The sequence below is a fragment of the Gossypium raimondii genome, chromosome 2 (assembly GCF_025698545.1).
Source record: "Gossypium raimondii isolate GPD5lz chromosome 2, ASM2569854v1, whole genome shotgun sequence".
NCBI lineage: Eukaryota > Viridiplantae > Streptophyta > Magnoliopsida > Malvales > Malvaceae > Gossypium > Gossypium raimondii.
Window position 1 is genome coordinate 29,092,361 of NC_068566.1, and position 72,089 is coordinate 29,164,449.

The 72,089-nt window shown below is 33.5% G+C and overlaps 3 protein-coding genes and 1 non-coding gene across 4 annotated transcripts; 3 read left to right on the plus strand and 1 right to left on the minus strand.

The window, feature by feature from the left end:
- Positions 1-13,400: 13,400 nt before the first annotated feature.
- Positions 13,401-15,812, minus strand: LOC105788209 (uncharacterized). The gene is made up of 6 exons (XM_052626956.1): positions 15,611-15,812; positions 15,515-15,532; positions 14,755-14,836; positions 14,439-14,608; positions 14,154-14,330; positions 13,401-13,689 (listed from the first exon to the last, which is right to left on the minus strand). The coding sequence occupies exons 4-6, from the start codon at positions 14,579-14,581 to the stop codon at positions 13,656-13,658; spliced, it is 354 nt and encodes a 117-aa protein (XP_052482916.1). The 5' UTR covers positions 14,582-14,608; positions 14,755-14,836; positions 15,515-15,532; positions 15,611-15,812; the 3' UTR covers positions 13,401-13,655.
- A 6,525-nt stretch (positions 15,813-22,337) lies between these two features.
- On the plus strand, positions 22,338-23,863 carry LOC105789571 (uncharacterized). Its single transcript, XM_012616944.2, has 3 exons — positions 22,338-22,654; positions 22,711-23,401; positions 23,510-23,863. Exons 1-3 carry the CDS (start codon positions 22,338-22,340, stop codon positions 23,861-23,863), a joined length of 1,362 nt encoding a protein of 453 aa, XP_012472398.2.
- Positions 23,864-34,042: 10,179 nt separating this feature from the next.
- On the plus strand, positions 34,043-36,276 carry LOC105788208 (F-box protein SKIP8). Its single transcript, XM_012614981.2, has 3 exons — positions 34,043-34,737; positions 34,856-35,052; positions 35,645-36,276. The coding sequence occupies exons 1-3, from the start codon at positions 34,282-34,284 to the stop codon at positions 35,898-35,900; spliced, it is 909 nt and encodes a 302-aa protein (XP_012470435.1). The 5' UTR covers positions 34,043-34,281; the 3' UTR covers positions 35,901-36,276.
- Positions 36,277-36,330: 54 nt separating this feature from the next.
- Positions 36,331-36,402, plus strand: TRNAQ-CUG (transfer RNA glutamine (anticodon CUG)). The gene has a single exon. It is a non-coding gene; the product is annotated as a tRNA-Gln (tRNA).
- The last annotated feature ends 35,687 nt before the right edge of the window (positions 36,403-72,089 follow it).

Here is a 72,089-nt window from a genome sequence, read left to right on the forward strand (position 1 = left end):
ATGGAATTGAATCAAAAGTGACGCCTTTTTGCATTCATTTCATACATTACATTTGCTTCATATGCATTAAAAAATACTAAAAGATTCTAATTAATTCCTCAGATAATCTGGAAACCAACCAACCTACTAAACACCGCTACGGTACTCGATCGAAAACTAAAGACATGGACCAAAGGCTAGAACAGTTCCAAAAGGAAATGCAATATCAGCTTCAACAACAAATGAATGAGAAGCTTGAGAAGATTCAACAAAAAATGATAGATAAAATAATGGAATCTCAGGGGAATATGATGGCTAAGTTAACTCAGTTGTTGACTGGAGGAGTTGATAAAGGGAAAAGCTCTATGCTTAATGTTGAGGAAGGAGACAGTGAGAGACCTGTAAATCCTCCAAGCTTTACCTCTCAGCAAGTTGAGGTATATCAGCACAAATCCTCTGTCACCATTAAGCCTCAGTAATTTCAAGCCGGTATGGCAACGCCAATGAATTTTCAGGCTGGATCAGGCTCTAACCCAGAGACAACCTTGTTAATCTTGTTGTCCCTGATTTCGGTGAAACAGCTGAAAAGGAGAAAATGAATGATGAATTGCCAAAACAGCTAGAGGAAAAGTACAAGTTGCTGGAAGAGAAATTTAGAGCGATGGAATGTGCCGAGAGCTACTATGGGATGGATGCTATAGAATTAAGCTTGGTTCCGGATTCAGTACTCCCTTACAAGTTCAAAATGCCAGAGTTTTTGAAGTACAACGGAACTAGTAGCCCCGGAGCTCATATTACCATGTTTTGTAGGCGAATGACTGGGCATGTTAATAACGACCCACTGCTGATACATTGCTTCCAGGATAGCCTCATAGGGGCAGCGTCCAAGTGGTAAAATCAATTTAGCTATACCAAGATTAATTCATGGAGAGATTTAGCACAGGCATTCATAAAACAATACAGTCATGTGACTGACATGGTACCTGATAGAATCACTCTACAAAATATGGAGAAGAAACCCGGTGAGAGTTTTAGGCAATATGCACAGAGATGGAGGGAGGTTGCTGTCCAAGTTCAGTCGTCTCTTCTAGAAAGAGAGATGACAATGCTTTTTGTTAACACATTAAAGACCCTATTTATTACTCACATGTTGGGAAGTGCTACTAAAAGCTTTTTTGACATAATTATGAATGGTGAAATGATAGAAAATGCTATCAGAAGCGGGAAGATAGATGCAGGAGAAAGTAGTAGAAGGTTAGCCTCGAAGAAAAAGGAAAACGAGGTCAATAATGCCAGTTATTCAAAGACGATTACGGTGAATCAGTCGAGAAAGGTGGCTGTTGACAAACAAGGAGTCGACACAAGGCAAAACAAGGAAAAGCCCCAATTTATGGCCATTCCATTGTCGTATAAAGAGTTGTATCAAAAGTTATTCAACGCACACGTAGTTTCTCCCTTTTATTTAGAATCTCTACAGCCTCCGTACCCCAAGTGGTACGATGCAAACGCGTAATACGATTATCATGCGGGAATCGTGGGGCATTCCATAGAACATTGTACGACGTTCAAAAAGCTGGTTGAAAGACTCATAAGCATGGGGTTGTTAAATAGGATGATTCGCCTAAGACAGAGAATCCGTTACCTGATCATAATGGAGTGAGCATGATAGGTGAGAGCATGGATAGAAGAATCAATGAAGATATTGCAGAAGTGAAAATTCCTTTGAGAGGGGTCTGGAGGAAGAAGAGAGGCTTTGAAGGGGTGGAAAACTACTATAAGTTCCATCATGAGGAGGGACATGAGATTCAAGAATGTACAGAATTCAGAGCCTTGGTTCAAGGCATGATGGATAACAAGGAAATGGAGTTTTACGAAGAAGTTAAGAAAGAAGGGAGTATCTGCACATCCGGATCCACGAAGGTTCCAAGGGTAGTGCAGCCGGTGGTCATCATTTCACGACCAAAGAATAATGAAGTGAGAATGCCAGTAATGCCAAAGATCATAATAAAGAAACCTGCAACCTTTTCTTACTAGGATAGTAAGAGGGTTCCGTGGAACTACGAGTGCAATACAACTGTCCCTGGAAAGGAGACTGCAAAGGACCAAGGTGTGAGTGCCGATCCAGAACCTGTGAAAGGAAAGGCCATAGTAGTGGAACAAAAAAGGAAAGTAGCTGAGCCTGTGCCATCTATCAATGAGCCAGTGAAGGAGGAAGAAGCTGTGGAATTCCTCAAAATTTTGAAGCATAGTGAGTATAATGTGGTCGAACAGTTGCATAAACAACCGGCTCGCACATCCATACTAGCCTTGCTCTTAAATTCCGAAGTACACCGTAGTGCGTTGATGAATTTGTTGAACGAAACCTATGTAGCCAATGATATTTCTGTCAATAATATCAGTGCTGATAACTTTATATTCTTCAACGATGATGAGATACCACCTTGGGGCACGAGATCTACTAAAGCTTTGCATATCACTACACGATGCAAGGGGTATACTTTGCCAGGAGGGTTGATTGACAATAGATCAGCTTTGAATGTGTTGCCATTATCCACACTTAATAGGCTTCTCATAGACAGCTCGCACATGAAAACATGCCAAAATATAGTGAGGGCATTTGACGGTACAGAAAGGAAGGTCATGAGACGAATTGAGATACCCCTATTGATCGGCCCAACAGTTTACGAGGTGGATTTTCTTATGATGGATATCAAACCCTCCTACAATTGCTTACTAGGGAGACCATGGATACATTCGGCGGGGGCCGTACCTTCATCATTACATCAGAAATTAAAGTTGGTGTCAGAAGGTCGGTTGGTGACGATAAACGCTGAAGAGGATATTATAGTGGCCGTATCCAATGAGGCGTCGTATGTGGAAACCAATGATAAGGCGGTGGAATACTCCTTTCGATCTCTGGAATTTGTAAATGCAACATTTATTCCTGAAGGGAGTAAAATTTTGGTGCCTAAAATATCCAAAACTATAGAGATGGGTTTGCAATTGTTGTTGGGGAAAGGAGCTTTACCCAGAAGAGGATTAGGGAAATACCTTCAAGGGAAAATTGGGGTTCCAGTGCTAAAAGAAAAACAAGACAACTTTGGCTTAGGGTACAAGCCAGATAGAGGACAGAGAAGGAAGGAGCTGGAAAGAAGGCAGGAAAGAAGAATGGCGCATTTAAATGGGGAGGAAATCAAATGGGAGCCAATGATAATTCCCCACATATCTAAAACCTTCATGTCTGGGGGTATTATTCACTTTGAGAGAAGGATATCAACTGAGGAAAGCATCAAGGAGACACTGGAAAATGTGCACATCAATGCCATTTGTGAGGGTACAAAGGAAGAAAGAAGTTTGTCAGACATTTGTCCTTATGAGCCTGAGAGTGTTCTAGATAATTGGACTACAGAAGAAATACCTGAAGTCTTTAGAATTGTTTCAGAGTAATATTCAGAACAAACTTATTGTTTTAGCCTAGAAATAATAAGAACTATTTTGTGAAAAAGGCTTATGTTCAAGCATCGTTATTTTAATAAAACACATCTTTGCAATTCTTCGAGCAAATATTCTTTCCATACGAGTAAATATTATATAATTATTCTTTCATTTATAATCATATTGCACAAATAATTGTACATAAATTCATACATTCTTTTCTAACCATATTAGGTCATTGTATATCAATGACGTGAATGACGCCGCTGCAAACTCAGAGTCTCCTTTCGAACAAAACATGTGTTTAGAGTGATCGCATGACTTTGAAGGTGACGTAGATTATGGTTTATCCTTGGACTTGTTAAAGATGGTAGGACAGGAGGAAAAACAAATTCTACCTCACAAGGAAACAGTAGAAGTTGTGAGCCTGGAAGAAGGAAAGAAGGTGAAAATTGGAACTGAAATCTCCCCAAAGACAAGACGAGACCTCATTGAATTACTCCATGAATTCAAAGATGTCTTCGCATGGTCATATCAGGATATGCCCGAATTGAGCACTGACATTGTGGTATATCGCTTGCCCATAAGGGAGGATTGCAAGCCAGTTCAGCAGAAGCTCAAAAGGATGAGGCCTGATATTGTGCTTAAAATAAAAGAGGAAGTCAAGAAGCAGTTTGATGCTGGGTTTTTACAGGAGGTCAAATATTCTGAATGGGTAGCCAACATCATTCCAGCCCCTAAAAAAGATGGAAAAGTACGAATGTGTGTGGATTACAGAGATTTGAACAAGGCTAGCCCAAAGGACAACTTCCCATTACCGCATATTGACACGTTGGTAGACAATACGGCAGGATATTCACTGTTTTCTTTCCATGGATAGTTTCTCAGGATATAATCAGATAAAGATGCATCCTAAAGATATGGGAAAGACCACGTTCATTACTTTGTGGGGAACATTCTGTTATAAAGTGATGCCCTTTGGGTTAAAGAATGCAGGAGCAACATATCAAAGAGCCATGGTAGCCTTGTTCCATGACATGATGCACAAAGAGATTGAGGTTTATGTTGATGATATGATTGCCAAATCCAGAACAGAGGAGAAACATGTGCAGGTCTTGAGGAAGTTGTTTCTAAGACTAAGAAAATTTCAGCTCAAACTCAATCCAACAAAATGCACTTTTGGAGCCAGATCAGGAAAGTTGTTGGGCTTCATAGTCAGTGAGAAAGGAATCGAGATTGACCCAGACAAAGTTAGGGCAATACGGGATTTACCGCCACCACGTACTCAGAAAGAGGTTCGAGGCTTTTTAAGAGGTCTGAATTATATTGCTCTGTTAATTTCACAGTTAACCGAGAAATGTGATCCCATATTTCGTCTTCTGAAGAAACATAATCCAGGTGTTTGGAATGAAGAATGCTAGGAAGCTTTTGAAAAGATAAAGCAATACTTATCCAACACTCCAGTGCTGTAACTGCCTAGCCTAGATAGACCATTAATTTTGTATTTAACGGTGTTCAAAAATTCCATGTGATGTGTGTTGGGTCAACATGATGCGATTGGAAAGAAAGAAAAGGTGACATACTATCTCAGTAAGAAATTCACTGATTGTGAAATGAGATATTCGTCTATCGAAAAATTGTGTTGTGCCTTGATTTGGACAACGAAGAGATTGAGGCAATACTTGCTTTATCATATGATTTGGCTGATTTCAAAATTAGACCCTTTAAAGTATATGATGGAGTCAACGGCGTTGAATGGAAGAATGGCTAGATGGCAAATCTTGCTCTCCGAGTTCGATATAGTATATGTAAGTCAGAAGGCCATAAAAGGGAGTACGATAGCAGATTTCTTGGCTAGCAGAGCTTTAGAAGATTATGAACCTCTGGACTTTGATTTCCTGAATGAAAACTTGATGTATATGGCAAATGTTGAAGAGAATCCCCAAGAAAATCATTCTTGGAGATTAAACTTTGATGGAGCTTCAAATGCGTTAGGCAATGGGATTGGGGCAGTCCTGGTATCTCCAAATGGAGATTATCATCATTTCACCAGCAAATTGGACTTTGATTGTACTAATAACATGGTTGAGTACGAAGCTTGCATCATGGGAATCTGGGCAGCCATAGAGCGAAAAATTAAGACACTAGAAGTATACGGAGATTCAGCATTGGTAATATACAAACTAAGAGGGGAATGGGAGACAAGAGACCCTAAGTTGATCTATTATCGGAGATTGGTTCTGGATTTGATTGAAGAGTTTGACAACATTACTTTTCACTATCTCCCACGGGAAGAAAATCAGATGGCTGATGCTCTTGCTACTTTAGCCTCCATGATTGAAGTGAATAAATTAGAGGATATGAAGCCCATTCAAATTAGTATTTATGAAATCCCGACTCACTGCTACAGTATCGAAGAAATGGAGAATGATAATCGCCCCTAGTACCAAGATATATTGCTATATGTGAAGAATCGTGAATATCCTGATCAAGAAACGGAAAATGATAAGAGGACACATTGAGGATGTTAGCTATAGACTATGTCCTAGATGGAGAGATTCTATATAAAAAGGGAAACGATCGAGTACTGTTGAGATGCGTGGATGCTGTAGAGGCTAAAGAAATTTTAGAATAAGTCCATGAGGGTGTTTGAGGAACGCACACCAACGGATTCACCATGGCTAGGCAGATCATGAGATTCGGATATTGCTGGTCCACCATGGAAAGAGATTGCATCAATCATGCCAAGAAATTCCATAAATGCCAAATTTGTGGGGATAAAATGCATGCGCCTCCTTCACCTCTTCATGTTATGACTTCTCCATAGCCTTTCTCCATGTGGGGTATGGACATCATTGGACCAATATCACCGAAGGCTTCTAATGGACATCGTGGGTAGAAGCAGCCTCATATGCTAACGTCACGAAGTCAGTAGTCAGTAAGTTTTTGAAGAAAGAGATCATATGTTGATATGGAATGCCTGAAAGAATCATATCTGATAATACGCTGAATCTGAATAACAACATAATAGCAAAGGTCTGCAGTCAGTTCAATATTAGACACCATAATTCATCGCCATACCGACCAAAAATGAATGGTGCAGTGGAGGCGGCCAACAAAAATATTAAGAAAATTGTGGCGAAAATGGCTGAAACTTACAAGGATTGGCATGAGAAGTTACCATTCGCTCTTCTTACTTACCGAACATCTATCAGGACTTCTACTGGAGCAACACCTTTTTATTTGGTGTATGGGATGGAAGCAATCCTACCCATTGAAGTCGAAATTCCTTCTCTCCGGGTATTGGTTGAATTAAAATTGGATGAGGCCGAATGGCTCCAATCTCGGTATGATCAATTGAACCTGATAGAAGAGAAAAGACTGAAAGCTATTCGTCATGGTCAAATGTATCAGAAGAGAATGATGCAAGCTTATAACAAAAAGGTTCGTCCCAGAGAATTTTATGAGGGGGACTTGGTGTTGAAAAAGATCCTCCATTTACAAAAGGATTTCAGAGGGAAATGGATGCCAAACTGGGAAGAACCTTATTTTGTAAAAAAGGCTTTTTCTGGAGGTGCTTTGATTTTGGGTGAAATGGATGGTAAAAACTTACCGAATCCTGTAAATTCAGATTCAGTCAAGAAATATTTCACTTGAAGGAAAAGAAGGAATCAAAGTGAAAACCCGCAAAAGGCGTTTTGAATCAAAAAAAATAGAGAGGCCAAGGTGAAAACCCGCAAAGGGTGCCTTGAGACCAAAGGGGATTTGAGTTGAAAACCCGAAAATGGCAGCTCAAACATTGATCAGATTGGGGCATGTGGTGATCTTGCTATACCTAAATCAACAGGGAAAGGGTATGCGACATCTTAGGGCATCGACAAAGTACTGTAGATCTTCTAAACACATGTTAAATTCAAAATGGTCCTTAGTTTGTACGGAGAAGTTCAAGCTGTGATATGAAAGGCATCTAGCCTTCATATTACTTGTACCGAATTTGTTTGTTCTTGTAATACTTCATTCTTTGTTGTTCTTGAATATCTTTTTCTTTTCAAGACACTAGCTCTCAATAAATTCCTTTTCTTTTATTCATATTTGATAATTTATTTCTGGGTCAGTATTATCTTGATGGAAGCATGTTGCATTAGAATAATGATTAATGGGCTAATAAACTTTCACAAATGAAGTTTTGAATATTAGTCTAGAAGATTCTAAATAATACAGTAACCTGAAACAAGACTATTGTTTAGAACACGTCAAGTTTAAAATTTTGTCGAGATATCTTGTTGGTGACAAAGTTTTAATCACCAAGGGATAAGAAGAAGTTCCCTTTAAAAAAGAAAGTTTTTCGTTTATGCAAGAGAATTGGGTATGACACCCTGGGAATGGTGTAAAAGACCAAAAGAAATTTCGCATGCTATATCCTTGAATTGTGATAGCAGAGAATTGAGAAAAGGACAGATCTTTTTACCCTTGAGCTACAACGAAAGAAAAATGGTACCAATTTTGTATCCCAGTGGATCGAACCTCGAGGTTTACAGTGGGGGAAATATGACTAAGTGTTTCTTTGAAAACACCAACTGAGCAGGAAGGCGTGGTAGCACGTCAGTGATAAAGCCCTAATAAAATTTGAACAATGATAACCTAAGTGATAAAGAAGGAACATTCTCACAAAAAAATAAGCATTCTACACTCATGCAAACACCATTCACACATGTCTGGTTAAGAGCATTTGATGCATTTTGATCATGCCATCCTCATCTTAGGCATAATTGGGTTCATCATAATGGTCATGTTTCACAGATAACAGATCCTGTCTTCCTATATTGGTAGGAAGTGGATCGAAGATGCAGATCTTGTCTTTCCATACTGGTGGCGAAGTAGATCGAAGAAAGCAGATCTTGTCTTCGTGTATTGGCATGAAGTAGATCGAAGATAGCAGATCCTGTCTTCCTGTATCGGTAGCGAATTGGATCGAAGATGTAGATCTTGTCTTCCCATACTGGTGGCGAAGTAGATCGGAAAAAGTAGATTTTGGCTTCATGTATTGGCGTGAAGTAGATCGAAGATAGCAGATCCGGTCTTCCTATATTGGTAGCGAAATGGATCGAAGATGCAGATCTTGTATTCCCATATTGGTGGCGAAGTAGATCGAAGAAAGAAGATCTTGTCTTCATATATTGGTGTGAAGTAGATCGAAGATAATAGATTCTGTCTTCCTATATTGGTAGCGAAGTGGATCGAATATGCAGATCTTGTCTTCCCATACTGGTGGCGAAGTAGATCGAAGAAAGCAGATCTTGTCTTCATGTATTGGCGTGAAGTAGTTCGAAGATAACAGATCCTGTCTTCCTATATTGGTAGTGAAGTGGATCGAAGATGCAGATCTTGTCTTCCCATACTGGTGGCGAAGTGGATCGAAGAAAGCAGATCTTGTCTTCATGTATTGGCGTAAAGTAGATCGAAGATAACAGATCCTGTCTTCCTATATTGGTAGCGAAGTGGATCGAAGATGCAGATCTTGTCTTCCCATATTGGTGGCGAAGTAGATCGAAGAAAGCAGATCTTGTCTTCATGTATTGGCGTGAAGTGGATAAAAAATAGCAGATCCTGTCTTCTTATATTGGCAGTGAGGCAGGCTGAGTAAGAAAGTCTTATCCCCCTGAAGTTTCAGTGGGGCAAATTAAATAAACAAATCCTATCTTCCTAAAGTTGTAGTGGAGTGGATTAGAATGATGGATCCTGTCTCTCCGAAATTACAGTGGAGCGATCGCATCAAATTCATCTTTAGGTTGCAACAAGTTGAAGCTATAAGTCTTATCTCCCTGAAGTTGCAGTGGAGCAGATAAAAGATAGCAAATCTTGTTCTCTTGAGAAACTACGATGTACAAATTCTATCTCTCTGGCATTGTAGTGGAGTAGATTGAAGCACTAGTTCCTACACCTCTGAAGATGCAGTAGGAAGGAATGAGGCTACTTGAAGAAGAAGAGTTCCAAGGTCCAGCACGACCGGGCAAAATTGGGCATTTTTTCAATCTTTGCTCTGTTCTTGTTACACAATAACGAGCAAAGAGGGGCAGCTGTAAATACCCGATTTTGCCCGGGTCTAAAAGGCCTGAATTACAAGCAGGCCTGTATGGCCTAATTAATAAGACAAAAATACATGGCCCAATAATGACCCAAATACAGTGGCCCAAAACAAAGGAAGAAACCCTAGGGTTTCTATGGAGTTCATCAGCGCCCTAGCCCGTTCGCGCCGCAGCCAAGAGCCGAATCTTCACCTGCAAGGAACAAACGCAAGAAAGGAAACAAAATCTAATATTTGTAAAATCAAATCAATATGAGCAGATTTTATTTCTTTATATTTTTCTCATTATGGCTATAAGATAGCCATTGGTACCTCGTAATCGGGATTAGAATCCAAATCAATAAGAGAAAAAGCACGTATTTTCACAAAGAAAGAAAGAACTCAAGCAGAGAATCAATCGAAGCGAAGGTTGATATATTTTTCTTAGTTTCGTTTCATATTATATTTTCTTTTCATTTTTTTATTGTTTTACCGAAACAAAAATAAAATAAAAGAAAAACTCTTATCTTTGCTCGCTTCTGAAACGCCGTTGGGGCGGCCGAGGCTCGTCTCCGAGGATAGACGACCGGAAGTCGAGGGGTTTCAACGGATCTTGAATTGTTTTTGACGTTTTTTTGAAGGAGTTGAGCCCAGATTTGGGCTTAGAGAGGCCAAAGGAGCCAAATAGGGGATTTTCCCCTTTTTCTGGCCATCGCAGACGGTGGCGCCGGCGCCAGAGATTGGCGGCCGGTGCGATGGCCGACGATCGACCGATGCCGGACTTAAGCCGGATGACTGAAGAGGGGGGAGAGTTTTTTGAAAGTTTTTTTGTTTTTTTTTTTCAAAAAGAATGAAAAATGAAAATTTTTGAATTATTTTTGGCTTAAATAGCCTTTTGGAAACGACCTCGTTTCATTAGGCCTCCCCAAGTGCTAAAACGACGTCGTTTTGGGGAGTCCGACCCGACCCGGCCTAGGATCCACGTGTTTTTGAGCGGAGGGGTAAATTACGCTTTTAGCCCCTCCGCCTTTTAATATTTTTGCAATTAAGTTTATTTTGTTTTTTAAAATTCTCTTTTAATTTATTTTAAAATTCAATTTGGTCCCTATCGAACGACGCTGTTTAGAAGGAAAGGGAAAATTGCCCTTCCAGTCCCTTCATGATTATACGCTCGTTCAATACAGTCCTTTGGGCTTTATTTATTTGCGGATTTACCCCAGATTTTTTATTTGCAGTTCAATTTAGTCTTTTTTTATATTTTTCTTAAAATTAGTTAATTTTAATAATGTAATTATTATTATCATTTTTATAATTTTCATATGTAATTATTATTATTTTATCTCTATATATATGTATATTTATTTTTATGTACGTATTTATATTTTTTAAACTAATATTTTTAGCATATTTATATATATACACATATTTTTTAATTAGTTTTGATAATGTAGATATGATTTAATTATTTTAAATCTATATATATATATTTTATATGTACATGTATACATTTTTTATGAATATTCTTTTATATTTATATGTATCTATGTTTTTTTTATTTTCAAAAAAATGTTTAACTACCTATTTATATTTTTAACACATATTTTATAATATGTCAATATGTATATTTATATACTTTTCTTTATTTTCATAAATGCATTATATATTTATATAAATTTTATAATTCAAAATTTTATATGTAAATCATGTGTTTGTTTTTTTTTCTTATATGTTATGTATCTCTTATTCTTTATATATTTTTGTTTATTTCAATCATTTGTTTATCAATTTATGTTTTATATTTTTATTATTAATTTGCTCATTTATTTGATATTTTGTATGTCATTATTTTTATTTATTTATTTATTTATTCATATTATTTCTAACAATTGTTGTATTCATTATTGATATTTGTTTAAGAGGCATCTATTCATACATTCAACATAACATTACGTCATCTTTTTACTCGAATTTAAAAATGGAATTTTTCAAAATAGAGATAATACTCATATTTAGGATTTTCGAGAAGATTAAGCCCTAACGTATTGGGTTCGATTTTCTTCGTTAAATCTAACAATCGAGAATTGCTCTTTAATCAAACAAAATAAAACTTATCATCGGGAATTCAATATGTTGTGTCCTAACGTATTGGATGTGACACGTTGATTTCTCGAGACAAGGATTTTTAAAAAAAATAAAGGAAATATTGAATGTTTGGGACTTTAGGAAATTGTGCCCTAACGTATTGGGCTGCGATTTCTTCATAAATTTTAAACAATTAGATATTTTCTTAAATTTTATTACACGAGTTTTTTGGACTAACTCATCTTGAAGAGAATAAAATGTTGTGCCCTAACACATTGGGTGTGATATTTTTCTTTCAAAATGAGAAAGTCTTAATAAATATTTTAATTTAATTAAAGATCGCATTTTTTTTAACTCTCGAATTTAAGACGTTAATTAATCAATTTGGTACCAATTTTTGGGCGTTACGAGGGTGCTAATCCTTCCTCGTACGTAACTGACTCCCGAATCCGTTTTTCTAAAACTCGTAGACCAAAGCTATTTTTTAGGTGATCCAATCACACCTCAATAAAAGATTGGTGGCGACTCCCAATTTTCATTTTTTGAAGGTCGATAACCAAAATTTTTGTTTTTAAAAAAATGGTTTCGATAGGAGTCATTGTGTATAGAGCAACCGAGATTGGAGTAATCCCTAACACTAACTGAATAGTGAACTCAACTTCCCGTTCTAATGATAATCCCGGTAATTTTTTAGGAAAAACATTTGTAAACTCGTAAACTTTCTGTACTTGATCAAATTTCATTTCATATATTCTAGAATCAAAGATATAAGCTAAAAATGCATTATAGTCTTATCAGATGTTGTTCAGTATGCCCACAGTGCATTGTCTAATCGAAGTGCCCAATCTTTCCTGTTCGGGTTTACCATTTTTTCCAAAATTTGTTTAACTTCTCGATTGGACACTTCTGCTTATCCATTTTCTTGAGGATCATATGCTGTAGTAATTCGATGTCTTCCACTATATTTATCCACAATTGATTGAAACTGTTAAATGAGATCCTTCATCACTTACAAGAGCTTGTGGAGTTCCGAATCTTGAAAATATATTTTTCCTCACAAAGTTTACTACTGACCTTGTATCATTGGTGGGCAGAGTCGTTGTTTTGACCCATTTGGAGACATAATCTACGACCAATAGAATATACTGGTTTTTGAATTATCTTGGAAAAGGCCCCATGAAGTCAATTCCCCATATATCAAATATTTTTACCTCTAAGGGTCTGTTTGATTGGCAGTAAAATGTTTTCCGTAAAATGATTTCTGGAAAATGTTTTACTTTTCTGTAAAATGATTTACTGGAAAATATTTTCTGGTGTTTGATTGAATCATGTAAAATATTTTCTCATTGCTTGATGATTTCTTGAAAATATTTTCCGGAAAAGTTGTTTTACATATATTAATAAATTTATATACATATTAATAAATTTTTATATTTTAAATTATTTTTACACATATTGCAATGATTTATTTATAAATAAATTTTTATTAATAAAAGTTTTATCTAATTAAATTCCAAATGTTCATCTATTTGTAGATTATACCGATTTGATTTTACTTCTTCATTATTAAAACATTTATTTGTATTTAAATTTTATATTAATTTGATTCTACTTTTATCCAATCTGATTCTTGTGATACATATATTTAACATGGGATTTAAATTAAAATAAAAAATACTGTAATTATAGAAAATTTCATTTTAAAAAAACTAGTATATTGTATTAACTCGTACTAAATGATATGTCAAACTTAAATTGCTACATTAATATATATTGGGTAACTAATGCAAGTGTAATATGCAATTAAAAGCTAGAATTTAAATGTTACCAACACAAAAAATAAAGACGAGATAATAAAAATTATTGAAAAAGAAAAGCAAAATAGTAATCCATAGCACAATAAGAAACTAGTTATATTGTTGTTCTCTTTTTTCTATCCAAACCCAAAACAAAACATCAAAACCGCATTTAGTACTGCCAAAGTCTTTTATGGTTCCATCTAAGATTTGCAATAAATGAATTTGAAACTACTTAGGACCAATGTCTTTGAGAGCCCAGATCTACTCTTCCCCCATTGTAGACATAACAGACACAATCAGGTCTTTCCCCTTAGCAAAACCATCCTTGATCTGCAATCACCCCAAAACACATGAATGTAAAATTATATAACTACCATCTTCATGATATGTAAATTGGAACCAACATTTTCATGTTTGGATATATGGACATCACACCAGGCACCAGTCGCAAGAGATATTAGTAAAATGCAACTCATATTTTCATGTTTAGAATGTGTTTGTCATGTATATATAGACATTTGCATCAAGTACAAGTCGTGTGAGTTAAGATAATGTATAACAACCCGGTAAAATTATAGCAGCACATATATAAAAGAAGAATACAGTTCAACTTTTACAAAGGCCTAAAAGCTAATTTACATCAAATTTTAACTTTTACAAGTAAATCAAAGCAAAAAAAAGAAGTCATAGCTTCTTTAAAAGTTCAAAATTTAACATCCAATTAAACAAACGCAGCAGCTCAAGATACACCATTTACATAATAAAAACAAAACAAAAATTCAAGTATTCGTTACCTTGACTTTTTCTTTCCCTGCAGACAATCAATGACAGAAAGAGACAGTAGCTCAAGCTTTGAAGCTGAAAGTTGAGGTAATGGAGAAATCAGTTGTGGAAGCACAAAAGAAAAAGAGTTTCTGGACTTTGGTCTCCTCTGCAAACAATTCTTTTGGCAGCAGTAAACTTTACATATGCTGTAAAGGTAGGTGGTTGCTATGTTAAAATTCAAACCCAAACTCCAAATATTGTCGACTTTATAGTCAAATTACAAAGATAAAAGATGGGTTTCGTGCAAAATTAACCATGAAAATGGCTTGAAGCATTCATGAATCATGAATACGTGATTGAGCTCCAAAAGAGAAGTACTAACTGTAAAAGGATAAGGACTCAGATTCAAATCCTCACTTCTCCAAGATTCCCAATTATCACTAAAAAGTGGCCACATCCAATGAATTACATCTTTCCAACAAACCTGCGTTCATAAAAGAATAAGGAGTTAATATGCGAGATAAACATATTCATACAAAACGACAACAAATAAAAACAATTATCATATCAGAATGCAAAGGGAATATCAGTTGATCTGTCTGAAGCATTTAACTTATAAGATTCAACTACCTTTTCAGCAGGAGCTTCCTGGAGATATTTGTACAAAAGAGGAAGTTCTTTTCTGAAGTAATGCTCAAAGAATGAAGGTGGACTATACAAAAAATTGTTAACAGAACAGATTATATTAGTTGCAGATAGATACATACCCAGGCCAGCCAACAAGCCAAATGGAGAAAATCATAACATGTAACTTCTCTACCAAGAGCTTTACACGCCAAGTTGTTGAAAAAAAACAGATATAATTAACTTGCATCTCCACTCAATGTATTATTCCGCTCACAAAGAAAAACCACAAAAACATTCTTTCCACAACCAACTGGGAAAAGAAAAGTAAAATAGGTTCAATTATATATTCCCATTCAACAGGATACAACATATATACTCATTCTCTACACAGAACATTATGTATAAAGAGGGCAAAATATAAATCAACAACAAAGATGAAAACATTATATTTACAAAAGATTACTAGAGATAATACAACCATAAAGAGTGGGTTTCTAGACATGGGTTTCTTACTTAGGCAGTCGATGTGGGTAGCAATGGTGTTAGAAGAAGAAGAAAGAGTGGAAATTAGAAAGATGGCTTCCAGCATTAACAACCGAACGAAGAATAAAAGAAGAAGGAAGCTTACCCATCATTTGAAAGCAGAAATGGCAACGGCAGTAGCAGCCAAAAAGAAATGAAAAATAAACGGAGCATAAAAGCCAAAAAGAAATGAAAAATAAACAAGTAACCGTCGAAAAATGGAAATGAAATTGCAACGTACCAACAGCGGTTTCCAGTTCTGAACCAAAATGAAGCTTTCAATAACGGAAAATTGAAGGAATGAAGGAAGGGAAAAGAATGGATGAAGGGAGCTTACTGGATGAAGGGAGAAGAATGCCTGACAGGTTTAGTAAAATGTCTTACGGAGATTGAATCGGTAAGACAATTTCCCAAAAATTGTAAGGCATTTTCCCGTGTTTTGTAGTTGATTTTCCAAAAGAAAAATATTTTCCTCCAATCAAACACTGAAAAAGAGGGAAAATCAATTCCGGAAAATATTTTTCCCCTATCAAACAGACCCTAAGATTCCAGTTTGCATCATTTCATCCCTCTTCGGTATAGTTCCAGTTCGTTGGCATCTGTCACACTTCAGCACAAAATGGTAGGTGCCTTTATTCATGGTGGGCCAATAGAATCCCGATTGCAATATCTTTTGAGCGATCCTTTTTCCTGTGAAATGTCCACCACACGGTGCTGTGTGGCATCCTTTTAGGATGCCGACTTTCTCTTCTTTTGCTACACATCTTCAAATTAATTAATCTGCACATTGTCGAAAAACATAAGTTTCTTCCAAAATATATAGTTTGGACTCGTGGATAATCCTCTATTTTTGTTTCTAAGAGGAATTTATTGGAAAGACACCTAGGGCTATATAATTAACACAATCAGCATACCATGGCATTTTATCATCCTTGTGCCCGTCTTGATACAAATCCACTTTAAATAATTGCTTATCAATGAAAGTTTCGTTTACCATATCAACATTTTCTGTTTCTGTTCTAGTTTTCAACCTTGATAGATATCAACTATTTTATTATTTGTTCCTTTCTGACCTATTATCCAAAGGTCAAACTCTTGAAGCAATAAGACCCACCTCATTAATCGAGCTTTAGTCTCTCTTTTTTTATCACATATTTCAATGTGGAGTGATTTGTATAAACATATACTTTGTGTGCCATCAAATAAGGATGAAATTTCTCACATGTGAACACAATGACTAGCATTTCTTTTTCTGTGGTAGTATAATTACATTGTGCTGAGTTCAATGTCTTACTCGCGTAATGAATGGCGTAGAATATCTTGTCCCTCTTTTGTCCCAACATTGCTCTTACAGCATAGTCACTAGCATCGCACATAATAACAAAAGGTTTTGACCAATCATGATTAACAATAATAGATGCAGAGGTGAGTTTTTCTTTTATTACCTAAAAAGCTTCAATACATTCCTTATTAAACATTTATTTTTATTGGTTCAGTGGCTTTGAGATTTGAATGAAATCTTTAATAAATCGCCTATAAAAACCTTTGTGTCCTAAGAAATTTCTTACCCCATGAACCGTAATGGGAATTGAAAATTTTTTTATGACTTCAATTTTCTTTTTACCTACTTCTAGCCTTTTTTAGAGATCTGATGTCCTAGAACCATTCCTTCTTTCACCATAAATGGCACTTCTCCCAATTAAGTATTAGGTTGGTTTTTTCAAATCTTCGTAACATTCTCTCAAGATTATCTAGACATTCTCGAAATGAGTCTCCATATACCGAGAAATCTTCTATAAACATGTTAAGGCCATCTTCTAACATAAATGCAAAGATAACAATCATACATCTCATAAAAGTTGTCGAGGCATTGTATAAACCGAATGTCATGTGCTTGAAAGCATATGTACCAAAGGGACATGTAAATGTGGTGTTTTTCCTAATTCTTGGAGTGTATAGGAATCTGATGGTATCTACAGTATCCATCAAGAAAGCAATAATATTCTCTTCATCTTAATCTATCAAGCATCTGATCAATAAATGGGAAAGGAGAATAATCATTTTTAGTCGTATCATTCAATTTCCTATCATCAATACACGCCCTACATCCAATTATTTTATGAGTTGAGATGAATCCATTCTTCTCGTTCTTTACTATTGTTAACCCTCCTTTTTTCGGTACACACTATGTTGGGCTCACCTATTTACTCTCAGAAATAGTATAGACTATTCTAGCATCCAGCCATTTAAGCATTTTTTTACTACATCCTTCATGGTTGGATTTAAATGTCGTTGTGCATCTACAACTGGTTTCTTTCCCTCTTCCAGTTTGAACTTATCCTGGCATAAGGCTGGATTGATTCATTTAATGTTTGTGATAGTCCATCCAATCACTTTCTTGTACCTTTTTAAAACATCCAATAATACCCCTTCCTGTTTTGCTGATAGACCCACTGCAATAATTATCGATAAGGTGTTCTATCTCCCAAATACCCATATTTCAAATGATCAGGACGGGGTTTTAATTCTAAGACAGGTTGTTCTAAGATAGAAGGTTTCATTTTGTTTGAAGATGAGTTTACCAGTTCCTGATGTTCCATACTCTTATTCCACCAATCTAACTAAAATATTAGTTCATCATTTTCTTGTTCCAGGTTTTCAGTGATTTCTTCTTCTTCCTTCAACACTTCTCTTGAATCTTCCTGATTACCTGTCATAACATCTTGTGGTATGGTTTCCAATGCCTCCACAGTTTCTAGTTTCATACTCATGCCTCATGTATAATCGCTGTTGCTTACCTTTTCCAACAGTATGACTATTTCACGGCCCGTTTTTGCCCAAATACTTCCTTCAACTATGATGTCAAACTATCATTTATTATGTCCATCCAACCCATCATAAAAAAATTGCAGTTGTATAGTGAGATCAATACCTCATCCCAATACCTTTCAGATAATCACCTTAAATGTTTTGGTAGCATCTTACTTGAATTCGAATAACTCCTCGTAGGTGCTAATTACCATAGTCGTTGGTACAACTCGATGCAAAAATAACTGTACATATTCTGCCCACATAGTGATGGTGTCTGGAGGCAGAGCATCTAACCAGGCTTTTGCGTATCCTTCCAGGGTATTAGGAATAAATAGAAACTTAATGCCCACATAGTGATGGTGTCTGGAGGCAGAGCATCTAACCAGGCTTTTGCGTATCCTTCCAGGGTATTAGGAATAAATAGAAACTTAATGGCTTTTGGTGCAACATCTACATACACAACTGTGCTACATAACTATTAGCTCAAATGATCTAACTAAAATTTCCAAGAGGAGGTGAATTGATTTTTTAAAAAAATAGGAAAGCTAGAGACAAAGGAAAAAAAATTGAACATAAGAATTTTGAGTGGTTCGACCCCAATTTCCTACTCCACTACCTTAGCTTTCCATAACTAAGGATTTTCCCAAATTTTCTAATTTAATCAACCTTTGAGGACAATGTTTAACCTTACAACTCCCTTAAGATCATAAACCTTGTCCTCAAAATCAAGGGAGTATAATCAAATTAGTAAAGATTGATCAACCTTTGAGGACAAAGTTTAACCTGTGAGAACTTTTTTGCCTGTAGCTATCTTGCCTTGTTTGAAAATTATTTTGATAAGTATAAAAATTTTTTACTTTGTTAAAATCATTTTGACTTGATTTTGAAGTTCATTTAAAAATTTTCTAAGAATTCAAAGTAAAGATTTAAAATTTTGTCTCTTAAACTTGCATTGAAAAATCATTTTGTCAATTTTGTTCAATTTTAACTTTTATTCAAAAACACTTCATTTGATATATCAAAACATATTATCAAATAAAGCTTAGTTTAACAATCTCTCCTTTTGATATAGTAAAACAATTGGTAAATTTGTTTTTGAATAAATTGCTCCTTTAATAAAAGTTATTTTCAATTTAAGGCCTAAATAAAAATTGGCATACATTTTCAAAACTTGAAATTCATTTTTACTTTTAAGAAAATGGTCACATTATTTGCATAAGTTAGCAAAAGCATAATATTAATTAATCAATTTACCTTTTCTTTTCCCCTTTTGTTATATAAAAAAGACAAATAAATCTTGAGGAGAAAAAGATGGTTAGTTCAAAATATATGACAATAAAGAAATAGAGAACTAGCATAAATAACAAAAATACCAGAGTATCTTATAATACTAATAAAAAATTAAGGTTAAAAATGCAAATGTGATGAACAATGATAAGAAAAATGCAAACTTAAAATACTACTCTAATCGTCATCATGAGGAGAGAAAGGAGGTGTCGAAGGAAAATGAGTAAAGAGAGATTCCATTTGCATCTCTGATACTAAAAATCGAGATTTAACATCATCTAGATGAGCTCTAAACTCATCTTGAAGTCCCCAAACATTGCTACTCAAGGAAGGTAGAGCATTGAGGATGGCAACATTGATATCGAACGAAGGCTGAGCAGCTTGAAAGGAAAAAGCCGGAGGAGGAACATGTTCGAGTAAAGGAACTTCATTTTCATTTTCCACTGGATGACCACTCTTAATCCACGCACCGAAGTTGGCATTATAATGATAGCCGGCTGTTAAGTTCAATTTTGAGCTTAACTTATTCAATTAAATTATTAATTTGTTGATTAATTTTTGGTTAATTAAGTTATAATTCTGCCTAAATTGATTAAATACCTTCTATGCCGTATTAATTTAATTGTACCCCAAATTCAACAATTTAATTTTAATTTTATTTTATGTGCAGGTAAGAAACATTTTGGTGCCCGTATAAGCTCAATTTTGGAAGTCAATCTGCATGAATAAACTGCTGAATGATGATCATATGCAGGCTAAATTAACATTGAGGACAACATTCGGTCCAATAAAAAGCAGCAGGCCGAATGTAACGAACACTTGGATGTCCGTATGGGCTCGATTTGGAAATTAATTTGCATGATTAAAGCTGCTAGATGGGAATGATCATTTGCTGGTTTTGAAGAAATTAAATTGGCATTGGACAAACAAAAAAACAAAATTCGGTCCAATTAAATAACAGCAGACCGAATATGCAGCAAAATCAGCAAGGGAATTATTTAACTTCCCTCTTGGAGTGGTGACCGACTTTAATTAAAGTCAAGTGATTATGTGCAGCTTTAAGAAGTAAAATTGAAATGGAACTCTACATGAGCTGGAGCTATTCTTGTGCGACGGTTTTAGCTAGGATAAAGGGGGATAAGATCAAATTTTATTTGAATTATGGAAGGTTAATATCATTACTCCTTAAATAGAAGTGACCAGCAGCTAAAAAAAGGGAAGAGTCGAAAAAACAGAGGAACACACAGCAGCAGAGAAGCGTGGCACTCGAGCAAAGGGAAATCTGAAATTGAATCAGCAAAGCCGAATAAAAATTGACGTAACAGCCCAGAATTTCAGCTAATCGAAAGAAGGGAAACTCGACGATTTGAAGATTTTTCTTTTCCAGGATTCAGTCTGTAATTTATGCTGTTTACAATTGATTTTTGTTTCGTTTCGATTGCTATGAGTGGCTAAATTAATTAAGCTCAGTTAGACACTTATGAAACTTAGCACAAGAAATTTGAAGGTTTATTTGTTTAAATTCGGATTTAGCATTCTTGAGTTATTAAATTTTCTTGTTCAAAGAGTTTTGTCTCTAAATTAATTAGATTGATCGCCTACCTAATTTAGGACATTTCTTATAATTATCTAAGAGTAATTGAGTAATCGAATTTCTTAATTAAACTTAGAGTCAGTAATAATAAATTAGCATGCCGCTAATTGAAGCAACTCAGATTTAATTTTGGAAGCCGCTGGAGGATTTTCTTTAATTAACGCAAGGTGAAATCTCTAAAATACTTAGTGCACTTTTAATTAAAAATTAAAGGTAGGTATTCAAGTATGAATGTTCTCTATTTGAATTTGAATTTATTTGGGGTTAAGAATTCATTTAGTAAGTGATTTTCTTCACCTTTTGCTAGATTAGATTATTAAAATAATTGAATGACGATAAGGACTTGTGCTAGGTGGATTAAGGAGTACTAACTGAGCACTCTTTCTCTTAATTCGACAACCTTTCAGCATTTACAATTTACGCTACAATTTATTTGCTACCAAAGAGCATTATTAGAAATTCCCCCCATTTTTCCTTTCTCGCATACTTTTATATTAACTTGATTTCAATTCTTTTCAAATAGGTTTAACACGGGCTTCTTCGTGGGACAAATCCGTACTTACTCTATATTACCAGTTAATATTGGCTAAGTAGGGGAATAAATTCGGTGGTCGTAATGACAGCTACCAAATTTTGGCGTCGTTGCCGGGGACATGACGTAGTCAAATCTATTTGATTTTCAGAACTTATTGTGTTTTCTTGTTTTTGTTTATGCAGGTAGATTAGCCTTTAGTATATGTTATTAAGGAGTGGAAGATGAACATCGAAAGACCCTGATAACATCACTGATCGGCACGCCGGTCATTCCAACCCCCACATTGAGCCTCGCGTTTCAGAAGATTCCAACATGGCTAACCAGACCTTGAAGCAATTGGCCGCTCCCAACTTGGCTGCGCAACCACCATCTATCACGTATCCTGCCCTTGATAGGCCATTAAAGCTTAATTCGGGATTCCTGAATTTGTTGCCAAAATTCAATGGACTACCAGGTGAGGACCCTTACCGTCATATTAATGAATTTCTAATTACTTATTCAACTATGCAGCCAGATGGCATCGAAGAGGAACAAATCAAGCTCCGAGCTTTCCCTTTCTCGTTACAAGGTTTGGCGAAGGACTGGTTATATTACATGCCGCCAGGTTCATTCACAACTTGGACAGGGTTACATAAGGCTTTCCTTGAGAAGTATTTTCCGGCATCAAGAATAGGGTCAATCAGGAAGGAAATTTGTGGAATTAAGCAGCTGGTGGGTGAATCACTATCTGATCTTGGGAAAGATTTAAGCGGCTATGTGCGAGTTGTCCATGATGTCGATTAGTGAACGACTTTTAGTACAATATTTTTATGAGGGTTGATGCCACAAGATCGAGGAATGATTGATGCAGCGAGTGGAGGTGCATTAGTTGATAAAACTCCGGAGCAAGCCCGAAATTTGATTGCTAATATGGCGCAGAATACACAGCAATTCGGTCTCAGGAGGTCCGATTTGGGTAAACGAATGGATGAGGGCCAGTCGAGTATGATGGAGGCTCAGTTAGCTAATTTAACGGCTATGGTAGGTAAATTGATGACTGGAGGTAATGCGAAAGCTTCACTATGTGGCATTTGTTGTTTGGAAGGACATACCACAGATATGTGTCCGACATTACAGGAAGGGGAAGCTAACGCCGTCTTTCCAAATCAGAGAAGGTATGATCCATACTCAGCTACCTATAATGAGGGATGGAGAGATCCCCCAATCTCAGATATCAAAACCGAGCCACACCTCCGGGATTCGAGCAGCAAAATTCCCGACAATATAATTCGTCACAACAACAAACCAACCATCAAAATCTTAGTGCTGAAACTAAGACTCATACCATGCTTGAACAAATGATGAAGATGATGGTTGACCAGAAGAAGGAAACCGATGGAAGATTTCAGTCTTTGGAATCGGCAGTGAAGCAATTGCAAACCAGAGCCTCGTCGACCGATGTTAATCTTGGGAACTTACAAGCACAGGTAAATAATCGGTTACCGTCACAGCCTATGGCAAATCCGAGGGATAATGTCAGTGCTATAACCTTGCGAAGTGGGAAGGAGTTGAGATCGTCACTAAAGAAAGCCCAAAACAGCGATGAGGTAGACAAAACTGAGGTAAGAAAGGTCCAATTTAGTGATATTGAAGAGGAAAATTTAGCCTTGCCAAAGGCTGATTTACAACCGTCGCAAGCAGCTCCAAAGGAAGCAGGGAAATCACATTCACAACAGTCCACTGCTTTGCACGATGTAGCGAATTTTGAGCAAGAAACAGGGGTTCCCGAGCTTCAAGCACAAACAGGTCAGAACGATAATAACCAACCTCGGTCTTATGTGCCGAAGGCGCCATTTCCACAGTGTTTGAGGAAGGAAAAGTCAGACGACGTCAATGCTGAAATTCTAGAGACTTTCCGTAAGGTACAAGTTAATATCCCATTGATTGATGCAATTAAACAAGTACCTAGATATGCTAAGTTTTTAAAAGAATTGTAAACATCTAAAAGGAAATTAATTGGAAATGAGAAGATTAGTCTAGGCGAAAATGTCTCTGCTGTATTTCAAAAGAAACTTCCTATTAAATGTAAAGATCCTGGAATGTTTTCGATACCTTGTAAGATAGGAGACCTTAAACTTGATAGAGCTATGCTTGATTTGGGAGCTTCTATAAATGTCATGCCTAGGAGTATCTACGATAAAGTTCAATTAGGTGTATTAAAAGACACGGGACTGATAATTCAACTTGCAGATAGAAGTAATGCCTACCCTGATGGCGTTTTAGAAGATGTTCTGGTGCAAGTGAATGAGTTAGTTTTTCCAGCTGATTTTTATGTTTTAGACATGGAAGCTAGTGATAAATCAGTTGATGTACCCTACTCTTAGGTAGACCTTTTCTTAAGACTGCTAGAACAAAAATTGATGTGCATAAAGGGAATTTAACTATGGAATTTGATGGTGAGATAATTAAATTTAATATATTTGATGCTATGAGATATCCCACTGATATTAATTCTGTATTTACTATTGATGTAATTGACAATTTTGTTCAAGATGTCTATGAATTAGGGGAAGAAGACGAGTTGAAAAGCGCTCTAGCTAAGAGCATTTTTGATATCGACAAGCAGGAATTTATCATTTCTGATTCTTTAATTGACTCAGTTTGCGCTTTAGACTCGCCCAAATTGACACGATTCAAGCCGATTCTCCCTAATCTTACGGTGACTGGTAAGCAAATTCCTTCATTAATTTCACCACCTAAATTAGAGTTAAAAGAGCTGCCCGAAAATTTGAAGTACATTTATTTAGGGGAAAATCAAACTTTACCATTGATAGTGTCGAATGCTTTAACCGAAATGCAAGAATCTAAGCTGCTTAGAGTTTTGAGGGAACATAAAGAAGCCTTCGGTTGGACACTAGCCGATATTCGGGGCCTTAGTACGACTTTATGTACTCACAAGATAGCCTTGGAACCAGATTCAGTACCCAAAAGAGACCCCTAACGTCGATTGAATCCACCAATGATGGAGGTAGTTAAGACTAAAATTTTAAAGTGGTTGGAAGCCGATGTCATTTATCCTATAACCGATTCAAAGTGAGTAAGTCCAATTCATGTTGTACCTAAGAAGGGAGGAACTACAATAGTTACCAACGAAGAAGGGTTAGAGATTCCTACGAGGGTGCAGAATGGTTGGCGGGTTTGTATAGACTATAGGAAACTGAACAAAGCCACTAAAAAAGACCACTACCCCCTCCCATTCATGGATCAAATGTTAGAAAAGTTAGCTGGTCGCTCACATTTTTGTTTTTTAAATGGCTATTCAGGATATTTACAGGTACCCATCGCACCTGAGGATCAAGAGAAGACCACCATCACTTGCCCGTTTGGAACTTACGCCTTCAAGAGAATGCCTTTCGGATTGTGCAATGCACCAGCCACTTTTCAAAGAGGTATAACGAGCATATTTTCAGATTTTATTTCACATTTAATGGAGGTGTTCATGGATGATTTTATGGTTTATGGTGATTCATTTGATCAATGTTTGCATCATCTTGTGTTAGTTCTTAGGCGTTGCATTGAGACTAATCTGATATTGAATTTTGAGAAATGCCATCTCATGGTTGAATAGGGCGTAGTATTGGGGCATGTCGTCTCAGCTAAAGGTTTAGAAGTCGACCAAGCCAAAATCGAGGTAATTAAAAATCTACCTTATCCAGGTACTGTGAAAGGAATTCGATCCTTCTTGGGTCATGTAGGTTTTTACCGTCGGTTCATCAAGAATTTTTCGCAGATATCGTCACCTTTATGTGCATTGCTCGGTAAGGATGTCGCATTTGAATTTAGTGAGAATTGCAAAAAATCTTTTGATGAATTGAAATTGAAATTGATCACTGCTCCTATCATTCAATGATTGAATTATGCATTACCCTTCGAGATTTTATGTGATGCTAGTGATAAGGCTGTTGGTGCGACTTTAGGACAAAGAAATGGTAAGGAGTCTTATATTATCAGGTATGCTAGCGAGCTATTGAACCCAACTCAATGCAATTATACCACTACTGAGAAAGAGCTCTATGCCATAGTTTTTGCCTTAGAAAAATTTAGAGCATACTTGTTAGGAGTCAAAGTTGTTGTATTTTCTGACTATGGTGCTCTTAAATATTTGTTGCATAAAAAAGAAGCTAAGCCCCGATTAATAAGATGGATTTTGCTTTTGCAGGAATTTGACTTGGAAATTAAAGATAAGAAAGGTAAGGAGAACCTTGTGGCCGATCATTTGAGTAGGATAGAGACTGGAATTTTGAAGGATGAGCCGAGTGATTTATTTCCCGATGAGCGACTTTATAGTGTGTCTAGTGTTTTGCCATGGTATGCCGACATAGTGAACTACTTAGTGACTAAAGAGTTCCCTACGAATGCACCTAGACATTTAAGAGAAAAAATTAGAAGTCAAGCCCGATTTTACTTATGGGAAGACCCATACCTTTGGCGATTTTGTAGTGATCAAATAATTAGGCGTTGTGTCGATGATAGTGAGATAGACTCGGTGCTTAATTTTTGTCATTCTCGAGAAGGTGGAGGACATTTTGGGCCTAAGAGAACAGCTCATAAAATAGTTGAGTGTGGGTTATTTTGGCCGACTATTCATAAAGATTCGTATGCATTTTGTAAAAATTGTGCATCATGTCAAAAAGTCGGCAATTTAAATAGAGAAATCAAATGCCATTACATAATTTTTATGTTTGTGATATATTTGATGTATGGGGTATTGATTTTATGGGGCCTTTTCCTTCTTCTTTTGGTTATCTATACATTCTTGTGTGTGTTGATTACTTGTCGAAATGGGTAGAAGCATTTCCAACTAGAGCTGATGATGCTAGAACTCTGGTGAAACTTCTTAAGACCAACATTTTAAATAGATGTGGGGTACCAAGGGCTATAATTAGTGACAAGGGAACACATTTCTGTAATAGAACCTTGAAAGCTTTATTTGCACAATTTGGTGTCACCCACAGAGTATCGACAGCTTATCACCCTCAAACCAATGGGCAAGCCGAAAGTAGTAACAAAGATATTAAGGGAATTTTAGAGAAAATTGTTAAGCCCAATAGGAAAGATTGGAGTCAAAGGTTAGATGAAGCATTGTGGGCTGTTCGAACAGCTTACAAAACGCCAATCGGGATGTCGCCTTACAGGGTTGTTTTTGGGAAGGCGTGTCATCTTCCAGTAGAGCTTGAACATAGGTCATTTTGGGCTGTTAAGCAATGCAATTTGGATTATAATTTGGCAGGTGCAGAGCGCAAGTTGAAGCTGCAGGAGCTGGAAGAGCTGCGTTTGGAGGCATATGACAATTCGGTCATCTACAAAGGTAAATCGAAGGCATTTCGTGACTCCAAGTTGATTCGCAAGGAATTCAAGGTGGGGGAAAAGGTATTATTATTTAATTCTAAGCTTAAACTGTTTCCCGGAAAATTGAAATCGAGATGGCTTGGACCGTTTGTAATAACAGAGGTGCATCATCATGGGGCAATCGAAATTCGGAGCCTCGAGACTAATAAAATTTTCAAAGTGAATGGTCACAGGTTGAAACATTTTTATGAAGGAGAGCAAGCAGCTTGGTTGGAGGAGATCAATCTTGAGGATCCATGAGAAATTGTGATGTCGAGCCACCGACTTAAAACAAAGGCGCTTATGGGAGGCAACCTACATATTCAGGGAAGTTTTCTTTACCATTATTGTTTCTTTCCATTAAGTAAATTTTAATTTTTAAATTTTCTTTTGCATTAGGGACAATGCAAACATTAAGTATGGGGGAGAATCAATTCATTGATTTTCTAACATATTTGATGCTTGCAACTTTCATGAATAAGTCTTGGCGAATTTCCTTTAGGAAAATATTTAAATAAAAGAATGAAGATGTCTTTCATGAATTCAAGTTGATTGGGGTGGTTGTATGTCGATTGGTTGGGTTAAATTTTGTTTTCAATTAATTGATTTTGGTTAGTATTTTGTTAAAAAAATTAATTAATCTGCTTAATTGATCAATTATGTGGTCCTTATGAGGAATTTGAGCCTAGAGCGTAAGTTGGGACATCCATGCCAACTTCAGAGATTATTATTCATTCATGTGTGATTATTGTTATCGACTATAAATTACTCTAGAACTTGCTTTAGATCTTATTAAGGATAGTAATACATTTGATTTCCATTAATATGATTTAAGAGGCCATAGGAATTAAGCCACGATTACTCATAAAAAAAACCGACTTTGATATTATTCCACTTAGCTAGCCAATTTGAAGCCTTAATTTCCTTACTTTTTATACACCTCCAGAAATTAAGCCGAAAGCCGAATCAACTCACCTTCTTAGGCTAGTTAATTCAGTTTGGAAGTTTATCATCATTTCGACATATGTTGGCCAAATTGGGTGGTTTTTAGTAGGAAATAAAGGGCTGATTTTCTTGAAAGATAAGAAAAAAAAATGCAGCCTTCCTATAAACAAAGTATTACGTGATCACCATGAAGTGGATCGGTTGAATCAAATGGTATGGAGATGAACACGATGAAAGGCTGATTAGTTATCTCTAAAGACAAAGAAAGAGAAAAAAAAAGAAAGGAAAAAGAAGAAAAGAGAAATAAGAAAATTGATGACTTCCGGACGATTAACTAGTCTAAGGAAATTATCTCCACCATCCAAATAAATTCCTCCCGTCCACTGCACATTACCTCGGCCTCATTACAACCTTTATTTTGCCTCAATTATATTTATGGAATTTTATGTGTTAAGTTATAGGTAAGATGGACAAGCAAGCCTATGGTGGTTAATTACGGTCGATTTCAATTTGAGAGCATTGTACTAGCCTAAACACAATGAGTGAAGAGTGTTAATAATTTTATTCTTTTCAGTGAGAATTGATCAAAAAAGCATGGTTAATTTCCTCTATATTTTCCTCTCTTAAATAAACCAAAATCTAAATTGTTGATTTCAAAATTCATCCTAAGCATGAGCTATGCAACAACTCTTGATTATTCTTGATATTTTTGAAATTCTTTTTGACTTGATTGCTCAGGGACGATCAATAATTTAAGTATGGGGGAGTTTGTTAAGTTCAATTTTGAGCTTAACTTATTCAATTAAATTATTAAATTGTTGATTAATTTTTGGTTAATTAAGTTATAATTCTGCCTAAATTGATTAAATACCTTCTATGCCGAATTAATTTAATTGTACCCCAAATTCAACAATTTAATTTTAATTTTATTTCATGTGTAGGTAAGGAACATTTTGGTGCCCGTATAAGCTCAATTTTGGAAGTCAATCTGCATGAATAAACTGCTGAATGATGATCATATGCAGGCTAAATTAACATTGAGGACAACATTCGGTCCAATAAAAAGCAACAGGCCGAATGTAAGGAACACTTGGATGTCCGTATGGGCTTGATTTGGAAATTAATTTGCATGATTAAAGCTGCTAGATGGGAATGATCATTTGCTGGTTTTGAAGAAATTAAATTGGCATTGGACAAACAAAAAAACAAAATTCGGTCCAATTAAATAACAGCAGACCGAATATGCAGCAAAATCAGCAAGGGAATTATTTAACTTCCCTCTTGGAGTGGTGACCGACTTTAATTAAAGTCAAGTGATTATGTGCAGCTTTAAGAAGTAAAATTGAAATGGAACTCTACATGAGCTGGAGCTATTCTTGTGCGACGGTTTCAGCTAGGATAAAGGGGGATAAGATCAAATTTTATTTGAATTATGGAAGGTTAATATCATTACTCCTTAAATAGAAGTGACCAGCAGCTAAAAAAAGGGAAGAGTCGAAAAAACAGAGGAACACACAGCAGCAGAGAAGCGTGGCACTCGAGCAAAGGGAAATCTGAAATTGAATCAGCAAAGCCGAATAAAAATTGACGTAACAGCCCAGAATTTCAGCTAATCGAAAGAAGGGAAACTCGACGATTTGAAGATTTTTCTTTTCCAGGATTCAGTCTGTAATTTATGCTGTTTACAATTGATTTTTGTTTCGTTTCGATTGCTATGAGTGGCTAAATTAATTAAGCTCAGTTAGATACTTATGAAACTTAGCACAAGAAATTTGAAGGTTTATTTGTTTAAATTCGGATTTAGCATTCTTGAGTTATTAAATTTTCTTGTTCAAAGAGTTTTGTCTCTAAATTAATTAGATTGATCGCCTATCTAATTTAGGACATTTCTTATAATTATCTAAGAGTAATTGAGTAATCGAATTTCTTAATTAAACTTAGAGTCAGTAATAATAAATTAGCATGCCGCTAATTGAAGCAACTCAGATTTAATTTTGGAAGCCGCTGGAGGATTTTCTTTAATTAACTCAAGGTGAAATCTCTAAAATACTTAGTGCACTTTTAATTAAAAATTAAAGGTAGGTATTCAAGTATGAATGTTCTCTATTTGAATTTGAATTTATTTGGGGTTAAGAATTCATTTCGTAAGTGATTTTCTTCAGCCTTGCTGCTAGATTAGATTATTAAAATAATTGAATGACGATAAGGACGTGTGCTAGGTGGATTAAGGAGTACTAACTGAGCACTCTTTCTCTTAATTCAACAACCTTTCAGCATTTACAATTTACGCTACAATTTATTTGCTACCAAAGAGCATTATTAGAAACTCCCCCAATTTTTCCTTTCTCGCATACTTTTATATTAATTTGATTTCAATTCTTTTCAAATAGGTTTAACACGAGCTTCTTCGTGGGACGAATCCGTACTTACTCTATATTACCAGTTAATATTGGCTAAGTAGGGGAATAAATTCGGTGGTCGTAACGACAGCTACCACCGGCATGATGAATTGCCCCATAACTAATAGGTTGGTTAGAAGAAATGGGGGTGTCTCCAAGTGTGCTAATGCCTAACCTCCTAAAGTTATATGACAAATAAGTTCCATGGGGAAGGGTGATAGTTGTACTCATCGCCCTCTTGATAGCCTTAGTTAGGTCATTGAACATGATAAGGGCTAGGTTGGGATGCCTATCGAAATGGAAAGAATTGAGCCACCAAAAATCAGTTTTATGAAGCTTAGTATGTTTCTTAATAGGACGTAGGTTCAAAGTAATGATCAAATGGAGGACACGATTATGAATGTTAAGTTCGGATGCTAATCCGGACTGAATGAAGAGAGCGAGATTAAAGGGTATTTTTTTGTCGAAGTTACCTCTAGAAGGCAAATGAAGTAAATTTCCAAAATCCTATAAAGTTAGATGGATATAGGTGTTCATTAAAAAAGAAGTAATAGCTATAACGGTGTTATTGGACTCATCGTGTTCAAGTTTAGCATTGGAGAAAAGCACTCGAACAGGATTGTAGAAAGTTAGTGAGGAAATTTTAAGAAAATCCATCCAACCCCAATTTCGAAAAATAGAAAGATAGGAAAATTTTATTCCTTCTAACATGGCTACATCAACTCTCCTAGACTCCCATACTCTGTTGGATGCAAAGTTCCTATCAAAATGTTCACAATACTCATCAGAATTAAAACATGCATTGAAGGATGATCTAGGACCACTAGGAGGATGTGATGATGATGCATCAGTTCTGGGTCATTTCTTAGGCACCATACTTTGAGAATTAAGCACTAAAGTACCACTAAAACACCAAAAAAATTCATTTAGGAATTTTGACAAACACTTGGTGTGCAAGGGTTTTAGGCAAAAAATTTAAGAAAAAGTCTAGAAAAAGGATACCCCTTGCAACAAAAAACGATGCATATAGTCCAAATCAACCCAATAGTTCATCAAAAAACAATATTCCAACCTACATTGCATAAAATCAAAAGATTGAAAATTTTAGGGTTTACCTTAAAAATGTTGAAATCTTGATGCAATGGTGTTTTAAAGGATTGCAAAGACAATATTTTTCAAAAAAGAATCAAGAGTTTTGAAGAATTTTTTAATATGAGAAAATGATTTTTGGATGAAGAGAAATGAAGTTTTTGGGTTTTTGCAAATTACTTTTGAAGAAACATGGTGTAGGTGCCTTTAAAAACCCAATGGTACCGATATATTTATAAAAGTATTGATATTTTTTTAAATGGTATCGATACCAAATTACAGTTCTAATTTTCAAGTACAGAAAAATTATAAAAACGAAACTTTTAGGTCCTAAGGGGTTCTAAGGGTCCTAAAATGACTCTAAGATCATCCCTAATGATTTCATATGCATGAAAATGAAAAATTCAAGCATGATGCATATGATTCATGAAGAAAAATTAGATTAAAAAATGCTAAATTAAAAATATTAAGTCCATTCTTAGCAAGTACAAGAGTAAAAAAAATCATGCTAGATAAATAAGGTAAAAATAAATCAAATAACCACATAAAACTCCCCCAATATTTTTGAATACAAGAGCTATGAATGTCATACTATCATGCTTTTTGCAATAAAAGCACAATATACAAATTTAAAAATCAATCTATGTCCATGGAAAAATTCAACACAAAGTCAAGGCAAAGTGGTCAAACCTAGTTCTCTCCTAAGTGTCCAAAATCTCTCCTTGTCTAAAGGTTTTGTATAAATTTCAGCTAATTGGTTCAAAGTGTCTACATACTCTAGAACTGTTTCTCATTTTTGGACATGATCTCTAATGAAATGATTTCTTATTTCAATGCGTTTAGTCCTAGAATGTTGGATAAGATTTTTAGTGAGACAAATAGCACTAGTATTGTCACACTTTATAGGGATGGTATCTAAATCAATTTAATAGTCCTTAATTTGTTGTTTCATTCATAAAACTTGAGCATAACAACTAATGGCAGAAATATATTTCACTTTGGTGGTGGACAATGCAACACCATTTTTTTCTTTGAAAACCATGATATTAGCATGTTGCCTAGGAATTGATAATTATCAGAGGTGTTTTTCCTATCTAATTTGCATCATCCAAAATCCGCATCTAAGAGTGCATGCAAACTAAAGGATGAGTCTCTAGGATACCAAAGACCTAAACTGAGAGTGTCTCTAAGGAATCTAAAGATTCTCTTAAAGGCTTGTAAATGTGATTCTTTAGGACATGATTGAAATCTAGCACACATGCAAACACTAAACATGACATTGGGTGTACTTGTTGTAAGATAAAGCAAAGAGCCAATCATAGACCTATATAACTTTAAATCAACACATTTACTTTCCTTATCTTTGCCAAGCTTTGTAGAAGGGCTCATGGGAGTAGCTTGTGGTTTAAGAGTGTCCATCCCAAACTTCTTGAGCATTTCCTTTGTGTACTTAGCTTGATTGATGAAGATAATATCCTTTATTTGTTTGATTTGGAGTCCCAAAAAGAAATTTAGTTCTCCCATCATGCTCATATCAAATTCACCTTCCATTAGCTTAGAAATTTCTTGACAAAGAAGATCATTAGTAGAACAAAAAATAATATCATCAACGTATATTTGAACTACTAATAAATCATTGTCTTTTCTTTTAATAAAAAGTATTGTGTCAACCTTTCCTTTATGAAAACCTTTTTCAACAAGAAAATTTGATAATCATTCATACCAAGCTCTATGAACTTATTTCAAACCATATAAAACTTTTAATAGTTTGAAAACACGGTGAGGAAATTTTTTATCTTCAAAATTGGGTGGTTGTCCAACATATACTCCTTCATTTATAGACCCATTTAGAAAAGAACTTTTTACATCCATTAGATATAATTTAAAATCATTAAAACATGTAAAAGCTAAAAGCATGCTAATGGCTTCAATCCTAGCTACGAGAGCATAAGTTTCATCATAATATATTCATTCATCTTGAGAGTAACCTTGAGCAACAAGTCTAGCCTTGTTTCTCACTATGTTACCACTCTCATCTAGCTTGTTCCTAAAAACCCATTTAGTACATATAGTATATTTATCTCAAGGTCTTTCAACTAGGGTTCATACTTTACTTCTCTTAAATTGATTTAACTCTTCTTGCATAACCAATATCCAATATTCATCATTTAATGTTTCTTTGATATTTTTAGGCTTAATGCATGAGATAAATGTAACATAATTACAAGTATTTCTAAGAGAAGATCTAGTAGTTACCCTTTTAGATGGATCTTCCCGAATCTTACCATTCTTCACATAGTTGAACTCTCTTGGATGAGTGACTTCCCTCTTCTCTATTGCAAATATTAGATTTGTCATTATGATAATAAATATTAAGGGAATGGATGCGAATATTAATAATAAGATATCCACTTCACTTTTAAAAAAATATTATTTGTGAATTTAATATATTGATCCATAGTCAAATCAAGATAATAAAATATTTAAAATAATTAAAGAATATTATTTAAATTATTATTTGAATTGAAATAATATTATTTTAGATATCCATAAATATTATTTAAAATATTTTATATATTTTATGATTTAGATTTATGGTTTTCATATAAAAACACACTTGTAAAATTGTGTTGAGGAGAAATAATAGTTATTTTATTCGAAATAAAAAATTAAAAACTAAAAAGAACACATGCATCAAAACGCCGTCGAAGCAGAAATTCTATGAATCGCAATTACAGAACTGTCCCTCAATACTGACCTATTTTTCTGGTCTGAGTTCTTCTTCGACTCGGTTACGATTACGACTCTCCGCCCTCTCTTCTGGAAAAAAATGAATTTTCGTTTAAATTTTATTTACATTTTTAATTATTTTCCCTAGAAAACAGACCATTTTTTTTCTCTAATTTTCCTTTTTTTTTGTGGATTCAATTGAGATTTCTAGGGTTTTATTTAATGTACGGCGAAGATTTAATGTCGTATGAATGGAGATTGCCTATAGCCTCTCCATCGCTCTTCAATCCCATCAGCCGTTGATCACTGCAATTATCATCACCCTCCTTTCCCTCCTTGCCGTCCGTTCATTCTTCAAGAGGCCCCACCACAAATCCAACGTAACCGGTACCGCCACGTCATCCGCTAAAAAGCAAGCCAGAGAAGCCAGACCACCTTCCTCCTGCAACCATACTTCCAATTCTGCGGCGCTCCTTAACGGAGGTGCTGCTGGTCCGGCGGAGGAGGATATGGTGATGGCGGATGTTTCGAAGGCTGTGGCAGAGATGCAGAGCGGGGCGTCAATGATGGAGCAGTTGGTCCCGGAGATTACAACCCACGCGCTTAGTTACTTGGATTATCCAAGCCTTTGTCGGCTTTCCATGACTAATTCGCTTATGAGAAAGGCAGCTAATGATGATAATGCCTGGAAAGCGCTTTATCACAAGGTACCCAATTTCCCCCTTTTTTTATTGCCTTGATTTAATTGAATATTTATTTCATTATACTTACCTATTAGTGGGGTTCTTCGCTTAAATTTTCTGGCTTAATCTTTTTGCTTGCTAGGATTTTACTTTGGAGCAAGATACAGTAACACCTGTTAATGGGTGGAAGGCATACTACGCAGCTACAAGAGCCATTATGAATGTTAATTCCGAATTCTTTAACATCATCAAAGATAGGTCTCTTTCAGCTATGAGTCGTTTTTGGCTGAATGCGGATTATGTAAAGTGCATTCATGCGTCAGGGGTTCTTTTTTCAGGGTATGAATATGTTGCTTACTTCAATATCAGGATGTTCACTTCTTTTTTGTTCTTATGTTGCCTGAAAGTTATAGTGTTTCAGTATATAAGTTTTTGCTCGTATCTTGTTGCTTGAACATGGTAGATCTTTTTCACCTTATGATTGGGTTAAGTTGCATGGACTTGCTGACCGGTTACATAGCATAGCCGATTGAGTGTTTGTGTAGTTAAGATGTTTCTCCGAAATGCTTTGATGATTCCAAGAATATTTGAAGATAGAGAAGAGCTTTTTTAATTTGTAGGGTGATTATAGGTTGTTTGTATGACCACAATGTTAATGGCTTGAGTCTTTTGTTTCGGCATTGGAAGGGTTTTACCAGCGTTTTGCTATTCGAACATAGTGAATGCCGTGCTTGGCATAGAAATGCTTGTCTTGACATATTAGTGCAATTTAACTGTGAGAAGAAAAGAGAAAAGGCCCCATGTTTTTCTTTAATAAGTATGAGGCATATGTTAGAACAAAAGCATGTCACTTGTATGTAAATAGAATTTCGGAATAGACAAAAGATAATGTATTCAGTCAATGCCGAGTCATTTTTGTTATCCATTGCAGGTTTAATGCTGTAATACAGAGTTGGCAGCATGCATTTAATTGGGAGCAAGGGGTTGATTTTCAGGTTAGAGATGTTCGAGCTCGGGTATTAACGAACATGGCTTGGATTACTATGAAAACCTATGTTGATATGGATAACGGGGCATTTAACATGACTAACATCTTTGAGTTTCATAATGGACGTTGGTACCTTGTGGATCATCACTGCTCGGAGATGCTGGCTGACGGTGACATCGGACAACAAATTGTTCATTGATAACCGAAGATGAAAGAGTAATTAATACAAGGGATAATTTTAGTAGTAGTAATCTATTAGCAAAAGGCAAGTTGCCGGGAAGTTTCTCTGGGATTTATTTCAAAGATCATTCTTTTTTTTTTTTTTAGGTCCCTGTAACGTTTTAGTCCTTTTATTATTTGTTTTACTTTCTTAAGTATCATAATTTTGGCTGTATATATTTATATATTCTTTTCAGTTCTTTTTTCACATGAATGTATACATGTGAATTGAAGATGGGTTCACAAAGTTGCATGATAACGTTCTGGATAAAATAAAATAAAAAAAGCTCAAGGAGCAACGGCTTTGAATGAATCAATATTTTTATTTAATATAATGAGGTGGTTGAACTTTTCAGGGATGGGTCAAAAGTAATAATATAAAGCATAAAATTGCGAATACTGTCGTCTAAGGTTCCATGGTCTAGTGGTCAGGACATTGGACTCTGAATCCAGTAACCCGAGTTCAAATCTCGGTGGAACCTTATACTTTTAATTTTTTTTCTACCAACCAACTAGTTCATGGCTTCAAGCTTTATTTATGGCTTATGCAATGAAAATAAAGAACAGGTTAATCTCCATTGTTATGGCCCTCGTAGCAGGGTTTCATATTGAAAGCCATAATCAGCTTACTGCTGGTTAAAGCCTTTGTTTTTGGTTGTATAGGAGGGACAAATGCCCTAAACTACTTACTGATCCACATCATATATTTGTAGGAAAAGCCACCCCCACAACATCAGCCATTAACTGGTGAACAGGTGGAGGGCCTTTGAATGATGAATACCCCTAGGAATTCAATTTCAATGTGTCTAATTCCCTTTTTTTTTTCCATGCACCATAGAACAATCCCCACGATTCAGCTAAATCTATATCTCATTTGCTAAGGATGAAGTTAGAGATTTTGTTTAGACTGAATTAAGGAGTTGTTTGGTGATTTGTAATGTTAATTTTTCAATGGGATATGATTAATTGGAATATTATTGTTAAAAAAGTTATTTAACATGTTTGACACGTTAACACTTCCCTGAAAATAGAAGGTTACTTGAAAGAATTACTCTTATTAAATAAAAATATTAATATTAATATACTTTAACATTTATCAATACATTTTATTATTAATAAATATTTAAATTAGACATTTAATAATATTTTTAATGCTTTTATTATTAAAAATATTTGAATTAATCTACAATGTATGATTTTTTCATGTTTTGATCAAATTTATTATATGAATATATTCAAAAAACAACTTGCATATTAACCCAAGATTTTGAAGAGGTACAATTTGTAAATTTTTCCTTATTATATTGTAGGTATAAATTCAAATATATTCATAAATCATTTTAATACTAATTTTAAATCAGTAGTTTGATTTAGATGTATGATATTTTTTCAATAGTGGCCACATTTTTCATTTTTAACACAAAGGAATTTTTATGTAAGCGTTGTTAGGGTGGCATGTCATATATCTTTCTTGATGAAAAAATTGGGCAATGAACTAGTTAAAAAATAAAATTTAAGAGTAGGTGATGCCAATTTTATTGTTGGGAGTAGAGGTGCTTATGGGCCGGGTTTGGATCGGGCCTAAGCATAATATTAACATACTTTATATTTGTCCAAGCTCGGCTTGACCCTAAATCGGGCCTAAAATTTTGCACAAACCCTCCCATATTTACAAAAGACTAACCCAAATCCATTTTAGGTCTACCCATATTTAATTTTTTAAAAGAATATTTATATTATATTATTTTAATATTTAATAATCTTATACATTTTTTATTTATTGAAATTTTTTTATAGTCATCTCAACATTATTTTAATATTTACATTAGAGTAGTATTATATATTTAATATAGGTTTAATTCTTTTAATGTAATCTAAATTACATAATATATAAAAATGACATAATATAAAGTATTATAAACTTAAAAATAGGTCGGGTTGGGCCGAGCTTGGGCCTTGAATGTTCAAACCCAATCTCGACCCATATTTAAACGGACCTAATTTTTTTGCCCAGACTCATTTTTCGGGCCTAATATTTTTTCTAAACCCTTCCAAATTTCGGGCAGACCTTCAGGCCTAGACAGGTAACTTAACTCATGAAGAGGTCTAGTTGGGGGTAATGAGATGTCATTTATGAATGGGTTTGTTTTGCATTCAATTACTTAATTGTACAAGTTGTTTTAAGTTTTCTATGCTAGAAAATAAAATTTACTTATAACAAAATAAAATATAGATATTTACCTAGTTTTTTTTTTTAAATACTTTGAAATAATGAACTGAAGTTGAAGAGACCAGATAACAACAGAACAAGCAAAAACTGTGGATATTTTTGTGCGTTGAATACCATAAACGGGCATAGTACCAATATTTATGGAAATGGGCCGCTTCTAAAAATAATTACGAGTATGGACTGAAAATTCAAAAGCGCGTTGATGTGAACGCATTTTCAGGGGATAACCTAGAAAAATGCATCCACGTTAGCGTTGCTTTTGCTCGTGCTCGGACTAAATTTTCAAAAAAAGGTCATTTTTTAAAATATTACTAAGATAGACAAATTTACGAGAATAAGCCTTTATAAAGACCTAAAGTGGCAGCACCATCTTTTTAAAAAATTTTAGTGCCACAAATTAATGTGGAAATATAACTTACAAAATAAATATTTATATAGACTCAAAGTCTCATTTCCTTGTTTTCTTAAGTAATGTGGGATGTGAGATATATGTATATATAGACTCATGAATAGGTTTGCAGCTTGTTCCTAGACAATGTGGGATTCCTTCCTCTTTTAATTAACAAAATAAGATTAAAGGCTACACTATATTTTATATATTTTTACTTATAGAGTTTAAATTTTTTACAAAAACTTAACATTTGTTATATTATAAATAAAATTTTAAACTCTATAAGTAAAAAATTATAAAAATATAAAATGAGTATAGTAAAATATTAAAAATAAATATTTAAAAATTACTAATAGTTGAGTGATCATTTTGTAAGTTTTATAATTCGATAGCCAAAAAATCATAGTTAAGTGACTACTAATGTAATTTAATCTAGATATAAAAATATGAAAAATAATTATTATATTTTATGTATATTATGTATTTCTATAAAAAAACTTATTGAACATAATTATATACTATGTTTAAATAGATTATCTGTCTAGTTAAAATACATCGAAATAAAATTATCAGCATTCATTAGGTGATGAAAATTAAATTAAAATTAGAATTAAAAAATTAATGAGTATAGTAAATATTTTAAAAATAAATATTTAAAAAGAGATCAATTTTTAAAATTACAAAAAAATACTATTTGAGTACCAAATACTCACCATTTATTTCTTAATCAAACATTCATAGCAAAAATAAAATAAATATATAAATAAATAAATAAAATTAAAAAGTATAACTTCTAAATTGAAATAATGGAAATTTATTTTAAAAATTAGAATTGCATGGATATTAACTTCAAACATTTCCATAAATAATTGAATAGAAGATTACTGCATGCACAAGCTCCATATGTGCAATTTGTTCTTTTTTAATTGTCCTTTTGTATATGTGACCAATTCTAAAACGCAACAAGATTAAAGATCTCAAAAGATAATTTTATAATATGATAAAATCTTAACAAAATATATAAAAAATAGAAATTGTTTTGTAAAAAAAATTATAAAATATAGTGTAGCCTTTAATCTTATGTTGTTAGTTAAAAGAGGAAGGAATCTCACATTGTCTAGGAACAAGTTGCAAACCTATTCATGAATCTATATATACACGTATCTCACATCCCACATTACTTAAGAAAACAAGAGAAATGAGACTTTAGGTCTATATAAAAATCTGTTTTGTAAGTTTTATTTTTATATTAATTGGTGGCACCAAAAAATAAAAAAAAATGGTGCTGCCACTTTGGGTCTTTATAAAGACTTATTCTTGTAAATTTTCAAAAAATTAGTTTATTTTTGTAATATTTTTAAAAAATAATGTGTTTTGAAAATTTAATCCAAGCACGAGCAAAAGCACATTCACATCAGTGCGTTTTTACCTGACATAAAGAAAAAAGCACTGACGTGGAAGCGTTTTTCTGGGTTATCCCTTGAAAACGCGTTCACGTCAGCGCATTTTAAGTTTTTAGTCCATACTCGTAATTATTTTTAGAAGCGGCCCATTTTCATAAATAATTTCAGAAATGGACCTTTATTGATACTATGCCCACCATAAACACAAATAAAAAAATGTTAATTTTGTCCTAACAATTCTTTCTTACTTTCCATCTACATGGAAAGTAATTTTCCCAACCATCACCAAATGAATCACTTTCTATTGCTTAAATTTCTTGAAAAGTGATAAATTTTCATCATATCACACGCCTTGTAAGAGTAAAGTTAAAATGATCTTAAGATTGGATATATGTCATTATAATATATATTACTTGAACAAAAATTAAGTTGTTAGACCAAATTATTTGTTTAAATTGATAGTTTAGTCAGTTTTTTTTCTAAATTTAGATAAACTTGAATTTTTTAAATTTAAAAGTTTTTTTATTCATTGTGAGCATAGAAAAAATGTTCGTAAGTTTATATATCTAATTAATCTAAAATGCTACCAATTTATTGCATTAAATTAAAAATTTACTAGGACTAATTGAAAACTTTTGGAAGGTCAAATATAATTTTACATTTTTTAAGTAATTAGAAACAGTAAGTTAAAATTGTTAAAAATTCAGCTCAGTGTCTCAAAACTTGTAGTCTTGTTACAAGATATGATGCCATTGTCTCTAGACTTCAAACTTTGATAAGTCTCATATTTAGAGTTATTTTAATATAGTTTTTATAGCACTTTGGGAGGTGATTTTAGCATTTAAATTAGTTTTTAGTACATTTTATAATTTTTTTGGATTAATTATATTTTATTTGATTTTTATCATTTTTAGAGTTAGTTCTGATGTACTTGTCATTTTCCTCTCTACATTGTAGGCTTCAGATGAAGAATAAAAGGCTTGGCGCATAGAGTAAAAATTAGTGAAGAGAAGTTTTCTGCTCTATCGAATTTTAGTGCAGTAAAGCACAATTTTCAATTTCAAACTTTCAAACAACAAATAATTCGCTCCACCACAAGTCTACATTCAGTGGAGCAGAACTATTAAAACATCAAAAATAAGGAGTGGCGTGATTTTAAGAGAAAAAAGAAGGAGGGAAACAGAAAAAAAAATCAACTTGGAGGCTAAGAAACAATTCTCTCATACTAAGGGGAACTTTTCAAGCTTACAAAAACGAGAAGGAAAAGAGATCCGAAGAGCTCGACATTAATTCCAGAATTATTCTCTCTAGATTATTTCTTTTTACTTTTTCTCAATGCAAGTTTGTTTTGAATCTCTTCTTGTGTTGTTTTCTCAAATCATTATAAACTAAACTCTATTTTCTTGGAATGATGATAAATTTTATTTTTAGTTAATTAATTATTTTCTTTTCAATTGTATTGATTTCTATTAATTATTTATTTCATCCTGTGTTTATTTAATCTGACTGCCTGATCACCAAGTTGCATTAATTTGATAATCTTGTTTTGTCTTGTAAGAGAAAATTAAGGTTTAGATCTAGACTAATAGGTTAGGATTAACTTTAGTAGCGGCGATGAACAAGTTAATTTACAGTTAGGATAGGAATATACCTAATGACCTAATCAATCTAATAGGTTCTTTTGAAATGAATTTGCCCAACTTTCTTAATATAGAAATATAACTAGTGGAGAAGGGGGATTAACTTAGCTAGATACTGGAAGGGTCTAGTTAATGCCTTTGAATCCTGGGTTAGTAATTACATGGATTGAACAATTGAATAATAGATTGACTAACTAGAATAGGTGAAGTTAGAGTTCCAAGATCTTAAAAATTGATTGAGAAACTTAGTAATTTTCATTATTTTAGTTTAATAGAATTTTCATAATTTTCCTACTTTAATTTTAGTAGTAATTAAAATCGATTTTCTTGATTTGGATTAGATAAAATTGAATAGTTGATACTTAGAAGCTTATAATTTGGCCCTCGTGGGAATGGTATCTTTTTATCACTTTATTATTTTATTCGACACATGCACTTGCTTAATGAATTTTCACTATTCAAACTTCAAAGAAAAAATGGCGAAACAAAGGAGGCATATGCCGAGACATGGCTTCATTGTCTCGAGACATGCCCTACATTTTGATATTTTATCCAAAGGTTCATAAATTGGCACTGTTTTTACTAACCCTAACCCTGAACTTTATATGTGTATCCCATTAATATCTTGTTTATGCATTTAATGTTTTATTTGCGCATTAATTGTATGCCATGCTTGTTTAATTCTTGCTTCGATGTTATGAATTATCTTTATCCAAGCTACTTCGGAAACTGATGTGGCATTTTGTATTCGAATGTTTCGACTAGGTCAGGTGTAAGGTGTTACATTGAGGGTCCTCTTTGCCCCTAACTACATCCTTGCTCTATTAGTAATGAAGCTAGCAATCCAACAACCTATATTATCAACAATTATCTCGACACCAATAATCTTCCGTTGTTGATTCCAATTTCCATTAGCATTCAACTTGAACTAGCTAGTTTTTCCCAACTCTACAATAAGACACTCTTAAGCTTAAAATAACCATTGGCAGCATTAACACTAACATGTTCATTTAAATTCTTACAAGTAACTTGAATTTTAGACTCACGAGGTGTGGCTTTTTTAGATAAACAATATTCATTTCTCCATTTTTATATTTTCCAACAAGTTACCATGAAGAATAAGCTCTAGTTCCAAATGTCCATCATTTTTCCTTTACAAGAAATGATATTAAATGCCACCACTCATTAATAGATGAAAAGATAAAAAGAATACCAAGCCCTACACCCAAAAAAATTACTTCAAACATTCATAACGACTCGATGGTCTCACAAAATATGAATAATGTATTCTTTAGCAGGCCTATAAAAAGGCACAACTCTCATTATTTGTAAGGCCTCTCATTTTTCTGTTAGGTTCTAAGAAAAGATTCTATCGGTCGTCTCTCCCCATGTTAAAATATCATTGCTTTATTGATTAAGTTGAAAGGGTATTACTTGAATCCACTCCACCATTTCTTTTAAGCAAAAACTTTGATAAGCCTTAATCATTCCAACCTCTTCCAACATGAAAGTCTTTCACGAATATACTCAATTGCTCAAATGTTAGGTCTTGATTACACCTATATATAAGAGGAGCATTAGGAGTCCACTTTATCTAGATAAAAATGGATTATGATCTTTAATTAACCATCCTAAGTATGGACTAAGGTAAGTTAAAGTGTCAAGAACCCAATCAACAATTCTTGAATGAATTGTGTTGAAATTACTACCAATAAAGTAACAAGAAACAAAGTTTGAAGATAAAGAAAACTCCATTGGTAAATTTATTGAAAGAAATTGAGCAATTTACATCTTAATGGATAGCCTTGCTCATTATATATAAGCAAGTCTAAAAGAATTCAAACAGAAAACAAAGTCTGAATCCTAAGAGAATTTCGACTATGCCATAGTTTTTACTAGAATTACCAAGCGTATTTCTTGAACAATAAGAAACTAAAAATCTAAAATTTTAATCAAACAAAATTTCTAAAGAAAATGTATCTTTTTGGAGAAGAAAAAATTTGGAAAGTGCAATTATTTTACTAATATAAGCCGTCGAATACAAGGCTATCCAAGATCTCCTAATTAATCTTGAACTATTCTAAATTGCTTAAGATGACGGGGGCAAGTAAAACTAAATTAAGGGATCTCTTTCACAAGGCTCAACCTTTCACAATGTTGTTTATAAGAGTCCAATTGCATCAAACCACCTTTTTATTAATTTAATTATAGATTCAAATTAAGAAAACAAATGGGATTTTAGGCATCCTTTTATTGTAATAATTCCTCTTGCTCTAATAATAAAACATATAATCGAATTAACTAATTTATGTCCTAAAAACCAAAAAAAAAAAGAAACTTAACCTAAACATATGATTCTAAAACACGAAAATATCAAAACACATAGGAACTTCAATCTTTCTTTAATTCAAATGTTCCACTTGAGTAAGAGTCTTACAAGCAAATATTGAATTAACAAATACAATCTTGGAGTATAATTTGATTTCTTGATTTTCTTAATTCATTTAATGCTAAGTTTTGTCCAAAATTAAACTATGAAACATATTCTCGATTTTCATGAAACCAAAATTTTGAATCTTGATTTTCTTGAAAGTTGTTTTATACTAAATCCTATATATATATGTTTAATTTAGCCTCAATTGCTTAGATCTTGCTCTTATAATTGGACTTTGCAGAAAAGATAGGCTTGAGTCCTTATCTTTACCTTTTTTGCATGCATTAGATACATTCTTACATTCTAATCCCATCAAGGGATCAGTTCCCAATCCTTCAAGGGATACATATTCACTCCTCCAAGGGATCCGTCCCTAATCCCTCAGGGAACACATTCCCATTTCCTCATGGGATACATTCTCACTCCTTTAGGGGATTTAATATCAGTCCTAAAAGGATATAATCAAGTCAAACAATGTTTGTTTCACATATTCACTCCCATTTCCTCATGGGATACATATTCAAAGGATTATGTTAAGTCTATAATAGTCCGTTTTTCAGTGGTATCAGAAATAGTGGTTTTAGAATCCCATATTTTGATGATCGAGTTAGTAAATATTATTTAATAATATTTACAATTTTATTATAGTGCTATATTGGATTTTGGTCGATAAATTTGTTAATTGAGCAGTTAGTTAAAGTACAAGTGGTTTGACTCTAAAGTCGGTGGTTTTAGAAATTAAGGTATCAAGATCTCATTTCCATAAATCGAGACTGTAAATATTTTATTAAATATTTATAAAATTATTATATTGCTAAATTTTTAGGAACTTCTTAAAAATTAAATTGAACTGATTTATACTTATAATATGATGATTTAATGTAATTAGAATTGATAATTTGTAATGAATTATTATAGTTTGGGATTTGAATCAATCGGTAGATAATCAAGAAAAAAAGGAGAAATTGTGGATTAGTGTTTGACATTTTCAAGTTATGTTTTTATTATATCGTTCGCTTTTGGTTTGATTTGTTTTATAAATATTGTCTTTTGGCATGAAATGGACTGAATCATAAATATGTAATGAAAGAATAATATGTATAGATACATGATTTTGATTGAATGTGGAATTGATATGTGATTGTATCGTATGTATATGATGATATTACATGGTTTAGAATGTATACAAATTGCTATTTGAATTATGAAGCGTGTGTATAATACTAAAAGAATTTAAAATAGTATGAATTGTTGAAATTTGTCTCGATGAACCTAATAAAGGCTTGCGTAGAAGGTTATAGGTTGATTCCAATGATTTCTGAGATCCAACATTTTTTACGGGCTCAAAGATACATGTGACACAAGTTTAGCTCGAATTAGTAACATATTGTTGTTTTAAATATTTAGCTCGGACGGGTAACCTTACATGTATATTTTTAGCTGGCCAAGCAATTTGACGTTTCTTCAAAGGTTTAATCTAGATGGGTAAAATGACACGAATATATATATTTTCAGTTCAGATGAGCAATTGATGTCCCAAAGATACATGTGACATTGGTTTAGTTTGATTGAGTAACCTGTTGTCGTTTTAAAGGTTTAGCCTGAACAGGTAACTTGACATGTATACTACAACTTTGGCCAAGCTACTTAATGTGTCTTTAAAGGTTTATCCAAGTTCGGCAACCTGACATGATTATACATTCAGCTCGGACGAGCAATTGATACATCAGAGATACTTGGGACACAGATTTAGCTCGGATGAGTATCTTGATGAATTTTTAAAAGGTTTATCCCGGACTGGTAACCTGATGTATGCTTATATATACATTCAGCTCGGATAACTGGGGTAACAGTATAATTGTGCATGATATGGTTTTGGTATTTTAAAGTGGTTACATGTTGAACTAATTATGCATAACCTATTGAAATGTTGATATTGGATCAAATTGAATTGAACTGTTTAAAATGTATTTTTTGAAATGTGTTTGAACATGTTTTATACAAGGTTGGAAGTGTACAAAGGCATTAAAGGTGCAAAAGGTAAGGAAGAGTGATTATGAACCTAGTTGATATGTTTATAAAATGTAAATGTGAGAATAACATGAAAATAGTTAGTATGATGGCACATGAATGTGATTTGAATACTTTGATCTTATTATGCCAATGTACTAACTTGTGGTTGTTTCGTGAACTTGTACAAGAATGTTTAAGGATGGCAAAGAAGTTTCATGATATGCATCTTCGTAATTCTATAGATTAAATTGATATAAAGTTAGGTAAGTTAAGTTAAATTTTGTATGAACTTACTAAGCCTTTGATATGCTTACTGTTGTCTTCCCTTACTAAGCCTTTGATATGCTTACCGTTGTCCTTCCTTACTTGTAGATTGTTGATTACAGAATGGAGTAAGACGATTAGATTATCTCGGAGCTCACACTATCCAACTATTGATTTGGTACAATTTTGATCGTTTGAACCTAGTTATATATGGCATGCATCTAAGGGTGTCTTATTATTTGTAATGTTAAGTATGTTTTGAGACATACTTGGTTTTATCACTTATGCCAAATTTCTTATGTTTGAAAATTCAATGCTTTTATTTTATAAGTATGCTTTGGAAATCAAGCAAGTAATATATGCATGATCAAGTTGTTAAATGGGTGGTGTGGTAGTTATGAATGGTATATATATATGTAAAATTTATATAACAAGGTTAGAATATGTATGTTTTGTACCTATTGATGCAAGAATGAACATGATTTGAATTGCAAAATGGAATGGTTGAATTGCATGTAATTGTACATATAACTTTGTTGTGATTTGGTGTCAAATGTGGCATATTGGTTGTATGATTTGATTAGGTGATTATATGTTATGTTTTGGCATGGTATGGTTTGAACAGGTTTATAATGGTTGAAATACATTTTACGGCACTTTTTAAGGTTGGATTGAAACAAGCACCGAATAACCTATTTTTGTACCACACGGGTTGCCACACGGCCATGTGAAGGACACAGGCTGATGGCATTGCAGTGTGGGTACTATACTCACACGAGCACATTGAGTTACACACCCTGAGCACACAGTCGTGTGACCCCCTTTTTTTTGCATAATTGCCTTAAACTTTTATAAAAGTTTTAAATTGGTTCTTGTTCGATTCTGGGCCTACTTCAGAGCTTTTGTAAGCTCGATTTAAAGCCAATTTTTTTTGCAAAGTATGATTTGTGTGAATGTATGAAATTATTAAATGTTTTAAATGAATTCTTGATTTAAAATCATATGTAATTATTTTGTTATTTGTTGTAGCATCCCGTAACTCGACTCCGGCGATGGGGACGGGTGAGGGGTGTTACATTTAGTGGTATCAAAGATATGGTTTAGTTGATTCTAGGATTGAACGTAACGTGTGTTGAGTCTAGAAATACATGTCACATTAATCTGTGATAGTGTGATACTTTTGATCCGATCTGACTTTATTTTCTTTTAAGACAAAATATGTCGGTTGAGGTTAATCGTGCAGTATTAGATGAGGTAAATGGTAATGTTTAGCTTCCAATCAGGGAGCTAGTTATAGCGCGTTCATTTTGAAATGGCCAAATAATGATATGCAAATTAGTTTTTGTTAAAAGATGAACCAATGGTTCTTAGAGTATTTGCGATCTAATCTTGCAGCTTCGCAACCTCCACCCTTGACTGTGTGTCCTACGACACCCCATTTTCCTCAAGATCCGATATATGTTCACAGACCTCCAATTAATAAGATTTAGAAAAGTGGAGCTGAAGAATTCAAGATTAAAACTGATGATGATTCAGTTAGAGCTGAATACTGATTGAAATAAATACACCAGTCGACCATACCTAGAAAAAAGAAAAAGAGAATTTTAAAAGTTGAAACTCTGAGACTCCAGTAAACAAAGTACGACTAAGATTGTCTCTAACTCCTCTACCAAAGAAGTCAAAGTATGTTTTTAATGATTCCAATTCTTCGTCAAGATTTTTGAGAAAAGATAAGCCGAAATTGAGTAACTTGAGATCCCCAAATACATCAGTAATCAGTGTTGGTAGTGTTCCTACAATGGATAGATCAATTAGTAATCACTTTGGAAAAACTCATCGAAGTGTGTACCTATAACAGCCCGATTCTAGGCCTAGTCGGAACAGTGGTTTCGGGACCACAAATCCGATGAGGAAAATTATTATTATTATTATATTTTTATGATCTACAATTTCACAAAAAAATTTCGTAAAAATTTCGATGTTTGAGCACTCAATTTAGTCAAAAGGACTAAATTGTAAAAAGTGCAAAAGTTGAGTTCTACATGTTAGAAGTGTCTAATTGTTATGAAATTATAAATTGGTGGTCCTTATATGGTAATTAGACCATTAGTTAATTTATGGACAAAAATAGACATAAGAAATGGGTGAAATATTTTTTTTAAATGGGGGCATTTTAGTCATTTAATAATAAAAAGAATTAAAAAGGGAAAAAGATGGCAAAATGTGCTCATCTTCTCCATGGTGAACGAAATCAGCAAGGGGGAAGCCATAGTTAGGGTTTTTAAGCTTCCAAGCTCAATAGTAAGTGATTCCAAGCCCCGTTTTTAATGTTCTTTACGTTTTTAGAGTCCCGGTAGCTTAATTTAGCTTATTCTAGCAATAATTTAACCTAGGGTTTATATTTGGAAAAATACCCATAGGTGAAAAGTGTTTATTTTTCTGTTTTATGGTGGGATATGAAGCTAGAAATTATGTTAAACAACTTTTGCTAAGCAATTTTAAACGAAAACGGGTAAATTGACATAATCGGTAAAAATAGTTAATGTTCAAAAGTATGTGTTAGAGTGAGAATTTGATGTTTCTATAGAAGGGAAAAGTGTGCATCATGTTGTAAAACATAAGAATAAGAGATGAAATTTAATTTCCGAGCTTAGGGACAAAAGTGTAAATATTCAAAATTTGGGGGCAAAATTGTAATTTTTCAAAAAGTTGGGTGGAGGACTATTTTATTAAATTTGAACATTAAATGAGTTCAATTTGCTATTACAGATCAAGAAAGACGAGAAGACTACCTCAAACGGGGAAAAGAGAAGATAGTGGAGTAAATTGCAAAATTACGATATTTTGCACCGAGGTAAGTAAACATGTGAAATAATGCATATTTTTATATTATTTGATATATGTTGAGATTTATTTGAACATAGAATAAATATTTGGCAAAGATTCTAAAAGTGTGGTTAAGTTGGGAAAGGTGGTAAAGTGTTGAAAAACACGGTTTCTGGTTGAACACTCGAAATAGGCCGGATTACATTGAATATAAAAGGGGTTGCTAAGTGCTAATTCCCCCAAGGGGTTGCTAAGTGCTGATTCCCCGATTCATTGGTGGTTGTTAAGTGCTGATTCCACCGTATCTTAAATGTAAAGGGGGTTGCTAAGTGCTGATTCCCCGAATCATTGGTGGTTGCTAAGTGCTGATCCCACCGTATCTTAAATGTGAAAGGGGTTGCTAAGTGTTGATTTCCCGACTCATTGGTGGTTGCTAAGTACTGAATCCACCGATAATAGATAACATTCTGAGTGTTCAACGAGGAAATTGGAAAGGTGAATATTTATATATGGTGGACAAGTTTATGAGAGGAATATTGGGTTTGATACTTAATCAACCCATATGTAAGATGAGAGGAAATATCAAAAATACAAAAGAACAATTTAAATACAAAATTGTTTTGAATAATAACAGTTGGGCAACTTTGAAAAATCACCATAAATGGTGGAAAATGAATTAGAGGTTGAATAATATATGAAATTGAAGTTGGACGAGTTTATTTTCATATGAAATAAATAGAGCAAGCAAAAGAGTTTTATATTTGGGGATATTTGAATTTTATTGAGACAGGGTTGAATTGATTTCGAAATCCCCTGTTCCAACTTTGGAAAATCACCATAAATTGTAAAAACATAATTATGACCTAAAATTTATATGTTTGGATTCCTTAATAAGTATATTTTTAATATAAACAAACGAGGACATTGTTTGAATTCTGTACAGGGATTTAAGTAAATTTTAGTAAGAATAGGTCAGAACTGTCGAGCAGTGAAATAGAGGAATCTTTAGAGAATAAAATGTAATAATTTTCCAAACAAAAAATTATGAAAATTTTATGGTGGAAAGGTATATGAATCGAGTTTTAGTAAAAAATTACGGAACTTAATTTGGATCCCTGTAGATCCAGATAAAAATAAATTAGTGACCATGATGCAGAAAAACAGCTTGCTGGAAATTGAACAAACAATGAAATTTATGTGTGATTAAAATTATGTTGCTATGTAATCATGTGAGGAATTTATTTATTGGTCATATGTTTACTTACTAAGCTATATTCTTACTCGCTTTTATTTTCCCTTGATTATAGTGACATCAATCAGCTCGGAACTTGGACGACGTCAGATAATCATCCACACTATCATCAACTTTTTGGGTATTTTGCAATTAATACTTTGGAAACATGGCATGTATGGATGACTTTATGTAATGTGGTATAAATATGTATATATTCAGTATTTTTTGATTTAATAAGTTGGTGTTTATTAATGGACAAATTATGTCTGAACATATAACTGTAATTGGTTGGAAATATTGAAGCTGTTTGAAATTGACTTTGAAAATTTGCAGGGGGTTTTATGTAAAAATAAGCAGAAATGCTGCCGAAATTTTTATAAAAAAAATTATAAGTGTTTGAGTTCTAGTAATACCTCATACTCTGTTCCTGCAAGGAACAGGGTACGGGGTGTTACAGTACCGATTAAACAGTGGGTCTCACACTCGGATACTTTTAAGGACTCAAATTTAGAGGAATTTTGGGACTTAATTAAACAAAGTAGAGAGTTCGTAGACTCTACCAGGAATTTTGGGAAAAAATTGTGACTGACGATTAAATAATTAAGTTCTAATTCTGGTTTGGATAGGATGGAACTGATTAATTCCATAGTGGGAGACATAATGATTTCCAGTGATTGGATAAGAGGGTCTGGGAGACCGTATATAGGAGAGAGATATATAGGTAAAAGTGGTCACTCTGGCAACGGAGAAAATTTCTATTTAATTCAGTCTGTAAGTTTCTTTTTACTTGCGTTGTCATCTTCGATTGCTCTAGAAAAGAAGAGAATTTAGGAGAGCTTTGCATGGAGCAGAAGTTGTGAGAATTGGAGTCTGAAAGTAGAGAGATTTTAAAACTGGTAAGCTTTCTAACTCTCAGTGCTTGAGAATTTGAGAAAAAAAGAGGGCAAGGACTCCTAATAAGTTTTTGTAAACTGGGTTCAGGTTTTAAGGTTGAATAACTTCAATTTAATCGATAAATGGTTGTCATGCTTAACTTGTAACACCCCTACCCGACCCGATCATCGAATTGAAGTACGAAGCGTCACATCTGAAACAGGTTGGTGTACACATTTAAGTCTTACTATTTAACAATTAGACTATATTACCTATTTACTTAAAAAACCTATACAACATAAACAGTAAGTTAAAATGAAATTTCACTGTCTCAACTCCGTACTCTAAGGGGACTATTTAGTTACAATACATTCAAACCATAAGCAAAGTCTTTAATGGTGCCCCTTCCTGTGTGCATGACTCCCAACTAACGTTGATTCTTGCTCCAACACTATCTGGCTTGGTCCTCCTCGAGTTCCTTACCCAACGAGTCCTGTAATCATAAGCCAAAACATTTGTAAGTTCAAATGAACTTAATTTGTTTCTTCGCTACTACCATGAATAGCTCACCCCTTTTTAGTTGGGGTATTAACTTAAAAGAAATTAAAATACTTTAACTCTTTATTTTTATTAAACTTTCGAGCCATGCCTAAACTGGTGGGTTCTCATCCGCTTTGTAACACCCTATACCCAGCTCAGTCGTCGAGCCTGAGTAACAGGATGCTACATCAAACATTGAACTTATTCATATTCATACAGTCTCAAATATATGCAACCATCATCACTTTCAAATATTTAGAGGAGTATTAAGTCTTAAACACCTTAGGCAACATTTAAAATGACTTAACAATGTTTATCAACATTAATAACAAGTTTAACCATGTATGGGGACCATCTAACAAAATTTTCCAAAGAAGTCGCGTAGGTATTACACCATTGTTGGTATCGATATTTATTGAGACTAGTATCGATAACATTAAAAAAATCGGTACCTTTTTAGCATTATATTTCTTTTTAAATTTTAGAACCAAACAAATTATCGATACAAAACTAAAGTATCTGTATTTTTACCCTGAATATCAATACTCGTGAAAGGCTATCGATACCAAAATTAGCTACTATTTTCTTGCATATTCATTACAACATGGAGGTATCGATACTTATGCCCGAATATCGATACATCTACACAAAAAATCAAAAACACAACAAAATAGGGAAAAAAATTCATACTTAAACATCTTTCTATCCAATAGGCATCAACTGACCTACCATCCAACATCAAAATGATCATAATCGTAGTCCAAAATCACATCTCTACCTTAATTTAATGAAACTATAACAAACCAACAGTATAATGGTAAACGTCCATCAAATCTTAAAATTATATAATCATATCAGAACACTAAAGACATAATAGCATAAAAAACCAAAGTTCTAGCCACATTTCCTTTATTCTCACAGTCCAAAGAATAGCCAAAATGTCACCTACTCAATTTACTAAGCCTAACTTGGATCACTTCCTTAAGACCACACCGCTCACATTGCAATGCTAAATATCTACAATGGTTTAGAATGGAGTGTGTGAGCTTAAACAAGCTCAATGAATGTATAAAATTACCACGAATACACATAATATCATACGTTAAACGAAAGCCACAAAAGACACATTCTCAACAGTATTTAACTATAGTATAAATCTAGCATACTTATGCATCACTTTCTAATACATCTGACATTATATTCACATATTTATACATGCATCACATTTCGTACACAATTCATTTATTGATAAATTGGAAACTTGAGACTATGAAACATAAAAGTGGGCTCTATCACCACTCATTAGATACACGGATCTCCAACAAACCAATGACTCGTAGAGTCAAACATATCCTAAAAGTGTAGCGTCAAGCTAACACTCTCCAACACACCAACATATCCCAATGAATAGTGCTTAGCTCACATTCCCTTTGTAACACCCCTAACCCATATCCGTCACCGGAAAGGGGTTACGAGGCATTACGGAACATAACACGGCTCTATACATAGTCGGCTCAATAAAGGGTGCAAGGTGAACTTTCTTTAACTGATTAAAATAAATAAATAAAGACTGAGAGAAAGTTTCAAACTTAACCTGAACAAAAATATCAATTTTAATCAATCATATTATGCTCTCATACTCCATATTCAATTTAATCATGTAGCAAGCCAAAAATCAATCGAGAAAGAAACATATCAACTTAACCAAAACTAACCAACGTTAATATCTTAGCGTCCGAACAACTATAAAAGAAAATATTATGTCATTCAAAACAGCAATTACATTGAACCGAATAATAAGGTGATAATGAACAATATTAACAAGGTAATTAAATCGGATAACATTATATGACATTTAAATACTCTAAAAAAAGTGCAGACATTTAAATAGGAAAAATATAATTAAGGAATTTTAATTTCTAAGGTCAATTTCACAAGTCCATCTTCAACTTGTTAGATTAGTTCGAAATTTACAAAGGCAAAAATCATGAAATTCAACTTACAATTTATTTTTGATTTATCTAAATTTATTGAACAGCAAAATACAACATTAACGCACAGTATTTAATCAACAATAGCAAGAAACATAATCAATATGTCCAAATTTGTACAACATAAACACATTAACAATACAGTATAGATAAGGCACTTAAACAACATAAACGACAGCACATTAGATTAAATTCAGACACAATTACTCAGCTTAGATTTGGGGTAATTTGGACACAATAAACTCCAACCATCATACACCATTACTTGTAACTTTTAACCCTCATAAACTCTTTAAATTTTCACATGTAAACATTTTAAATGGCATTTTCGAACAGCAACCTTTTCATTCATTTAGACAACATTATTTACATTCAATTAACTTATTAATGCAGCACATATTAATTTCCAATTACATTCTTCAGCAACTTAATTTGGCATCAATTCAGACATCATTTACTAACATTATTGCAACCATTTCTCCTATTGTAACTAATTGTCCAGCAGTAGCCCAAACAACATAAATATACAACTCTTGAACACCATTTAACCAGTACATTAACTAACACTTATACATAAATTATGCAACATTTACTTTGCTTTATTTCTCATCCAAAAACTTCATAAATGGCTGCTTTAATCCCTTTACCAATCAGGTCTAGAAACCATAAATTGCAACTAAATAAACATCATTAATTCACAAATATTTGGACAGCAATAACAACATTCGGACAGCATTGATTTGTAAAAAAATGGATAGCACTTAAGCACCAATTTGGACAACATTAATATACTAAAAAATGGACAGCAATTAAGCATCAATTTGGACAGCATCATATCATCACACAAACCGAATTGCCACAATCCATCACACAAGATATACTATTTCCAAGCCAACTTACGTGGCTAGAATTACAATTCAAAACATACCAAAAATTCATTAGCCTATACATGCCATATACCATATATACAAAGCTTCAAAAGTACCAACAAGATGATCGATAGTGTGATGACGTTTCCCGACGATCCTCGAGTCTGAACTAGCTTCGATAATCTATAAAATAGTGAAAAAAAATAAACACAGTAAGCTTTAAAAGCTTAGTAAGCCATATACAAATAAACTTATAGTACATGAAGTAAATATAACCAACTCATCAATGAGAAATCATGGCTAATCACATGTATAAATATCACATTCCTCATCTAGCTCACTTGTTAATGATTCATAAGCATCACTTACCTTAACCATTCAATTTTCATATAACATCATACATACTTGACTTGATTACACATTCTCATATTCATCCACTTCTCAACATTGCCCGTTGAACCGTTCAGAATTGATAAGGATACTCGGATAGAACATAAAGCTCAAACAATGCCATATCCCAGATAAGGTCTTACATGTTATAATATACCGATGCCACTGTCCCAGATAGGGTCTTACACGAAATCATATACGATGCCAATGTCCCAGACATGGTCTTACACAAAATCACGCCTTGAAATCCTAATTTCATGACATACGTATCCTATACTATTCCTATGGTTCGTACGGGGCTTTCGGACGTCGTAATTCGGTTGATACTTTCTCGTATTCAAATATTCAACATCCAAAGCAATTAAATAACAAATAAACATACATAAATCAATTTAAAGGTATTTATTTGCATATGAACTTACCTCGTATATACAATGAACAGATTGGATTGACTACTCGTCAACTTTCGATTTCCCCCGATCTAAATCCGATTTCTTTCTTTCTTGATCTATATGAATTCAAATTTAGCTCATTTAATCACCCATTCATTCAATTTCATTCAAAAATATCTATTTGGATATTTTTGCACTTTAGCCCCCCAAGTTTCACATTTATTCAATTTAATCCCTATTTCACAAAATCACAAATTACACAAAATTTCAATACACCCATGCTTAGCCGAATTTATTAGAGGTCCCTATCAGCCCATAATTTGCATTTATTTCACATTTCAACCACTAAATTTACACATTTCTCAATTTAATCCTTAATAAGTATTTTTATCAAAAGTCACTTAGTAAAACATGATAATCTAACATCAAATATTTATTTTTCATCATCAAACAACAAAAAAATCAAGCTATCATCAATGGAAACTCACAAATTCATCAACCAATCGAAAAAATTAAGGCATGGGCTAGCTAGGATACAAAGCAACGATCTCAAAAATGTAAAAATTATAAAAAACCAAGCTCAAACCATACCTTAATCAAACTATGTGTGTGCCAAACCCTAAATAGAAAAAATGGCTTCTTTTTCTTGGCTATTCGGTTGAAAAAGACGGAAAAAGATGATACATTTACTTAATTTTACTTAATTTATCATTTATTTACTAATTTACTTATTTAACCATTAAAAACATTAGTAATTACACCAAATGCCACTCCACTATCATCCACTAACTTAAAAATGACCTATTTACTACTTAAGGGCCTTTACTTTAATGTTCTATAGCTATTAGACACCTTTAGCTTATTGAACACAACTTTTACACTTTACGCGATTTAGTCTTTTTTATCGAATTAAGCATTCAAACAGTAAATTTTCTTTATGAAACTTTCACACATATATATTTACATGCTATAAATACCAAAAATAATATTAAAACAATTTTTTGACCTCGAATTTGTGGTTCCAAAACTACTGTTCTGATTTAACTAAAACCAGGCTATTACACCCTTATCTCTCCAAATTGTCCTATGCCTTAATGCCCAAAAATTACAATATAGGAGTGAGTACTCACATAATCCTATGGCATGTCAACTATATCCAACGGTCTCAAAATATCACAAGGCCAAAGTATCCACAAATAAACACATATTTACTTACCATTTTCTGTACACTTTCTCTGCACATTTACATTATTAACACAACATCATCATTATCACTTGGCATGTTTAGCATTCTCACAACTGAAACATTTCACAAGAGCTAACACAACATATATCACACATCACATTACACATCATATTACTCAATCCACATCATATAGTCACAATTTTTGCAAAATAAACGAGAGGAATAAGAAAGCTTACACTCAAAACTTAGAGTAGGGGGTTAGGCTACTCCTAAGCTCCCATTTAACACTATGAATAGTGTCTACAACTAGTGATTCTAAACACTCACCGTTCACGCTTTTGCCTAATTACCGAAAGCTTAAACTAGCTTTTCATTGCCTCTCGCCTTACGCGAAGAAGGCACCAATGGTTTTTAATATTTACCAAAGTTAACCATACAACAAATGAAATTAATTTACAGCCATAGACACACCTCAACAAGAAAAAAAAACGTAGGTCTAAGGTTAGTTCCTCTTGGAATTGAAATTTTTCTACTAGCAAACTCGAAACCCAAATACCTTAATCTCTACTCATTCTCATTCCTTAAAATCAATTCCAATAATCTAATTACTCATCTAAGAATAATTTTTAACCTTCAAACCACACAAAACTGCTTAGGTTCATGGTTTCAAAAATTCGACATACATGACCTCTTTCAACGAAAACTCAACAAAACCTTCAAATTCTTTAACAAAACTTTAAGGAGAGTTTGAAAACCTTCTAATTACATCAAAACAAGTTGAAAATACTTTGAAACAATAATTTCATTCAAAAACCCAAATTTCACCATTAACGACCCAAGTTTCAACTTCTACCTAAAACATTTGATTCAATAGCTTAAAACTCGATTTAAATGGCTAGATTATGTCAAATGCTATTAGGAAATTGAAATGTTACCTTTATTGAGGGGAAAATGAATGATTGGTGTGAATCTAAGAAAGCCCACAAGTTAAACAATAGCAAAATTAATGGTGCTCTTGATGCTCTTCTTGAAATTCTAGGGAGGTTTAATGTTTGAAAGATGATGGAAACCCAAAGGGTGGAAGTAATGGAAATCAAAATAGATGTATGATGTTTGGGAATATCAAGGGACAGAAAAAAACAAGTGGGGGAGAAGCGGTTTTCTTGAGTTTCCTATAGGTGGGGGGAATAGGGCATTTTTTAAAACTTTGGTATATTTACTTTCGTGGTTCTCTCAATTTTAACCCCTTTTTCAAAACAGTCCATGCTTTAAAATTAAAGGTATTTTCCACACTATTTTCACAAATTGATTTAATTTTCAAAAAGCCATAGACAAAGACATTTTCGATTTACCATGTTTCGAATTTTTGAATTGATTCTGAGCTATTATTCAAAAATTGCCTTCAAAACTTCTAGACCAAATTTCGAGATGTGACACACTTTCCACCTTTCCTTATCGATGGTTCAACTTCTAATACCATAAGAACCTGATCAAGCTTATATCCTGTCGTAAGGGTTTCGGTGGTTTCTAAATGTTATATTATCTTGGTTGATTCTCACTTTATCTAATTACTCTTGAGAATGGATTATCATTTCCCATTACTCGGATACTAAGTTCTTAAATTCGAAGCATAATGGGATGTACCCCCGGTCATCCTTCTTGGGACGAGGTTTGCAACAACCTATTTTCTATTGTTTCGAAAAAAGTGGTTTCGGGACCACAAATTCAATGAGCAAGTCTGTATTAATTATCATTTGATTCATATGAGTCGATTATAATTTGATATTGAGTTTTGACTTGGTGAATTTTAGTTAATTCAATAAATAGTTAGGTATAAGTGGTTGTCCCGAAAGTCAAATGGTTTCAGAAAGTGAGATATCAAGACCTTGTTTTTGAAAACTAAGCTTGTAAATATTTTTACAAAGATATTGTTTTGTTACGTGAAAGTTTGGTTTAGAAATTTTAATGTTTAGATAGTTGATTAATTGAAAAGGACTAAATCGTTAAAGTCATAAAACTTAATCGCTATTGAATTATAATGATTAAATGACTTAATTAAGTGGAAGGTTTTATATGGAAAATATGCATTTTTTTACTGGGACGATTAGTGGGTGTATTTATACATTTTATACATTACTTTTAATGTTAAATTAATTAAAATATAATAAAGTATAAAAATAAAATAAAATCATCTTCTTAATTTTAATTCCATCGGAAAAAAAAAACCATTTTCCTCCATTGAAAGATCTTAAGTTTTGAAAATGGTTTAGCACTCTTGCATGGTAAGATTTCTTGATCTATTGTGAGTAATTTTTATGTTTTTGAGATTGTTGCAACTAGGTCCAGCTAACGCGTACCTTCATTTTTTTAACTGCTAAGGATTTTGGAGTTTCCATTAATGAATGTTTGTTATTTTTTATGTTAAATGATGGATTTGAAGTATTGGTTGTTAGTTAGGATTAATTTGCAAAGTAATTTTGATAGTTTTAATTAAAGGACTAGTTTGATAAAATGTTAAAATTGACATGGAATTTTTGTAATTTTTAATAAATATGGACTATCCTAGTATGCGAATAAATTCACTAGCTTGAGTACTAGAGAAATTTTGTTAAATTTGGAATTTTGTTAAATTTAGTTGGGATTTGTATTTGAATTTAATGAGATTGAATTTAATCATTATAGATCAAGATTTGATTCGTATGGAGGATAACCAAGGAAAAATAGAAAATGTTAAATTAGTCCCTACGAGTCATTGTTAGCATATTCTAAGTAAGTTCATAGAATTAGTGAATAATTTAATATGTTTATAAATTATATTGTTTTCTATTTCTTTAAATTGAGTTGTGATTGGATATTTAGTAATGAAATCTAATTATGAATTGTATATAATTATTTATAAAGTAAAGGTGTACCATTCAAAAATTGAGAAATGGTTAAGACATATGAATGATATTATCTTGGAATGGATGAAATAAATATGTAGTATGTGCACAGATATTGTGCAAGTGCCTCTGATTTTGTTAATGTGATGAACTCAATTTAAATGCCCATTTGAACATAGTAAACAATTAGGATATGATTGGCATGCCAATAGGGTTAGAACGCGCATTGGTACAAAATTGTACTTCGGTGCCTCTAATTGCACATTTGTGTCTCTATTACGCATATTTGATGTCTTTGGTGTGGTGTAGTTACCTGAGTATTCGAGTCAAGTTACTATAGTCCATCAGGCTATGTAGTAATTGACTTAAAACTTATTTTCTTGCTCAATTCTATGGAATGTTTAAATTGCTACTATGTTATAAACATCACTATAAAATGCTTTTGCATAAATGTTGATAAGTACATTGAGATATGGTGATTGATAGAATTTGGTTAGTTCTTTCAAAAAGTATCATTTACATTATATATGATTATATACTAATGTAGTGTGATCTTGCATTCAGTTATTAGGAATTAGAGATTCATCCTCTTGATTATCTATTTTGTTTAAGGTAAGTTGATATTGAATTTATGAATAATTTAGAGATGATATGTTTAGATGAATATGAAGATGTTAAGTGATGAAATTAAATAATTAATGATTATGTGTTTAAAAGTTGTTTGTAACCATTTTGAAACAAAGGGAAAGTGTATAGTTATATATGTGAAACACATGCTTTGTAAATTTGATATTGGTGAAAAAGTTATGAATTTAAATACCAAAGGATGATTTGTTTTTATTTGAACTACCGTGGATTCTGAATCACTTAATTGAAAGTTTTGGTACTGACATTATGTGATTTTGGAAACAATTGCCAGGTTTAGAAATTTAATGCCCTTTTAGTATTCATTTATGGAATGAGGTAAGTTGATTTGAATATTTAGCTATGGACTTACTAAACTTCTTAAGCTTACCTATTTTCTTTTTTGTTTTTATAGTTAACGTTTTGCAAAATGGTTCGGATGGATAAGCTTCAACGCTCATATTTTCCAGACTCTCTTTGATAGCTTTTGTCTTTGAGTCATTTTGGTTGTGGCATGTATATAGGACTTGATGTGGTTATGGTTAATTTATTAGTTGAATTGTAACTAAGCTCTTATGGTTGTGATTTGATTAGTTAAATCTCAAGTTGATAATATTTTGGTATGGAAATATTTGTGCTTTTGGTTAAACATTATTTTGATTTGGTAACTTTATCGATGTTGAAATGAAGTATGGCAATTTTTTATAGGTATTTTATGATGTTGGTCAAGTTGAATTTATTTATGGTATGTGTTTGGTATTAGGTAATGGTAATATTTTAAAAGATGTGATTGTGTAACATTTGTGGTGTCAGTGAGGATACATTGGTTAAGCACATAGAATGTGATATTTGGTACATTTGGTATATGTTTGAATGTGCTTTTAACCATGTGAAACAAGCTAGGCATGGTGTGTCTTGGTGTGCAAGAATTGGTGTTTGTTTTAGCTAGCATTAGATGTTAAAAATGGAGCACATGTCTTGAGACATGAGCTGTCACTGTAACATCCCATTTTTCAGTGGTGTCAGAAACAGTGGTTTTGGGACAAAAAATTCGATGTGTCAGTCCATAAATATTAATTATTTAATATTTACGAGGTCACTAGTTTCATGTTAAAATTTGGACTAAAAATTTTAAGGTTTAGATAGTTGATTAAATGAAAAGGACTAAATTGTAAAAGCTGTGAATGTTAGTATCTATTATTTAAAGGAAGAATAAAGAAGTGGTGGACTATTATGGCAAATAAACCATACAGAAAGGTAGTGGAAAATTTTTGTTAAGGTTTTACGAATTATTAAGTTATAATATAAGGGTAAAATGGTAAAATAGTAATTAAGTAAACTTAAACTAATAATAAAACAAAAATTTATCACCATTCTCAAGCTACAATCGACTTTGGAAGAAGAAAACACCATTTTGGAAGAGCAAAGTTCGGTCAAGCTAGTGTTGGAGCTTGTAAGTGATTTTTTATTCTATTTTTAGTGATTTTTATGTTTCTTAGCTCATATTAGCTTGATTTAGCTAACCTGAGGACTAATTAGTAAAACTATCAAACGTTATGGATTATGCCATTAATGAGTTTGAGTTATCTTTGAAGTTTTATGGTAGATGTTGAGCCTGGTTGTTAGATAAGATTATTTTGTAAAGTAGTTTTTGATGATTTTAACGTTTAAGGACTAAAATGAAAAATAGTAAAGTTGCTTGTACTTGATTAAATTAACAGAAAATATGGGCTGTAATGAGCTCCTACATGGTTCGACTAAGTTGGGTTTAAGTTGAAAATGGTTTAATTGCGTGTTTTGGACTTAGGGACTAAATTGCATAGAAGTGAAATGTTGGGCTAATTTTGTAAAAAAAATTATAAAAGGACTTAAATGCATAAAATGAGTTAATTTTTCTGTTGGAATTAGTTAATTGAATGAAATTATTATTCTAGATCAAGAACGAGTTCAAAATCAAGGAAAAGAGAAAGTTGCAGAATAGCCCATGTACTTTTGTTATTGTTGCGGTTTAGTCTGGTAAGTTCATTCGATAATGTATTAATGTGTCATATGAATTTAATTGTTGAGTGTTGAATAATGTATTAATGCTTGTAATTAAGAATGGAAGTAATGAATCGTTATAGCATTCAGTACTGATGAAATATCTTGAGCCGGATGAACTAAGGATAGAGTACGATTGGCATGTCAATAGATTAATTTGCGTGTGGTACGGGATTGGTATGAGATGTGATGATTATTCTTGTATATCTCCTATACACTGGATATATTGAGGTCGTACATTTGTTGTGTACTATCGTGCTATATTACAATGTTTTCTGGTGTGTTACTGGGGGCGGATGTTAGCCTACGGGCTAGGCACTTAGTGTCGAGGTGTGTTATCGATTGGATTAGCTAGTATAAGCATTTCGCGTGTTCTTGGATGGTTAATCGTGTACTCATATCCATATAACGTTCAACGAAAATGTTTTGGCGATAATCAAATGTTATTGAAATGTAGAAAAATTGATTTATATTCTAGTTGAGCATCGACTCAGCTGCTGTGACTGTGTTGAAAGGAAGTTTTGATTATTAAACTTGTAAATAGAATTTATTTATTTAATTCGGTAAGCTTTATCGTTTTAATCTTCGAACTTACTAAGCTTATGAAAGCTTACTCGTGTTTTTGTCTCTTTTTTTGTAGATTACTATTTTGTGGAAATCAGGAGATCGAATCAATTTGAAGAAATCACACTATTTGAGGATCATTCTGGTAGATTTTGATTACAAATTGGCTTATTGATCTGCTGTAATTCGGTGTAGCAGGTTAAACTAGTTTTCACATTTAAGGAGCTTGAATACAAGTATTTTTGTTATGTTTTAATTAGGTTTCTTTAGTTTTACGAACATTCAATAAATTGTGCAAATCGAGTCTTTTATTGACCTTAAGGGCCGAATGAGGCCTAAGGGAGAACTGACGTACTTTGTGAGTGTGTAGGAGACCATTAGAAGGCATTTCGGGCCAATACTGGACGATCTGTCGCAACATGGGAGATCCAATGTTGCAACATAGAGAGCAAAATAGAGAAAGTGAGAAACTTCCTTCAATGTCGTGACATCCTTAGCCTATGTCACGACATACCCCTAAAAATGGTTACAGAGGACCATATTAGTTGCTATGTCCGACATAGGTCCTGGTGTGTCGCGACATCGACTCTGTGACAAGAATAAAACACAAAGTAGGGGCGTTTTGGTCTGCACAATCAAAATTAAAGCTCGGGAACGTCAACTAACCTAGGGTTAAGGACAACGGCTACCTGAAGGCTATAAATAGACCTCTCTAGCACACATTATAGAGGCTTTCCATTAGCTCAAATTCTTTTCTTAGGTTTTAGATTTGTTTTCTTGTTTCTTTTAGGTTTTCATAGTCTAGTTTATTTATTTCTTCAAGAGATCTGATTGTAAATCAAGATTAACTTTTGTGGATTCATATTATTCAATATCAATCAGGTTTTCTTAAACTCTCTATTTTGCTTCATTCCCCATGATCAATTCTTCCATTCTTTACATGTTGTTTATTAAAGCCATAAGGAACTAATCCTTCTATGGGGGATTAGCCAGTGGAGGCATGATCTCTTAACTGTTTTATGGAGTTACTCAACGGATCAATTGTTTGGAAAGGAAGAACATGAAACAAACCCTAGGCCTGACAACCCTGGGAAGTCATCAAGGTGGAAATTAACCCAAATTTGGTATTTCCCATTCGTGAACACCTTTACCCCAAGACAGTCTGGACTGTGAGGTCGAAAGATAAGTATTTCTTGTTGACTCGTAATGTTAGTGGAAGATTGCAAGATCCTACTAGGGTAGCGACTAGTTGGTTGACAAGGAACCTGAGATGATAGTTAATTAGGATTGCCCAAGCGAGCTGATCACCCATCCTCGGATTTGATTCACTTTATTTATCTCTATCTCTCGCAACTTTAATTTCTTTTTATGTTATTTTATTTTATTATTTTACAAACCCTAAATATATTTCTTATTTTACTCTCGTACTATAACTGACTTAAAGTATTATTTTCATCTTTAATTGTTGAGGTAAAGATTGATTTAGTACTCGCCTTCCTTAGGTACGATCCTCGGAGTACTCCCCTACTTCGTTGTAAAATCTATATTAGAACTCGACCAGTATACTTGTGAATATAGCCTCATAAGTCTCTATTTTATTGCAGTATTCACATTCTGGACATTAGTACGTCCAGAGGCTGTCACTTATATGACATGTAATAGGAGGATTTAAGTTTGTTTGTAAATATGCATAATTGCTTAGGTTGTCTAACTTGTTACGCTTATGATCTTGATGTGTTTTACAACTCCTTCATAAATGTATGTATGATTACAATTTAGACACAAGTGGATGTAGTTATGTGAGTCAATTAAAAAGCTTGGTTATCTTAATGTATGCTAGTTGAGATTAAGTGTTCATAGCTTGGAAGTTTAACTAGATAATGAAATGTTAAGTGATTAAGTTGTGGTGTCCTTAATGACTTATTGGTTAGATATTTGGTTGATTGATTTGGCATGTTTTGGTTGTTTTTGAATGTGTGTTGAGGCCTTGTGATCATGTGTTAGTAAGTTGGTTTAGGTACCTAAGCATTTGGGAGTGAAAATGACAAGTTTTGGGTCAATCTTGGATGCACACAGCCTGGGACACAGGTTGTCACACCACCGTGTGTCACACATGGCCTACTCACATGATCGTGTGCCTTAACTGTTTTCAGTACAGGTTGGTCCACACGGGCACAAAGAGTTACAGGACCTGGCGGCATGGCTGTGTGACCCAAAGCTACACAGTCATAGAGAGCTATACAGCTATGAGACCTTATTTTACATGGGCACAATTAGTTACATGGTCTACATACATGGGTATGTGAAGTAGTTACACGGGCATGTGGAGTAGCCATACGACCATGTTTGTAGCCACACAGTCTGGGTTCTATCACACGGTCGTGTGATCCCTATTTTGAAAACTTTCAGTTTTTCATCAAAACTTCTTAATTTACTTCGAATTGGTCCCTAATTATTTCTAAACTATTTTAAGGCCTCGTAGGCTCGATTTAAGGCCTATATATGAATGTTTTCAAATAATTGATAAACTCGATATTACTTGTTAAATATTCTGAAATGTAAAATAATACTCCGTAACCCTAATCTAGTGATGGAAACATATTATGGGTGTTACATTTAATGGTATTAGAGCTACAATTTAGTTAGTTCTCGAACTGAACATACCGTATTTGAAGTCTAGAAATTACATGCCATATAAACTTGTAATAGTGTGATATTGATTGATCTGATCAAACCCCTACTTTCTTGTAGATTTTAAAGATGTCATCTGAATCTGATCATGATGAAACTAATGAAGTTAATAGTAAAGTCCTGACTACTGATTCTGGAGCTACTCATAGTATACCAATTCCACAGATGTCTGAAAACGAAGTTAAAAATGTTTTATTTGGTTTATGGGTTAATGGTTCACCGAGTTTATAAGAAATAACTTTGCGCCTCAGCAACCTCCACCCCTTGTTGTACCTCCTGTAGTACCTCCACCTCCTCCTATAATTGAAACAAGTTGATGGGTTCCAATTGATACAGTCGGATAATATGGTGCCAAGGAATTTCGAGGTAGAACTGAAGATGATCCTGCTATTGGCTTGAGAATATTCAATGAGTTTTTGATGAAATGGTCTGTTCTCCTAATGATTATCTCTGATATGTTGTGTTATTACTAAAATATGAAGCCTGTAGCTAGTGGTCAATGTTAACAGCAGTAATACCGAGAGATAACATCAATTGGGATTTATTCAAAAATAGAATCTGAGCATGCCTAGCATTTGAGAACTGCATTACAGATTCTACACGAGAAACAGCTGTATGCAAAATTCAGCAAGTGTGAGTTCTAGCTTAAAGAAGTTAGATTTCTTGGTCACGTGATTTCTGCAGATTGAATTCGTCTTGATCTGAGTAAGATTTCTGCTATTTTCAATTAGAAAGCTTCGAAAAATGTTTCAAAGGTACGAAGTTTTCTGGGACTAGCAAGTTATTTCCGTCGTTTTGTCAAAAAACTTCTCTATAATAGCTTCACTAATGACCAAGTTATTACAGAAGAATGTTCGATTCATTTGGTCAGATGAGTGCCAACAGAGTTTTTATAAGTTGAAAAGAATGTTGACAGAAGCTTCAATACTAACATAGTCTGAACCTGGGAAAGAATTTGTTGTTTACAGTGATGTGTCACTCAGTGGACTGGGTTGTGTGTTAATGCAAGCCGGGAAAGTAATAACATATGCTTCTTGTTAGTTAAAACCACATGAAAGGAATTATCTGACTCACGATTTGGATTTAGCTGCTATTATTTTTACTTTGAAGATCTAGCGTCACATATTTACAGATCATAAAAGTCTAAAGTATTTGATGACTCAAAAGGAGCTGAATTTCACACGGCAATAGTGGCTAGAGTTATTAAAAGGTTATGATCTTTTGATTGACTATCATCCCGGGATAGCTAATGTTGTTGCAGATGCATTAAGTAAAAAATCATTATTTTTTTAGAGCATTAAATGGTCATTTGACATTGGAGATCGATGGTTCTATCTTAACAGAATTGAGAGCTAGACTGTTATTTCTCTAGCAGATTCAAGAATTGCAAGATAACGACTCAAAGCTGACAGCTAAATGGGAGCAAATCCAGAATGATCCGTCTACTAGATTTATTATGGATACTAGTGGTATGATGTATTTTTGTAATAGGTTATGTGTTTTGAATAATTCAGAGCTAAAACAAGACATTTTATCAGAGTCTCATAGCAATACATATTCCATTCATCCGGGTAGTACTAAGATGTTTAATGACTTGGAGAAGATGTATTGGTGGCCAGGTATGAAATGCAGGATTTCTAAATTTGTAGTTAAATGTCTAGTTTGTCAGCAGATAAAAGCTGAACATCAAGTACCATCAGGATTGTTACAACCTATCACGATTCATGAGTGGAAATGGGAGCGAGTTACGATGGTTTTGTATTTGAATTACCGTGACACCAAGGAAGAAAGACTCAATCTGGGTTATTGTGGATAGATTGACGAAGTCGGCTCATTTTATTCCCATTTAAATAGATTATTCACTCGAGAAATTAGCCGAGTTATATGTGTCAGAGATTGTCAGATTACACAGGGTACCTGTGTCAATTATTTCTGATAGAGACTCGAGATTTAGCTCTAGATTTTGGGGTAAACTTCACGAAGATTTGGGCACTAAACTTAATTTCAGTATAGTGTATCATCTGTAGATAGACGGGCAATCAAAACGGGTAATACATATTCAGGAAGATATGTTATGATGACGCATTCTTGAGTTTGAAGGTAGCTGGGAAAATTATTTACCATTGGGAGAATTTGCGTATAATAACAATTATCAATCCAGTATTCAAATGGAACCATTTGAGGCTTTGTATGGTAGAAAATGTAGAACACCACTTTACTGGTTAGAGGTGAATGAATCTAAGTTAATTGGCACAAACTTGATTCATGAGACTAAAGACAACGTCTGTATAATTCATGATTGCTTGAAAGAAGCGTCAGACTGTCAGAAATCATATGCGAATTTAAAAAGAAAAGATACAGATTTTGTTGTTGGCAATCTAGTATTTTTGACGGTTTCACCGTGAATGAAGGTATTACAGTTTGGTAGAAAAGGAAAGTTGAGTCCAAGGTTTATCGGGTCGTATGAGATTAGTGAAAGAATCAATCCTATAGCTTACCAATTAATTTTACCTCCAAAACTTGAAAAGATTCACAATGTTTTTCATGTTTCGATGCGTTTCGATGCTAGACGTTATAGGTCAGATCCTTCACATGTGATTTCTCCCGATGAAGTCGAGTTACAACCAAATTTTTCGTATCCTGAGGAATAGATGAGAATCTTGGCTCACAAAGTAAAAGAATTACGGAATAAATGAGTATCATTAGTAAAAGTTTTATGGCACCAGTATGGTCATGAAGAAGTTACATGGGAAACTGAAGAATCAATGAAAGCATAGTACTCGAACCTATTCACTAGTAAAAAATTTCGAGGACGAAATTTCCTAAAGGGAAGAGACTTATAATAGCCCGTTTTTCAGTGGTGTCAGAAATAGTGATTTCGGGACCACAACTCTAATGTGTCAGTCTGTAAATATTAATTATTTAATATTTACGAGGTCACTAGTTTTGTATTAAAATTTGTTATAAAAATTTTAACGTTTAGATAGTTGATTAAACAAAAGGACTAAATTGTAAAAGTTATGAATGTTAGTTTCTATTATTTAAAGGAGTCAAATAGTTCTAGAATAAAGAAGTGGTGGACTATTATGGCAAATAAACCATATAGAAAGGTAGCGGACAAATTTGGGTAAGGTTTTATGAATTATTAAGTTACAAGATAAGGGTAAAATGGTAAAATAATAATTAAGTAAACTTAAACTATAATAAAACAAAATTTATCACTATCCTCAAGCTACAATCAACTTCGGAAGAAGAAAACATCATTTTTTAATTGAAAATTTTGACGACTTTACCCCTAATAAAATTTCGAGAAAATTCATTAAATATGTTACAACTTAACACATTCACTATGATCGAATGATTTATTTTTATTTTCGGGCTTCAAAACAGTCCGAAAACATAAACACATTCTTCCATCATTTTTTAAGTAATCTTATATAGTATTGCAATTTTCCATTTTCATTTTCATTTCTATTTTTGAAAAACTACATTCATTTCCAAATGATTTCATTTCTCCATTTCAAAGAAAACCATAATCATTCTTGAATGTTTCTCATTTCTCTTTTTCTATTCATTTCGTTCATTTATATTCAAACACGTAATTCATTTCTAGTTTCAACGAGCTGTGGAGGGACCGATTGGACATATGTAGTTGAGGCTCAAATGATTTATAATTAAGTCTTGACTTTTTGTCTATTAACTATAAACTCATTTAGTCACGAAAGCAACTACTCAATACTCGTCCAATGACCTTGTCATAAGTGCGTTACCCTCATAGGATATCCTTAATCTATTTGGGATAATATTCGTTCTCCCAATATGATCATATTTTATCTTATGGTAATCATTACATCTTCCTTCATAAAAAGTCAATCAATATCAAATAGTGATCAAGTCATCCATCACAAAGACGGACGACCTGTGGCCACGTTTACTTTTCATCAACAATTTAATAACAATGAGAGGATATCATTTACCCATGTTTTAGGCTATGAATTTCACTTATGTGAATGACGCTACATGCTGCAGAACTTGTATATCCAACGCACCAGCTTTCGGTTCCTTATCTATTTGAACTCAAGCTTTTACTTACATCAAAGTGTACGAGTCATGCATACATAGTCCACCATCCACTCAGGATTTAGGTATGTCACACTATGAACTTCACAAGTGAATAAATCCATAAACGAATTCAGGATCTTTTCTACTTGAGTCATATCCAATGTACTATTAGTCCAGTCAATCACATCTATATCTCTATCTTCTGGGAGTCATCTGCTCCGATGCCCAAGACAATGTATCTCCCCAATTGGACTTGATAGATGACATATTAGACTTTGAATCTGTTTTCTTATTTTTGATTAGACTAAGGACATGTTTAGGTTTTTCTACTAATACAAGTTGTCTTTTCGTATTACGGCCTGACCACGTAATACCGCTTAGTATTAGTTAAACATTAGACAACCAATGAGCAATATTTTCTTCCATTTTTCTTTGCATGTGAAAACCATTTGAGGACAATAATACAAAGTATATTAATCGTAATCAATGAATTTGCATTCGAAAAATTAAAAGTGTATATTGACAAAAATACCACACTTACGGCACCAGATCCAATACAATGATGGAAAAACCTCAGGATATGCTCATTTTGGGCAAATCCATATCGTCAAACACAACAATTGGTGTGGTGCCTGGTGGCAAACCAAGCCAAGCCTTTGTGACAAATTATCTAAAGAGCCTTTGTGGTGAATTATCTGAAGAGCCTTTGTGATGTATTATCTAGAACGTTTGTAAAGTGAATTCCGTAATGACTAAGTGACAAGTTGTTAGTGTGCCTCTGTGGTGAGAACTGAGTATGCTTTTGAGGCATTTTTTGAAGGTTTCCTCAGTAGATTACTTGACTGATGAATCTATCATAGTAACTCACTAGTTCAAAAAAAGAGCTTGGCATATAAGTATTTGTGGGTGGTGTATGTGTCCGCCAAATTGGAGAGTCTTTCCCTTTTTGTATCTAAAGTTATCTAAACTTTCATTGGTTGATCTAAATATTACCTTCATCAAACCAAATTCATTGTCTGGATCGACATGAAGATACGGCGTGACTGGTATTCTGACCGCTGCTAGAGCCCATAAATGAATCTGTTGATAGTAGTGTTCGTAGGTATATCATTCTAAGAAATGTATCCAATTTCTATTTTCAAGAAATTGCAAAATAGGATTTGCTCTAAGGTGGGAAGTCTGTAATCCACCAATCAAGTGGAATGTGTACAAAATGGTCGAGTTAGAGGTTGGCGTTTAGTTTTCCGCTAGGAATAAAAAAAGTATCCTCTAAAATCTAAAAAGAAGTCTAAAATTCTTAAGTCGAGGAATTCAACATCATTGTTTAAAGGTAAAACTGGTTGAAACTCATTAAGTTCCATTGAACTTATGAGTGTTTATTTGTAATGTAGGTTCTTGAGTTGAACCAGTTCGCTAGAAGGGACCAAGCCTGCAATATGCCAGGGTGGTTGATTGTAGTGCAATGTTATGCATACAGAGAGACAATTTTGGGAATATGTTTTCAAATAGTGAATAGTATTATACACCACAAATATGTCTATTTGATAAAAAATTTAAGTTGCGACATTTTATATTGCTTTTAAGAGTCTGTTATAAATAATAAACGTTTCGTTCAAAACTTTTGACTTAGAAAAGATTTTTAAATAAATAAAAAATTCACCACTATGGTTTTTTGCCAGCTAAACAATTTTGTTAAATATGTAAGTATTGTGGCATCCTACATTCGAATCAGGTGAATCGGGTTGGATATAAGGTGTTACACCCTTATTTTGCATAATTTCCTTTAAACTTTTATAAAAGTTTCAAATTGATTCATGTTCGATTCCGGGCCTACTTTAGAGCTTTCGTAAGCTCGATTTAAACTCGATTTTGTTTGCAAAGTATAACTTGTGTGAATGTATGATAATTATTGAATGTTTTAAATGAATTCTTGATTTAAAAATGCATGTAACTATTTTGTTGTTTGTTGTAGCATCCCGTAGCTCAGCTCCGACGATGGGGACGGGTGATGGGTGTTACGAAGTCTATTACTTTGGTTCATATAATAAAAAGGAAATAGTACCTCAAGGAATATAATCTCAACAATCAACTTTGCCTTTACCACAAACCCTTCAAGAGCCCCAAAAATCGCATAGTTTGATCTCAATATTGTTGACACAGCTTAGACTCCTCACAAGCTTTCCTCAATTTCTCGACAAATGCAATACTACTATAACTACAACCTTGTCAGCATAATCAAATAGATCAATCCTCGAATTAACAATGAGTATCATTGATCAATTTATATTTACTCAAAAGAGCCTTATTCCTAGACACTATGCATTAAAGCAACAAACTCAATGGACAATGCAAGACATCCTTACTAGCATAAAAGAAATCCTAATCAACAACAAATGTTTTATAGTCAGATCCATCAAAATATGCAACCAAATTAAATGATTTAGCCTCCAAAGATTTGCCCTCGTATGATTGATAAAGCCAAATCTCTAAAAAGAAATGAAGTCATATCATATAAAACAACTTCAGTTGATTACCTATTTGCAAAATGCTTAAATGATCAAGTATCACATCCAATAAGCACTTTGACATAAGTTTTCTAGACCATTTTATAACTTGGCTTAAACCTAAGG

Bases quoted from the DNA above. Each gene is read 5' to 3' on its own strand.
- LOC105788209 (XM_052626956.1), bottom strand. From the start codon at position 14,581: ATGTGGCCACTTTTTAGTGATAATTGGGAATCTTGGAGAAGTGAGGAT. The intron at 14,331-14,438 runs GTTAATTTTGCA...CTACCTTTACAG, and splicing joins TGCTTCAAGCCATTTTCATG to CATATGTAAAGTTTACTGCT. The intron at 13,690-14,153 runs GTAACGAATACT...GGGTGATTGCAG, and splicing joins CAGGGAAAGAAAAAGTCAAG to ATCAAGGATGGTTTTGCTAA.
- LOC105789571 (XM_012616944.2), top strand. From the start codon at position 22,338: ATGATTGATGCAGCGAGTGGAGGTGCATTAGTTGATAAAACTCCGGAG. The intron at 22,655-22,710 runs GTATGATCCATA...CCCCAATCTCAG, and splicing joins GTCTTTCCAAATCAGAGAAG to ATATCAAAACCGAGCCACAC. The intron at 23,402-23,509 runs GTACAAGTTAAT...GGAAATGAGAAG, and splicing joins TTCTAGAGACTTTCCGTAAG to ATTAGTCTAGGCGAAAATGT.
- LOC105788208 (XM_012614981.2), top strand. From the start codon at position 34,282: ATGGAGATTGCCTATAGCCTCTCCATCGCTCTTCAATCCCATCAGCCG. The intron at 34,738-34,855 runs GTACCCAATTTC...TTTGCTTGCTAG, and splicing joins GGAAAGCGCTTTATCACAAG to GATTTTACTTTGGAGCAAGA. The intron at 35,053-35,644 runs GTATGAATATGT...TATCCATTGCAG, and splicing joins TCAGGGGTTCTTTTTTCAGG to GTTTAATGCTGTAATACAGA.